Source organism: Micrasema longulum, unplaced genomic scaffold, assembly GCF_059751315.1.
Source record: "Micrasema longulum isolate JH-2025_06_02 unplaced genomic scaffold, ASM5975131v1 h1tg002065l, whole genome shotgun sequence".
Taxonomy (NCBI): domain Eukaryota; kingdom Metazoa; phylum Arthropoda; class Insecta; order Trichoptera; family Brachycentridae; genus Micrasema; species Micrasema longulum.
The window spans coordinates 675-72,763 of NW_028279232.1; the positions used below are offsets into that span (position 1 = coordinate 675).

Below are 72,089 nucleotides of genomic sequence, written 5' to 3' on the forward strand. Positions count from 1 at the left end.
AAAATTAGGATTAAGCTTCATTTTATTTATTTATTTAAATCTTAAAGTAAGAGAAGATTTTCTATAATTAAAAAAGTTGAACTAAATATGTCACAATAGAGAGGGAAAACATTTTTGAGAAGGGATATGGATTTATTTCTAGGCTTTCAGGGCTTCAGGGATTCAGGGCTTATGACCCGTCATTGTCTGGAATACTTAGCCACTACACCTGTATAACATTCACTATTTCACTATTCTCTGTTGTGACAAATTTAGGTCTTAATAGCTCCCTAAGAAGGAAATCTAGCCTGTCTACAAACATTTGAACATAGTCAAACTAAACTTAATTTTATTAAGATTTTCTAAATAACATTACTGTAGCTGAGTGGTAAATAATAAGTGAATAAAAAATAATGATAACTACAAAGTTAACAATAACACCTCGTTTGCGGACACTCTTCTAATAGGATCCACTCATACAGACCCATATCATAAGTTTGGAATTTTTTGTAATATTTCACTTCAGACCTTAGTCAATGGTTTGAAGTAAATCTTATTTGACGAACGTACTGCGACACTTTTGGTGTCGACTATTTCTTATAGGGATGCAATATCTCCTCCTAGCATATAATTACTTCCGTTGCACGTAGGCCAAAGCCATCTTTCCACAACCGATGTCATTTAGACTGACAGCAATAGCTGTCAAAATCTTGTCTCCTTTAGGAAATGACAGCTATAGCCGACGAAACCGCGAATATGTTATTTTTTAATGCAACAATTTCAGGTCCATCGGCTGACCTGCTCCGTCGCGAGCTGGACAACCGGTTCCTCGCGTCGTCGGGCGCAGTGGCGGGGGGCGCACCGCCCCTGGCGGCTTTGCGCTGCGCACCGAGATGCACCACCACCAGCATCAGCATACGCATGTGCACCAGCACCAGCTGCCGCCGCCCGCGCCGCCGCCTCCTTCGCACCCGCCCGCGCCGCATCCGCACCCTCACCCGCACCCCCACCTCCACCACCAGCAGCAGCTGTTTCCGCCACCGCCGCCTCCCTTGGTTTGTACCCCTTAATCTTTCTTTCATTCTAAGAAGTCTAATTGCTGATAAAACTAACCGGTAAGAATTATAAACACTGAAAAGTTTTTTCCGGCGTTTTTCTAGTGGGTCAAATAATTATATAGAATCTTGCGGCTCTTTTTCTTCCCAATAATCAACAAATGGAAGAATTTAAGAAAACTCCGAATGTTACATTGTTTTGTGCATTTAAATAATCCTTCACTGGTAAAGCCCTGCGAAAATCTGGCTTTCCATATTTCGTTTTTAAAGATGTTATTTATCTCTTGTGAAATATTTATCGAGCCAGGTAAAAACAAAATTAAAATCTCTTCAAAAATACGAATCTTCAATTCAAATCATGGGAAGGGGGAATGTCAAAATAAAGACACAGAGTAATGGTTGTTTTTAGGATCTTAACTGATTTTGGTTACGAAAACCCATACATTATACATATTAATAATAATAACTACACCGCTGTGAGCTGTGAGCCGCCTACTACAAATTTGAGCTGCAGCTCAACAGCTTTTTGAACCGGTTCAAAATAGAATTACCCGTGCCTATCTCGTACTTCTTGTTCTTTTTTCGGACATTTCTTCCTTCCACTTTGCCCTCAAACAATGTTTTAAACTTTGCCTGTTGATTACTAAAAAAGAAAACAAAATTACATCTAGATTACTGTTTTTACAAAGAAATGCAGTAAGAAGGGTTTTTAAGGACTACAACTATAGGACTTACATATTCATTCAGAAATTCATATCCTTGACGAAGATGTATTTACGTAAGAAATAAGAGCAAAACAAAGAAAGCATACATGTGACGTGGTTACTTCCCGCAGCCAGACGAAACTAAAGTAGGAAGTGCGAGGAGGGGTTCTGCATCTGGTATGTGCATCTGGGTAGCTTTGCGGAATATGTTTTAAAAAATATATTCCGCTCTGCCCTCCATTTCCCTATGATTGCAGTTAACTAAACAGATCTATTGTCTAATTTTAAACTAAGTTTATTTTTAAAAAAAACCTGTTTCCAAGCAAAAAAAAATCCAGATCTCCAAAGTGTAATTTATGCACTTACACGGGTTTTATGCCAATTAATTAATGAAACATATTACCAATAAATTTACTGCACAATGTAAAATAGGAACATAAGCATACATTCATTACATCCCATGATCGAGAATTTCGGTTTTGTTCAAAATATAGCCAATTAGTTGTTTTTCAAAAAACAGTTGTTTATTGAATCCATTTAGCATAGGATCAAACGATTTTTAAATCACCGCGCTTGCGATAATAGCGTACAAGAACTATTAAGAGTGAGACTTGACAAATATTTATTTTTAACAAGGAGTTGTGATTTCTTTATATTTTTATTCGGGACTCTTTCCTTTTTGATCCACAGTTCAAAGACATTACCAAGATGGACTCCCTGTACAGACAGGGGCTTGGCCTAGGATACCCCGGCTACAGCCCGGGCCTCCTACACCCAGGCCTGGGAGGCCCAACACCCTTCGTGCCGCCCAATGCACTCCCCACATTCACACCAAAGGTCAGACCATTTATACCCCATTACTAATTTAGCATCTACTAACCTTAACCTTTCCCTTACTGTCCTAAAAACACCCGCGCGTTACGGTGCTGTGTAGTCACTACACATTAAAAAAATAAGAGATTTAAAAAGGGAAAAATGGAATGTTTATAGGGAATGGCTTTAACTACCCATAATTTAATTAAAAGATAATAATATTTCAAATCTAACTCCTTAAAACATGAAAAAACCATTGTGTATCGCTAACGACTCGGGCGAAACGTGCACCCGCGCCAACTTCCCGAGAGCTACTAAGTATAAGTAGCTAGTACTGGACTACGTGACTGACTTTGCGACGGGCGTAAATTCTTTACTATTTTCTTCATACACAACAATGCGAAACATTGGTATACTGTAAGTATACAATTGATAATATTTGTAATTTATCCCCGATTTCCGATAAAATGCTTTTATGTGCCTAATAAGTACTTATTATTTTATAAAAAAATATTTCAGTCGATACGTAAATGTGTAATGGAGGAATACTGAAAATCTAAACCCAATATTTATTTTATTTATAAAGATATTATAGTTATTAGACACAATGTGTACTATAGCTAACCCATCACCGGGGAGGGAGGGTTAAACTCTTTTTTATACATAGTTACAATGGATCTTAAAATGTACAAAGTATAATGATACGAGTATTATTATTTGGTTGTGTTTAAAATACTCTGTAATTATTTGATGAGAAGTGGCGCAGCATCATGCGAACCGACATGCAATAACTCTAGCTATCATATGTTTTCCCCATTCCTTGTTCAACAATTTTATGTACTGGATTTACACTATTGCATTTTAATAATTAGCTGAGTTTATTGTAATTACTATCATTTTTACTCTCATTTAAAAATCACTAAAATATGGATTATTTAGAATATTACATTTTTATTGCATTGATGAATAATTTGGTACATGTAATTTATAAATAATAATTATTAATAAGTCTGTCTAAACTAATAATCCTTATGATAATCTAACTTAACAGCAAATGTTACAGTTTTATGCAGGTACTTATCGCTTTTTTAAGTTAAGTTATATTTTTTATCGCTTAAATTTTGTTTTTGCTTTAAATGATTTATTTTATGCCTCTAATTTATAACACCCTAATACTTGTATTAACACATTGTATTTTATTAATTGTGTTCTAATTATCATCCCTGTTCTCAATGAAATAAAATTTCACTTAGATCCATTAACTTTCATATCATTGTGTTTTAAGACTTAGTATTATTTTCCCGCCATCATTTTTATTTTTTCTTGTTTTTTTTTAACCTATGGGTATTGTGGTTCTTCACAGCAGGCGATGCTGCCACCAGAACAAACTAACAAGATTCCCCGGCCGACTCAAGTGGTAGGTCCCCTGGTCACAAGTTTATGTACATTATACATGCAACATTGGATAACCACTCATCAGTATGAAGCATTAAACTCCAAGTCGACATCTATATTTCATAAACTATATGTATAGGAGATATGTTTGAATCAACTGGAGGAGTATTTTACTTCATACTGTGACTGATTCAAAGAGTTTCACCATTTATTTATTTATTTTTTATCATTTTCATCATCCTTTTAACCACGCTGCTTTATAAAGTTGCCTCCCTAACTGCTTTTTTAAATCCGCTTATCTGTTTATTGTTTTTTTAATGTACGTATTTGAAAAGCAGATATTGCCTTTTTATTTTAAGAAGTACTTTTTTTTAAATATAAAAGTAAGTTAGCCTCTGTGAAAGAGGTTTGGATAAAGTCTTCATTGCACTAGTGATATTTCTTGTGATTAGATTTGGGTAAAGTTTTCATTGCACTGATAATATTTCTTGTGATTAATTATTTAACTGTTTTTTTGGGTTAATGAATTAAAAATAATATTTATAACTTCGATATTTGATTTGAAGATTATTTGTCCAGCATCTGGTTTTGAGATTCAATACCAATAATAATTCAATAACCAACAATTGATATATGTTACAGAAAAACACTTTTGGTTAAATACATCTGTTGCTTAATTTTTGCAGTAAGTAAGAAAATTAGCATTTTATGGTGTCTTAGTTGGTTCAAATACACCTAAATAATTGAGATAAAATTTTCAATGGAGAAAATCTATGACAAATATTTATTACCAATACAAAGATGAATCACGTATGCAATTTTTCTATTTCTTATTCGATTACCTTGCTTAGGACACCATACGTTTATTATATACCTGCATAATATACATAGGTTCATTTAAAGATTTTCCATTTTTTAAATACAAATAAGTAAATAGCTAAATGATTTACTTTTTAGGTTTGGAAATTCAATTCACTCATTATTTATGAGATAATCTACGAGTATTTCTTGGTTAGTTTGAAAACCTCTCTCAGAAAAGAATTATACTGTAAGGTGAAATTGGAAAATCAAAATACAGTTGATATTATTTTGTTTCTAAATATTTTAATGATAATTGAGGTTTTGTATTAATTTATTATGGGAAATCCATTCCTGAAAAATTTTATTGTTTTAGAATCATTTAATGAAAAAACACATGTAACAAAAAAGGTCCTGTCTCACAAGAAATTTCTAGCTGTCTGGACCTGAAACAATGAACCTCTATACAGTGAAATAAATAAATATTGCTAATTTCATCTCAATCTCATGATTTATTTGACTGACTTATATGTTTTTGTTATTTTAGAAGACTGGCAAATGGAACGCGATGCACGTCCGCATAGCGTGGGAGATATACAACCACCAGCAGAAGGCGGGCGGCGGGGAGGGTGGCAAGGGGGGTGTGGGGCCGCCTAAGGAGGGGGGGCTCTTGCGGCCCCCGTCGCACGTTTTCGCGCCCCCGCCCCCGCCTCTGGCGCCCCCGCACCCGTCCCACCCGGCGCACCCAGCCCACCCCTTCCAGAGGACTCCGTACGACACCCTCGCGCCGCCCTCGCCATACCTCAACTCGCCCCATCTCGGTTAGTCACCTTAAACGCATAAAATAATATTCTAAAACGGTTATTATAACTTGTATTATGGAGAATTATAGGAGAGTAGTTTTTTCAGGAGCAGGAATGTCACCATTTGCGCGATATGGCACTGCCTACCCCACTGGACCATCTCCTTTCGGGCTGTCCCCTTTCCCTCCCCAGCGTGATCTGGGACTCGGGGGGCCCATGCCCTCAGTTCATGATCCCTGGAGAAGGTACGTATTGCCAATGTTAGTTACTTGTTTATATTATTTCTCCACACTATTTTAATTTAAATGTCCACTCGAAAACCTCTGATATCACCTGTTCATTCAATATTTAGTCATTACTTATCTAATTTCGAGTTATAGATATATTAAAATTATCACTTTAGTTTTGTGAATATGCTAAAAATTATCGAATAGTACTAATGTTTATTTTTATCAACAGCTTCCAAAGATCCGTGGGCGCTTTTCCCGGACCCCCTGGCCCGAGTCCCTGGACCTTAAAACCTGACCCCGGAGCTATGGAGAGAAGAGAACAGGAAGAAAGGGAGAGGGAGAGAGAAAGAGAGCGGGAAAGGGAAAGGGAGAGAGAAAGGGAGATGCGCGAAAGGGAAAGGCAACGGAGAGAGAAAGAGGACAGAGAAAAGCGAGAAAGAGAAGAAAAGGCTAGAAAACAGCAACAACAATTAGAACAGGAGAGAAGAGATAAGGAGCGACGGGAAATGGAAAGGATGAGACAGCGAGAGCGCTCCCCGCTGCGCAATGGGGGACCCTCCCCTGGTAAGGAGGATCGTAAGGAAGAGCTATACCGGCTGGCTCCCTTGCCCCGCCTGATCCCACCCCCCATGGGCTACCCCGCCCCCTGGGACCCGTACCGGCCGTACGACCCGCTGCTGCGCTTCAGCCCGCTGGTGGAGGCGGCCTTCCGAGCCGAGGAGGAACGCGCCAAGATGCTCAATGCGTACGCCGCGCAGCTGAAGCCGCGCCCTGGCCCACCCCCTCCGCACCTCATGCCGCACCCCCTGCCACCAAAGGAGGAGCCCCGATGATACGCCCCCCCCGCCCCCATTCTTTAGGAAACTGAATAAGTCTGAACATGAAAACTCTCCCGAGATTAGCGCGACGCATTGGCGCCTGCGATCGCAATATTTGGATAGTTTTCTAGAATAAAGGAGAATTTATTTTCGTTAAGAATCGGATCTCGATGTTCGTATCGACGGAGGGGGGAATAGTCATATTGCTGCGATTCCGGCATCGATATTCGTTGACATGACAAAATCATTTAGTTAATGGTAGTTTCGGTAGCGTTAGCATCTCGTGAATATTATATATAAGAAAACAATATCTAATATAAATATATAAATACAATTTAGTTATATGAAATCTATTTATTCTCGTATAGGAAAAGATATGAAGCAATGTGTACGATATTAGGTATAATTGTGTTAATAGCGGTCGAAAGTATCGGAATTGTATCATCGGGTATTATATAGTGACCATTGTGTAAATATAGGATATTATCGTTTGGAAAGTGAAGTGTCAATAACGAAAGGAGATATTTTTAATTACACCTAGAAAATTGAATGGTTAGATTTGAGAGTTGAATTATCGACAGATTACTATTGCGAGTTGTGTTTATATTTCCGGCTATTTTTTACTTAAACGGAAATGTGAAGCAATCTCCGGGTTCTTGAATATTTAGTTTATTTAATAAATGAACTAATATTTGCATTTTGTTATAAATTTTACCTCCGAATTATAAGAATGAGTTGCAAAATAATGGACCCGCTCAATTAACTGTAATATAAATATATTGTGATTTATCCATGAATACAATATTATGTATATTTGCAAAACGCGATATTGTACATATTATAATGAAATAAAGCAGAATCCATTTTAGTACTATTTAAACGCAATTCCGTAAAGCGGCTGTGGTTGGAAAACATCTGTCTATGTAACGCTGTTTAGTGAATACACTTGACTGCAGCTAGACTCCACTGTGCGTATGTCTTGTTATTCTAGCTAAAGGTTTAATATCATCACGACTATCCTATATAGTGGCCTTCGCACTCGGTGATTGCCACGACTAATTCACTTTGTCGCCATAATATGATTTCAGTTCGCTAGCTCATTGCTTGGGAGTGTTGACAATGTCAGCAGGGAAATCCTCGCAAGTCATTTTCCATGGGACCAAATAAATTCAATCCTCGTAGTGTAATCACTTCTAAATTGGATGACACACAATTTAACACAGAATATTTCTTCAAAATTATTATTTATAGTATGATTAAACAGTCTGAGAATTTATCGTTTTTGTTTTACTATAATCTTTCATACCCTGCATGTACTGCTCTATTATTTTTGTCAATTGTACTTCCATACAATGTTTTAATTATTTATTGGAGCGGTTTATTTGTGTGCTCCAAAATTACAGATAAATTTTTATGAAATGTTAAAAAGTTTAAGAATATAGATCGAAAATTCTCAGATTTTTCAAAAGCTTTTTTATATAATTATGATTTCTAAACCAAACAAAAATATTTCATAGTCAAGTGTTCGATGAGCTGTTGACATTTAGTAGTTGATGTGTGTAGAAGTTTGAATGTGATGTACCCAAGAAAGAGCACGCCGACACCATGTTGTATTTGAGTCGCTTTGTAGGAAACTGCTTGTAATATAAACTGTACCAGTCTATGTGAACCCATAAAATGTCGCGTCACTTTTTCTATTAAGCAGAAAATGGATATAATCAAAGAGGAATTATGCAAAAGCCAAACTCATTTTTGTAGATAATTTGATATAATTGTGTATTGTTATCTAAGAAATAAAAGTGATTTTTGTAGATAAATATGAAATTGTGGACTCTAAAGGTTCTTTTTTTGCAAAAGAGCCATTTTTTCAGTGTTCGATCCTTTGAGAAAGGGTCTTAAAAAAACTATAATTATGTACCTATATTGTTTCTATATAAAGTAGAAACGTTCAAATATGCACAACTTGTATTCATTCAACCCTCCAACTCCTATCCGCTTGACTATAGCTGACCAGCGACCGACATAACATCACACAGAGAGCAACAGACCTAATACAGGAGCATCTTTACACGGGATAACATAAATTCAGTAAACCCTGAATTGAATTCTGGTTTATGGGTCATTTGATTTTTTTACTTAAAAAAAAAAAAGGTATGTAGGTATGCGTGGCCTGTGAGACCACACGTAACCAATTATGTTTTTTTTTTTAATCGGATGAAACTTAAACAATTAGTAACCTAATGTCCACTTGCCAATTGATCAAACGCCTGCATATTTGCATGGGTGCATTTTCTTTTTATTATTTTGTATCTCTATCAATATATATGTTTTAATTTTAAGTGATTTTTTTGGTTAATCCTCGTGGATTGCGACAGAAGCATACGGTCTTTAAATTTTTATAAAATTCATTGTAATCTCACCAAAATCTAAAACTTTATCTTAGCAGAAATGGATTGCCAATTTAAAAAAAAATACTTTATTCTGAGTTTTTTGTAATCTAAATCAAGATTTTTTTACTGTTCGCTACCTAAATAGGTTTCTAATTTAAATCTAGTTTTTTCAATTAAAATCAATAGGTTAACTGGAAGGTCCAGAAATCATCCTTCTTAGGATGGATTGCCTTAATAAAAAAATAAAAACTGGAAGGTGCCACAATGAGGAAATTATTTTTTTATATAATTTTATTTGTAATTGACAAATAAAAAAAAATATATCTTTCAAAACTGTCAAACTAAGCAAAAAAACTATTTTAACTTTTTTTTGTATCAGCGCTATGATTTTTTAAAGTTTTGTAATTTTGAAATTACTCCGTCCGTGACGTCACAAGTTCTTGTAGTCAAGTTCTCCTGATTGGTGACTTGGCTTCCCGGAAACCGAAAGTCTATCACAACACTCTATTATTGGTTGATTCGGAAGAACTTGAACTTGACATAATTCAAAGTAGTAAGGTTTTTTGAGAAACTTTCAAAAGGTTTTTTAAATTTTCTCAAAAATAGGTATGGGGTCGTTTAGCCATCTTTGATACCAAGGGGCTCAACTATACATATAAACAATTAAATACTATGTGGAGTATTTTTCTCACAATTAGCTTAAATGCTTTTTTGACTGAATTCTGGGAATAAGTAAAAACTTCAAAGACGGCGATTAATTTTAATATCATTTCAATACTGTTACACTGTGTATTTACATTTACTTCAAGGAGGTTGGGTGGTTGGTACTAAGTAATATCTTTCTTTGGGATAATAAAATATCAGATTACAATAATTTAATTATGATTTAATCAACAATATTAATAAAACAATCTACTTTCTGTACCAAATCTGTACTGTCTTCATTCGCTTAATTTTCTTCTGGAGTTGTAAGATTCCATACATAAGGGCTTCAGCACTCGGAGGGCATCCTGGGACATAAATATCTACTGGAACAATGCGGTCACATCCCCTGAAATTATATGGAAAGTTTAATTCATGATAGCAAAAACCAACAGATTGGAATAATTTAACAAACATAGTACAGCATGAGCACTAGGCTAGCAAAAACTGTTTGCTTTATGATTTAATAATATATTTAACAGAATAAAAAAGCCATTATAAAATGTTCATTAATATTTTTTTGAGACACTTAATCATGCAGCTAACATAAAATTAAGCAGTATAATAAAATATTGAAATCATAAAAATAATTAAATAAATATGGCTCCATTTATGGAAATTTAAAACTATTATTTACTTGGCAGGTAGTCTCTGTTCAAGGGCAAAAACATAATTATTTAAATAATATAAATGAAATTAAAGGTTTAAAAAACATTTTTGGGCCATGCTGTAAAATATTTATTTAAAAAAATTATGAATATTAACATTTCGCGGCTATGCCGGTTATACCCGTCAAAATTGTCTCTTATTTTAGAAATGACAGCTATAGCCATCAATCTAAAAGACACTGATAGTGAAAAGACAGCTACAGCCTACGTGAAACTGAAATAATTTAATGGTACACGATATTGTATTACTATAAAAAAAGTCATTAACAAAAGTGTCACATTGTTATTAACCATTCAAAAACCATTTGGATGTTTTTTTTAAGGAAGAGGAACGCAGACAAAAAACAGCACACAAGATATAGGCGCAACAGCAGAGGCTTACTGCCTACAACGAATGATAATAATAATTATTTATTTATTAATTAATATACACGGCATACGGTGCCTTCTACCTTACAAAAATACATATTTAATAGAATATAAACACTTCAATATAATGCAAAAAAAATAAAAAATATTGTGTAACATAAATACTATAACACAGCAGTCTCATATAAATAACATGCTTAGATTGATATATACCCGTATGCAGAGACAAACCTTAAGGTGAGGAGAGTACATTCTATTGTCTTCACCTTCGGGTTATTCTCTGCATTTGAAATTAGAATGTACTTTCCTCACCTTAAATTTTGTCTCTGCATACGGGTAATAGATCATAAAAAAATATGTCAGTCAAATAAGATTTATTTAAAACAATCAACTACGGTCCAATCGAAAGTGAAATATTAAAAAAAATAAGAAAGTTCGGATATTTGTGGATCCTATGGGAAAAAGTGTCCGTATGTAAAAACAACGTGACGTGGTAGCAATGGGTTCTCAAGTTTTTTATTTCATTTTATAATTTCAATGCATAATCGATCGTCAATCGATTTCCTGTTTCCATAATTTCAAATAACAAAGAGATTGCTGTAAATAAATACCTGACTACAGAATATGAGTAGTGATAATATCCGCCTCCATTGGCACAGCTCCCCATAGAGATGACCCATCTCGGGTCAGGCATCTGGTCGTACACCTTCCTCAGAGCGGGAGCCATCTTGTTGGTCAGTGTTCCCGCCACAATCATCACATCAGACTGACGGGGGGAAGCTCGGAACACAACTCCATACCTAAAGTGAATATTGTCCATGGCTTAAAATTTGGGAAACATGCGAATGAACACTAGAAAATAAGAGCGATCTCTCAGGCGAATATGTGGTAAAACTATGAATGATTAAATAAAAATATAAATTACCTAATGCTATTTTACATATGGTCGTGATCGTAGAACAACAACGGATGGGGGAAATTTGATCATAAAAAGTTTATATTTCAGGTTTGAAAAATATATATTTATTTATGTCACTGGCGGCTCCTGACCAAAAACATTGGCAGTGCATTTCTTTACATTTTGTCAACTTGTACATTAAGTTTTATAATATTACAATAATATGATAAGTCTGACGTGATAAACTAGCAATAGTATGGCAGCCCGCATATCGGAACCAGAAACGCTAAGTGCGCCCAACACAATACACATGTTAAAGGTAACTAAATTCGTACTAATATCATGTCATTACGCATGTTCAAAGTGACATTACAAACGAACATCAAACTAAAAAACTGCGCATGCGTTGGCAATGCCCGGAGTATGTTTATTATTTTCTCCCTCTAACGCACAATTCATCGGTATGAAGCATTGTCTGTCTCGCTCAAATGACGATTTTAGAAGATATGGTATATTTAACTCAAATTCAGGGCAAAGGATTGTGCAAAACAGAATATGCACTGGGACGATTGTGCATGCGTAGACGAGAAAATAGTCCGCTAGAGTCGATTTTGCTAGATCTTTTGGCGCTAGTATCGAATATTATGATGTTTACGATTATAATATTGCAACGAATCCCTGTTTCTTTGTACCTACCTATAACATATTTTTACTATCAATAGAATTATTAATTTATTTACAAAAATGTTTACTTGGCAGTGCACTGCACTTATGCACATACTAAGGAACCGCCCCTGATATATATAACTAACCCAAGTATCAAAGGATATATTTTTGTACTTATCGACAAAAAATATAATAATATAGAAATTTGTTTAGTCTTTCATCAGTCTGATGATGTTGGTCACAATAAAACCCAGTCACTGGTAAAAATTATAATCTATATTGTGTTCAATTTTTTTAAATGTGACAGCAAGTGAAATCATTACTTAAACCAAGCAATGGATAGGCCCTGTAAATGCCTAAACTTTCATATGGCCTTTTATAAATCTCCGTCTCTGTTGAGATATATATATGTCTCGATAAAATATCTCAAGGATTCAAAACAGTCTACAACAATACTCGAAAACTTATATGAAAGCACCAATAACTACCTTGTCAGGAATCAAACCCTGAACTGCATATTATTAACTAATAGAGCGTATTGAATAAACACCACAGGTAAAAGGCATTGTTAATGTAGAACAATAGACTAGGTAAATACTACGTAATAGTATATTACTTTCTTTGTGACACTTTTGATACGAAATTATTTTTATATTTTACCTATCCATGTCATATCTGGGAGCAGCAATATGCATCATCTCTACTGCGCAGCATGCTAAACCGAAAGTCATTGGCCAGAGAGAGCCTTTTCGTCCCCAATTGAGAAGATCATCCAATCTGGCAACGGCATATTCTCCCATGTTGTTGGTCTTTTGAAATGGTGAGTATTTGCGATTTTCATTAGGTTCGGGAGCCGGCAAATGAATATTGCGCTTTTGTATAGCTAGTGGCGCAATTACGCCTTTTAATGGTCCACATAGCGCTGTCTCAATGCTGTTGCTTAACACAACTGCAGCAGTACGCAGCATCTTTAAAGAAATAAGATTTTGACAATTATTGATATGTTACGTTAGAGGTTAAAAGTAGTCATAATGATCACGACTTATAATAAAGCAAAGAGATTGAAAAAAATACAAACATTAAAAACTACTTTTTTTACCTTGGCTGTGTTTAGTTTAAATAATATATGTTCCAAACCACCCTCACAATATTTATGTAACCGATGGAAATGGAAAGCAGCAAGAAACCATAGAAATAATTCTGTCACATTGAACAAGTGTCATATCTACGGATTTAGTGCTGTATTTGGTCGATTTCTTATTTCCAAAAATCGAAACTACAAAATGTAAAAAAAAAATTCATGTGATCTGTCGTCTATTAGGTGCTTTTTACATTAATAATGTTGAATACACTATGCAAAAACAATAAGTGTTTTCTTTTATCTTACCCAAAGCACCATATTTTATGAAAATATGCTAGTAAAACATATTTGGAATATGTAAAATATTTCTCAATTACATTTATTATTTATTACAAAGGGAAACAGTTTCTAATAAACATTCATTATTATATTTGGATTTATAAAGCGCCATTTTTGTGAAAATCATCTCAAGGGTGCTGTACAATAAATAAATATCCCAGCACGTCTTGCAGCTACAGAGCACATGGACGATAAGTAATCAAGCCCCCATTTACGTTATGTTTTAATTTAACAATTAAGTTTAGTATTTGAATGATATTAAAATGAAATGTAAAAAATAGTTTTAAAAATACGAATAATGAAGTCTTGCAGCTACTGAGTGCATGAACTGTTGAAATTCTAGACCTCATTTACAAAATTTAAGTGTTTTATGGTTGATAACATTTACATTTTGAAGCAAGATTACCAATCGTATTGCAGCTACAAAGCGCATAGACGAGTGGAGTTCTAGAAACTTAAAATTATATAAATAAATTTACAAAAAATAAACATTGAGCATTAATAAACATATCGAATAATTTGTCAAGTGATGCAAAAAGTAAATAATATTATCATTTTTAAATAAAGCACGGCTTCAACATTATGTGTAACGTAATAAAGAAAAATACCCGAAAGGTAGCTTTTATAGATTGTAGGTATCTTTAGTTACCGTCGGACATGTGGCTAACAGTCTGCTCGCTGATTCCTGAAATATCATATGTGCAGTTGCCAAGGGATGGTGCGTATTGTTCCAATAACTTGGTGTCCATTTTGGTCTGAATTGTTGCGTTTTAAAATAGGTACGCAACATTCCCACACAATTTTTAAAAAACGTGAATATTGTACAAATGCGTGTGTGAGAGTGGTATAAGGATCGATTTATCATTTTGAATGTATAACTTCTTATATAAGGTAGATATTTAATATATTTATGTATTTGACAAAAAAACCATAAGTTCACTTTCAATAGCACTGTTTCAATTTATTATGAGGGGTAGTGTTCCAGATAGTTAAATTTGGGTACTTTCAAGTAACAAATTAATACATTTCAAAAGGTTTTAATGGATTCATATAATACTTTTCATGATTTTATTGTAACAGGCACACTGTTGATTGTAAGTTTCCGTTGTTCACTACTTGTCACACATTTAAGTAAGAATACAATGTAAAATAATTCAATAAAATTTAAAATCTTATTCTTCCACATATTGATCATCTATAAATACTAACTCAATGTTTTTTGACAGTTTGTCAACTGTTAAACTGTTAAAAATAAATTATAACTTTTTTAAATATAAGTTATGGTTGAATTGAGAAATTATATTTCACGCCCAGCCGGTAGTTGATCGCGATTAATATATGAATAAACATATCATTTCCATGAGAGAAGGAGTTAATTTTTTACAATCGCTTTAGTTTAATCCCTAATTTATGGTCATTTTCATAACAAATAATCTAAAACTGATGTGAATAAAAATAATTGTCATTTTTGGTACTTCGCCATTTTCTGCATGTGGAATGCTGGTAGGTACGTAAATAATCCATGGGCTAGGCGCTTTCGTCACTCTGTGGCGGTTTCTCTCTGTCTCTGTCTCTCTGATTTTGTCATTTTGCGTTTGTCTTAATCTATGGATTCGTGCGAAGCGGAAAGTGGAGTATTTTATTTTGGTTATAAATAAAAGGTAATCAAACTACTGTTCCAAGATGTAAGTATTTAAATCTGAATTTGTGCATTTATTCATATGGTTTTACCCCAGTTTATATATGTATGCTCACACTTATACATAAATATTTGTTTCAAGGGCTCGCAATCGTTCTCCATCCGGCGGAGGATCGCAAGAAAAAGAAAAAAAGAAATTAAAAGAAAAGGAAAAAAAAAAGAAGGATTCTGGTTCTAGTAGCAGTGACAGCAGCGGCAGGTAATCTTCATTGTAATTTTACTTCATTTGTATTTTGTAACATACTCACATGTGTTACCGGCTTATGTTTTATTTCAGTTCATCCGATAGCAGTTCGTCTCGTTCCTCTTCCCGCTCCAGTTCCAGCAGTTCCTCGTCCAGTCGTTCGTCTTCATCTTCTAGTTCTTCCTCCAGTAGCAGCGGCGGAGATAGACAAAGGCCCAAGCGCAAGTAAGTTTTCCCGATAATCTGCTTCTTCTACCAAATGCATGCGCTCAGTTTTTATCTCAAGCCAGTGGTTCAATACTTTATTGCACTACTATTTATTATACACTAATTAACTTAATGTTCTATATGTAATTTAGGACTGTTGAGGTTAAGAGTCCTCCGAGAGAACGCAAGGATGAGCGGCCTTCAGACAAGAAGAAAGCTCCTCCATCTGCTTCTAATGATAAAAGCAAAGCCAAAGGACATTCCAGGTTAGTTGTTTTACTATTTTATCACAATTCTGCTCATAATAAAAAGTAAATAATAATTGTATTAATATTTACATCGTCCTGTTAATTCAATTAAGTTTTGTGTCTATATGCCTAAGAGGCTTAAAAAAAATGAGATAAAATAAAAGTTACAGGAAATATTTAAATAATGGAAAAAGTAACAAAATACACAGACTCTTTTATATTGCATTTATCCGGAGCCATCTAGACTATTCCGCGTTCTTTTTAGAACTGTGAAAAATGAATCTCTAAAGACTCAGCCGGATCCAATTTCAAAGACTAGTCATCGGGTCCTCTCCAATAACTCATTACAAGTAAAGGCCTCTGACGCCTCACTCGCAATGAGAAGACAATATTTGGCGGATTGGTTTTTGTTAAAATGCTCCATCCAAAAATATTTTGCTCTCCAAAAAAGTATAGTTTCTTTCTAACTGTGACAGACTCATCTTTGAAGTCCCAAAAGCCTCCCCCTTTAGTAATCACAGATTTCAAATCTAAAATCTTTTGAATCTAATATTAACCCTGTAGACCTTCTTCCTGTTCATTGTTTTCCATTTAAAGTCTCGACTTATGTCCCAAGCATTGGACTCGCATTTGGAGTTGAAAGCCACCTATAGTCCGCTCTGGCGTATATTCAACCAAATCTGGTCGTCAAAATGGACACGTTGGAAAATTATCTACCCGCTCGGGTGCGGCCATATATTGTGGGTTTTCAACTTATAAAAATTGTACAATAATGCATCTGTATTTATAGCAGAATGTATCACAATTCGAGAAGCTGTAAAGTATTCCTTAAGCTCAGTATAGCAAGTTTCTTATCCCGAGAATAAATTATGCCCTGAAACTCGATTTCATCTTTCAAAAAAATATCGGTATGTCTTGGATCCCTAGTCATTGTGTTATTCCTAGTAACAAATGAGTGCATACCTTAGCAAAAGAGGCAGTCCATTCCTGGGATCCTGCCTATAGTAATTTCCTAGATTAGTAAGTCGAGTCTTTGTATCATGTAGTATTTTGTGTTTGGGTATGGAGTAAGTGGTGTTGAGATTTGATCATTTGTATTTCTAAAAATAGACGGGAGCGGGCAATAGGAAATATGATTTATTTGTTATTATTTAATAACCACAAAGTTAGTGCTTCAGATATACAAAACATGTCTAAAAACATAAAAATAAAGAGTGACGTTTGTCCCATCAGGTCGGTGTCTCCGCGTGCCCGACCCAAGAAGCGCTCGCGTTCGCCGCCGCCGCGCCCCACCCGAATCCACATCGGCCACCTCACGCGCAATGTATGCAAGGAGCACATCATGGAGATCTTCTCCACCTACGGAGTGGTCAAGGCCGTGGAGATGCCCACCGACCGCATGCACCCGCAGCTGGGGAAGGGGTTCGCCTATGTGGAGTTTACCAACCCCGACCAAGCTGAGAATGCCATGAAGCACATGGATGGAGGTACCCATACTTTCTTTGAATCAAGATAAAGGGGAATATGTTCTGTTATTACTTTCTTTTATTTGTTTTAATTTTACATGATACTTTTTTTTTTTTAAAAGGAATAACCCGCTAAGCCTCTATTTTGAGGCTTGTCAGCAGGTGGGATAGAGGGGATATGGAAGAAGGCAATGAAAAATACACCACAACACCCAGACCAATTGAGAAAAAATCTTTCTTGGATTTTTTTCTTGCAACTGGCGGGAATCGAACCCGCAACGCCAGTTTCACAGATAGCCGTCTAACCAACTGCGCCACGGCGCCTGTTTCTTTTTCTTTATATATATTTTTCCGTGTCCATGCGGATGAAGAATACAGTTCTGTGTATGAAATAGAACCGGAACTTTGGATGAACATTTTTGACTCGATGGCTACTCTAGATAAAAATCTGTCTCGTTGTGTAGTGGTTGGCGCGTTCGCCTTCCATGCCTGAGGCCCCAGGTTTCGATTTTTGATTTGTTATATCAGTATATTGTAACATTGTTAAGCATTTCGAACTCGTATTATGAAAGAATAGAAATGTGCACAAAAATGTATGTTTCAAAGGAAATGAATAAATATGTAAGTTTATTTTAGGACTTTTCGTATCTTTAAATGCCCCCTGGGTTAATCAATGACATGCATATTGTACAAATGGACATTTTACCCCGTGACATAAGAACTGAGGATAACCTAACTTGTTATAATAAGTAAAATAAGTTTTTTATCGTTGACTGGTCTGGCGATGTCAGCCATGACAAAATCTGGTCACTGATAAACTATTTAAAATTGTAAGTAGTCAAAAACAAAAAACATGTTTTACTCATTATAATTTAAATGCAGTTCTCCTTTCCTTTCAGTGCTGCAGATCATTGTTTAGAAATTATAATATTTAGTATCATGTCATTTTAGTTAGCCACTAAGTCTAGATCATTTTTGAGGGGACACAATTTTTTTTAAACAGATCTTTTGGAATAACGCAATTTGACATTCGTTCTCCAAAGTAATAGTTAATTCAGGAAACAACCGAGGAACCCATAGTTTTTAATCTCGTGTTGTGTTTGCGGGAAACTCTTTATGTTCCGGATCAACAGTCAATGTGATCTATAGTCGATTTGTAGTCACAAAGTTGTTTTACCGGCAGGATATCACAGAATTTAAAATATACACCTTCGCTCATATGTTTCTCTACTGACATGTCACCAAGATGTCAGTAGAGAAACTCAATCGACCTGTTTTGTCCTTTCCAGGGCAGATTGACGGGCAGGAGATTACAGCGGCCCCCGTACTGATCCCCTCACGGCCCCGCCGTCCCTCTCCCCGCCCCATGCCCCGCCCACCTATGCGCAGACGCTCACCACCGAGGTATGCACCCTTCAACTAGCTAATATATTTTTAATATTTATTGTAAAATTTTAGGCATATCCCAATGTTTTAAATACTTAAAAAACATGAAGCATGCTCAACAATATTTTTGGTTTGTCCATTTTTTTTGAAGTACTGGATTTTGCCATCTTAACTAGTTACCAATATTATTATTTACAATGGAGAATGGATGGAGAATATGGATGTCTAGGCATTTACAGGGCTTATAACCTGTCGCTGGCTGGTTTAAGTGGTCTATTTTTACACAGTACCATTCGCCATTGATTATATGCTTGAACATCCATATTTCTTTAACTCTTCCACTTGATTTAAAGAAAAAACTTTTTTTTTAAATGTAAATGGCCCTGTAAACGCCTAGACTTCCATATTCTCTTCTCAATAATGTTCTCCATCCTGTAGTAATAAGTTTAAAAATATGCTACTTATGCCGTATCATTAACGTACAATAAACACCCACATAGACACATCAAATTAATAGCCGGGTTGTGGTCCTGTGGCTAGTGTCTCATACTCACGGACCAAAGGTCTGTGGTTCGAATACCACTCTACCCCAACTTGATTCCATTTTCTAATAGTGAGTTATTTACAACTCGTTGAAAATGGTCCTCAAAATGAAATATTTGGGTAAATCATAAAAACGCAAATATTTATTTAAAAAAACAAAAAAAAAGGTTGATGAAGAAACAATACTGCCTTAACGCCAAGAATCAAATTGTGCAGGAGAGACAAAAAACATTATATTATGACTTCCAGTAAAATATTGGGTATTCCATGAATGAGAATATATGTTTTTTTTTTTTACTTATATTTTATTAAAAACGTATGTTAAATTGGTTTTTACTATAAAAAAGTATAATTAACAAAATATATGTTACTTGGGCAGTATCAAATTTTTTATACGGCTTAAAAATGGGAAATAGGCGACATTTGTATAATTTATAACTACTTGATAAACTTCACAATACTTAGAAATCCTTTTTTATTTTCTTAAAAACTTCTGAAAATATAGACAAAAACAAATTAAAAAAACCCTTTTCTTCGAACCGTAAAATCATTTTGCCATCGTTGGCAACCCTGTGATAAAATTATTTTCAATTGCATTTTAGGTTTCCTTCACACTCAGCCCTTTTTATAAAGATTCCCTCATCTCACGTAGAAGGAAACTCCATACATTTTGGTCTTCAAATTATTCCATTCAGCCTAGTTATATATTTTTCATCTGTTGAAAAAGCAAGACCTATGGAAGAGGGTTTTGTCGAGCTTTTTTGGTAATCTAATGATATTACAGGGCAATATTGTTTCTCTATTTTTTATTCCTTCGATGGCGCTGTACACAAAGTCACACTCCATTCGAGTGTGGCCCTTTTCAAGGTACTTCTGCTTCTGGACATTGATGGTTTCATACAGACTACAGACAATACAAGTCACACATGTCTTTTAGGTCTCTACAGCAAATATCAATATTTTATTTAAATTATTTACTGACAATTCTTGATAGAATTCCATTGTAATGATGTAATAACTTATATATTTACATATAAATTACTAATTAAAAATACTTCACTTATTTGTTCAACCAATTAGCGCTTTCAATAATGAACAACCACAAAGTACTAATTAAATTATATGAAAATAAGTGGTTAAAAAGAAAGTTGTTTTATAAAAATATTTTGTATTTGGGATTTAATGATCTTTAAACATTTCCATCTAATGAGGTTTTGAGGTGAGTTTTTCCAGGGCGAAGATGTTTTATGTGGAATTTCAGTGGTTTAAAAAAAAAAGAGTAGTATTATCATCACTATAAGTTGTAATGTAATTAATAAGAAACTTTAAAATTGTATCACTTGCAACGTCACGAGTTCAAGTCGGTGAGATTTTCTGACATATAAAAGTAGAACCCCAAATATTGTACAATTCTCAAATTATTTGTACCCGCTCAACATCAAACATCGAAACCCATTGCTACCCCGGAAACCGAAAATCCGTTGCTGGTTGCTGGTTGCTAAAACAACCTAATAATGCTATAATTGACTGGTTATTGTAAACACGTGTTCACATGAACCCGTGACGTTTTTAAGTAGTTCATTTTTATTAATTTTTTCAATACATTTTTGAAAAACTTTGCCGCACAATGAAATACTCTATAATAATAGAAAACCTTTTTTATATATAATTTCCCATGGCACTTAACTTCGCCATGATGTACATGGTTCTGAGTGGTTTGTCATTGTTGTACAGGTATGGCGCTCGCGAGCGGCGCCGCAGCCCTGGGGGGCCCCCGCGGCGCCGCGGCTCGCCCCCGGTGCGGCGCCCGCGCGGCCCCCGCTCCCGCTCACCGCCCCCGCGCCCCGCGCGCGCTGCGCCGCCCCCCGCCCGCTCCCATCGTCGCTCCCGCTCCTCCTCCTCCTCCTCCAGGTAGACGCCGACGAGGAATGATGAATACTCCGCTTGCCATCTAACTGCGTGGCAAATCGCCAAATTTCCCAAACGGAATATGTTTTCATTATCCTCTGATCTGTATGAAGCTTCAAATAATAGCAGCCCTAATAGTGTAATAGCTGAGACTTCTTGGGTTCAATTCCCGATAAAATCACAATAAAATGTTAATTCGATAAAACCTCAGTGTTCTATGATGTAATTCATCACTATAAATGGTCCTCTTGACCTGTTGTCATGTAAAAATATTACAATTTTTTTTCCATTGTTTTTTTCAAAAGATACAAAAACCCCTTGCAAACACTTTCATACGAGTGTGAGTTTGCTTTTCACTAATACAATATCAAAAACTTGCAAACGTGCATTTGATCGTGCGGATACCTTTTCCAAAACGTTTCCGAACGCCTCAGTTTTTTTTTTCTATTTTTTTTATTTCTAGTGGAATCAGAATAAAAAGCCTTTGTTGAAGAAATAATTGCCGATTGCAAAGGGATAAATTTATAAAAAAAGAAATTCTCTTGTGCCCGGAGAGAAAGGGTTGAACTATGAATTGAAAAATAAAAATGCAACAAAGATTATCATATATTATTATATACCTAAGTAAAAGAGCGATGTAGGGAATTCCAATAAGAAATAGTATCATCTTATATTACTATTACGCATTGTTGAATTTATTTTCAAAGATTAGTTTTCGTTTAACTTTTGTAACGTCTTTTTTTAAAACTGTAAAAAAAATGGCACAAAAAGAAGTTTCGGTGTATAATACAAATGATTGATTTAGTAATGATGGTTTTACGCATTTGTATTTAAAGATTACATAATTATTTTAGTTTAATGTTATTAGAATATTTTACCCCTAAATAATTGCAGTTTTATGAGTTTTATGAGCAAAGAGTCTAAAGAAAAATTGAACCATCGGATAATTTGGCGACTTGCACATGCATAACATTGGCCCCTATAGGAACATTATAAAATAAACTAAATCTACAATTCCGAGGAAGTTCTATTCATAAAAATTCCAATTTTAACAATATATTTTATGCTGATGCTTAAGTTCTTTGTGTTTGTTTTCATTTCTACAAGTGTATAAGAAGAACACATGTAAAGTTATTTACAACGGTAACATTATTTATTTTATAATCAAACTACATATCTTCTTTTGTGTATTGCATTTACACCAATTGCAGAAAATAACATTACCTAACTTCCTCAATCAGGTAGTGGATTTTTTGTTTCTTCTTTACCAAATAATCAGTAAAAACTTATTTTATACAAATTTATGTATGTGGCTACAGCAAAATATGCCAAGAAAATTATCCAGTTGCTTTGAAAACAAACAGTGTACGAACTTATGCATCAATAATTGGACATTTTTATCATTCAAGATTGGCTACAGTATTCATCAATCTCAGAATAACTAATATTTTTGTTTTTTTCCAATCTTTAAACTAACCAAACTACCCAAGTATTTTTTTATAGCAATAATGCTGATCGTTAAAAAAAAATTAACATGGAGAGTGAAATTAAGCTATGTTTGGAATTCGACCTCATGCTGATACATCACGGTCTGCTGAATGTTTTCATTTAGTTGCATGTAAAATCAATAGAACAATTCGGAAGTTGAAATCCAACCAAGCTTCTACCTAAAATATCTTCAAAGTTTTCTTTCTACGTGGGATTAAGGTTTGTATTCTACAGAAACAAGGGATTGCATCTTGGCGGCCTCCGTGGTGTGGTGGTCAAGACGCTTGATTCACGCACGGAAGGTTCCGGGTTCGATTCCCGGTGAGAACACAAAAATTAAAATGTGATTTTTCTCAAGCCTGGGTGCTGTGTGATGTAATTCACCACTGTAATTAGGCCTCCTGGCCTGTTGTGGTGCAAAAAAAAAATGTAAAAAAAAGAAAAAAAAACTTGATATCATGAGGGATTGCATCTTGGTATCATACTATGCACCATATTTATACTAGTTAAAAGACATGTCGATAAGCCATATTTCCAGTGTATACTGTAATAAATAACTATCCATCATTCCAACCGTTGAATCTCTACTATGGATGTGCTTAAGACTCTCCGCGGTTGTGGTAATTTTATTTTATTCATAATGTTTCTTGAAAGAGACGTGGGTGATGACGATGGTAAGTAATATATATTTCTACAAACTTTGTATTTATAATTTTTTTACAAATATTCTATCTGCTGTCACAATGTAAATAAATACCGAGTCATTAAATATTTTTATGAAACATTTTGTATTGTATTAATATTCTCTATCAATCAGAAGTTTTTCTTGTTTTCCCAGACCCAAGAAATTGCCTAAAATCATCCCCAAAAATATTATAATTTAAACCTTGGACATCTATCCCTCGATGTTTTAATTAAGTTTTTATTTCCAAATAAACCTGTAAAACCACCAATTATGTTTTATTATTTCCTACCATTGTCTTGAAAAATGTACATTTGTGGATTTACAAAACATCTGAATGACACGTGAATTATTTAAATAATTTAGTTATCATCGCAATACTACATAATGGACTTAAACACTACAACGACCTACCTTACTACTTGAAAACTTTTAATGGAGACAAATTTAAAATCAATCTGAAAAAGCACATGTTGACTGAACTAACTAGACTAGACGAGACATAAAATGACTAGACAATATTAAATTTCTAATGTAACCCTAACGGGTTTTTTAAAATTGTAAATAAATAAAAAAAAAATAAAAAAAAACACAGTGAGAAATTCAATCTCATGATTTATTAAAATGAAAAAAATTAAAAGTACAGTCCATTCAAATCATTAATAAATTTGGCTTATATGTGCGTTGACAGAAAATTTTCAAATAAAATGTGTATGTTTATTTGGTTCGCCAACAGGCACTAACACATAAAACTAAACATTCGTACATACCACTTATAAAAAATACAAAAAAGAAAACAATAATAATTTCTTTGTTCCTTTGAAACATTTATTTGTAGTTTATTCACATATTGTGTATTCTTCTATAAGACTATTATCTTCGTTGACAGTCCCATCACTAATAATATTACAAAAACCTTTGAAATCTGTTGCTAGTACTTTTCCACAAATTAACTGATCTCTTTCTAATAAGGGTATTTCTTGCATGGACCTAAACAATACAATTATATGTGATCATACTTTCATAATTGATGTTTTAGTTTGCTATAATCGTGTTCAGATTGAATTTGGAATTATGGAAATTAGTAAAAAAACAATAAAGTTGGGTCTAAACCAAGTTTGGATAATTAAATAAGTCTTTACAACTCTAGCCTTCAAAATAGTATCTTTAACACAAATAAATAAATTAGACTAGTTGGAACACACTTGTTTGAAATGTGGTAATCTCTAAGAGAGAACTTATATTATTTACTCAAATATTTCAATTTTCAGACCATTTCCTAAGGTTGATAAATGGGAATCGAGTTTTGATTCTCATTTATCAACTAAAAATCAGTTAACGGACATTAGATCCGTAAGTCTACAACAACCATAACCCGGTACATAAGGTGCTAAGTTAAATTGTTTTTTTTTTTAAATAAATTTCTCACCACTATAATTTTAAATAAATTGACAATCTAGCAATATTTTGGTGGAATGATATGCTTACGGGTAAATAATTTTTCCTTTCTGGGGTCCTTTGATGGGATGCCACGAGGATACGGGAGCCTTGTTGGCTGTCATTAGACCGGACACTGCCACTGTTAGTCCGTATATCTTCCCAAACTTTTCCTGATAAAAATAATAAACACATATAGTGACGTACTGGTGGATTTTTTAAAGCTGGCGCGTTCGCAATACTTACACAATCGCTTTGTGTAGTATCTGTGAATAAGCTCATGGTATGATATTGTACGGCATACGCATTGTAAAAATATTATCTGTCTCTCTCGCACTCAGACGCGCTTATGAGTGTGACATGGACAACTATTGCTTTGTTAGTTGCTAATGATATGGTAATAAAATATACACAGGATGCTTCTGCGTTCGTCTGAATTTTGCTACGATTCTTAATAGTAAAGTATAATAATATATATTAAGCTATGGATTAAAAACACTGGTTTGCAAATATATTTTTTCATTTAATCAAATCGTGTATAGGTCGATTAATCTAGTCCTGACGCTTTCGTAAAACTTACACAAAAACATATTTAATGAACAGAATATTTATTTAAAAAATATTATTTAGTATTGAATGTTTTATAAAATCTCTTTTGAATTAGAACAAAAAAAAACAATCACGTAAAAAAAGTAAAATATTTATTTATTTTTAAACAAGCATGTTTTTTATTTAATATATAGTTCATTATAATTATAATCAATATAGTGTAATTAAAGTCGGCCTCGTGGTGTTAATGGTCAGTGTGTTTGCTTACCATGCAAGAGGTCTCGGGTTCGATTCCCGACATGGTTGATGATTTATTTGAAAGAGTGTTTTCACACTAGAATATTTCAGTCCCTGGACTGGTACCTGAAGCATGAGACTAATCATCTCACCTTCATGCAACAAAAATGATTAATGTACGCTGTAATTGGTTACCAATGCAGTGCCCTATGCACCATTAGGTGTGGAAAGGGAATGAAAATGATGATGAATTAAAATGCACGGTACGAATTAATTTGGAGAAAAAAAGTATACACACTTATTGATAAACAATAAAGGTAGCACAGTTGGTTAAAATTGAATACAACCTTTTTTAAATAAAAATCCTGTAGATTTTAAATGTTTCTGTGAGTTTTTCGAAAGCGCCAGCTTTAGTTAAACAACCAGTCAGTATTCATGAATATTTTAATCTAAAGTAACCTAAGTCTCCTAACCATGAAAAAAGCTTTCTCATGAAAATATTAATTTCCTTGGTGTAATTATGAAACAATGCCAAATTACCACTACTTGGTGTAATAGTGAGATTTATTTATAATTTTTTTGAAATCTATAAAGTTAGTCTAAAATATTAATTATTTGTGAAATCAACATTTAATTAAAAATGAAGATAATCCATAATTATCTAGAAGTATGAAGTCTATGGCTTGAACTAAGAGATTGTTCAGATTTAATTTCGTCGATTAAATTTATTAAAACATGAATGTACATATTATGTAAATCTAACCCACAGCTACTGCTACCATTGCGCCATTTCCGTAGGGATAGGCAGAGAGGATAGACCGTCACACACGCCTACCCTGACATACAATTCCACCTTTTTCCACATTCATACATCTCGTCTGTATGTGGAAGAAGCTATAGTCGGGGTCTTTTAAGGCGCACGGAAGGAATGCGGTAGTGTATTGTGATGCTGTTCGGTTGAGTTTAGATAAAAATTAGATGGTCGATATTCACGAATACATTAAGTTCTTGGATATTGAGTGCCAATTTTTATCGAAACTCAACCAGGTAGCATTAAAACACATCACATTCCTTCTGTGTGCCTTGAATGTAGGAATGTATGTCAGGATAGACATGTGTGGCTGTCCACAGCCACGGCAATTTTATTTAATAAAAAACAAAGCGATTTATTGATAATTGATTATAAAGTAAAAAGTTTTATTTTATAATAGAAAAGAAAAAACTCATGGTGGAATTACAAAGTATATTAGTAATAAAAGAAGATTTAATATTTATTAAATAAAATATCTCACCCTCCACTCACTCATGAAACAGTCGGCATCGCTGAGGGAATTTGTTGCCCTTTCTACATAATGAATGTTGGAAAAGTGTGGTAAATAATTTTCATGGATGTAACTGACAAAAGAAGCCGGCTGCATTTGAAAACAATCCACAATACTCTGTGGACTGTGTGTGAACCTCTGGTGATCTTTGGCAGTTAACTTCTCTGTTACTAAAATCAATTTAAAATTAATTATTATTATTATACCCTGTTATTATTACTAGAGATTAATTAAAAAGTCACATTTTTGTAATATAAATACCTCAAAGTATTTAACTTTTCAGTAAAACTATATATTTTTATGTTTTATGTGTAGGTTTTAAGTTTTTTTTATGAATATCGCTTCACTCTCGCACTTCTGCTGGGACATTTGTGTTGGTATCTCCATAGTATTGAATAGGAAGGTTTATGAAGTGTTTGTGTAAAATGTGGTGTTTAACAATATTACAATGTTAACAACAGTCTGTATAGGAAAAACATTTTTTTTCCTACTGCCACCAGAGTTTTGATTGGTAAGCAATAACACCACTGATTTTAAAAAAAAGGATAAACATATAATATCGTTGTTTTGAAATATAAATTTATATGAGTAAACTCACACTTAGGATTTAGCACACGCCCTACACCATGCATTATAGTAACGGTCTCGTCTTTTCCCATTGACGCTAATTTGGATTTATTTTCTTTATTTTTCTTTGTTTTCTTTCCTTTTGTTTCCTTGGCATTGTTTGCTTTTGGTGTGACAAAAATATTATTTCCTAAAAGGAATCATAAATAAATTATTTTTTTGTTGATAATTTCTTATGGCAATTAATGTATAAAATAAAATAATATGAAATAATTTTTAGAAAAACTTACCAATTTATTATAGAGAAAAAAAACAAGTAATTCTGAAATCTACAAATTTGGAATAAATAACCAGTGACCAGAAGCATGACTCTATAGGACGGGCGAACCGTGTATAGAAGCTTACCATTATATTTGACTATCCATAATAATGTTTAACGGAAACTTTATTTACAGAAAAACAAACGAACATTGCCACCATTTGTATTTTTCTCCAAATATAAATAAAAATATTAATAAAGCGCGCCCAGCGTTAACAATGAGCCAAGGAACTAGCCGATTACTCCAGCTTATTTCTTCATACAAATAGGTGTACTATATTTTGAACATATTAAACCCAGTGGCGGGATTTTTCTCCTAGAGTAAACTGCAGATTACACAAATTCTTTGAAGATTGTTGATTTGGAAAACAGTATTTCAAACATGATTTCTTAAGGACTATTTTTCTTGAGAGATGATACTTATAACATAGACTAGCAACACATGTGTGGCGCTCGACGCGGACATTTTTTGCATTATTCATTTCTAATTTCTAGAACAAATCGGCCGGTTGACATTCCAATGGTAATGATACATTGTACTGACTGAATTCATTGTGCTATTTTTTTATAAACTTTGATACAAGTTTTGTGTTAAATTTAATGGATAATATAGCTACACAACATAATATATCACGAAGTTACGCCGTTTGAGTTAATTTCATAGGTGAGAGTTGTATCACACAGAACCACTGAAAAAATAGCAATTTATAGGATAATATTATATAACATACATTATATTATGTACCTACTATGTAGGTACAAATAAATGTCATTTTTTTATAGCTTACCTGTAAATAAAATCACCGTTTGCCACTGCTCTATAGCAGTCAAAAGCAATGCAAAAAACTAAAAAGGAAGCGTTAAAATAACTGGCATACACATACAAGTAGTATAATAAAATTAAAGGGGGGTACAGTACATTTTTTTCTGTGGTCAATTTATATATAAAATAATAAAATTTAAAAAACTCTCATCTATGCATGTATTTTGATTTGTTTTTTCTCCAGTATATCATAATAATGTGATGTCTGAAAACTTTATAAATATTTATAATGTTTTATTGGAAAAAAAAAATTCAATAAAGATGTAATAAAAACATCGCTCTCCTTTGACAGATGACCATTTGACAGCATGTTTACGAGTATCTAGTAGCTATGAATAAAATTACTACAAGCTTGCTGATAACACGCAATGTCATGTTTCCACTGATACTAAATAAATAGTTAATATTTACGAATTGTAAAGCCAACAATAAGTATATTGCTTACGTTAATAAAATAAAATAACATCTTGTCTTATTTAGATACTATTTGTATGTCTGTGCGAAGTCGTCATTAATTGTTGTTATTATATTTGTATGTCTGTGCGAAGTCGTCATTAATTGTTGTTATTGTTAAATAACTTGATATTGATTTGGTTTTGGTATTATCTATGTTTGTTTTCAATTTAAACTTATTTTTGGCCCTAAATTACTACATTCAGTGTTAGTAGACCACCGTCAAAAATTTCAAAAGCAGGTCGCCCGTAGTGGTTAGAACATTGGCCACCCATACTCTATAGGATATGTGCTACCATGGGAACAAATATCTTTTTGAAGAGCCACTTATTGTCGTCTGTATTTAGGGAATGATCTTTTATTTATGAAATTAATAACAATGAATATTAAAATTAAACCACCAATAAACCTGAATTTTTGAGTGGTTAAAATATTATATTTATTTGAAAGGAGAAAATAATACATAATAATTATTATTGATTAAACAAAAGTTACATACTTTTTTTTATATTACCTTGCTAATAAAATGAGTTTTTTAGATTTTACACAAACTTGTTTTTCTTTTGGTACTTCAATTAGAAAAATAATTTATTGTATCATAATATAATTTACATGAATTTTAAAACACCGCTAATTTTATTTATAATTTTTGTCAAAACAGGTTTTCAGAGTCATGGCAATATTTTTTTGTAGATTTTTACCGTGCAGTGATAATAAAAAAAAATTGTTTGAAATATTGCAAATTGGTATATATTTTTTTAAAGTACAAAACAGTAATGCATGAGAGGATACATACCTTTTAGGGAAGCAAAATGAAGGTTATTAACTGCTGAACGGATATCTCCCATAGAGGAATTAACAATACTCTCAATACAATCCTGATCTGGCACTTTTAGAGAAGAATGGGATTTTTGTAACAGAGTAGTTATCCTTTTCAGAGCTTGTTTCATTCCAGTTGGGGCCACAGAATTAAAACTGTAAGGATTAGCTAACTATACATGATATACAATAATTAGGAGATATCGATCAACCAGTGAACAAGACCGAAAAGAACATATTTAAATTTAGTAAACATGTCAAATTTTTCTCTCTATCATCATCCATTGCAAAAGATGCTTTAAAAAAATGTAATACCGAAAAACTTCTACAGAATTAAATAGTAATATTGCTTGTGTCATTTGAAAAATATTCCAAACATCCGATTAATAAACCAGACATATCGTCAATGTCAGCAATCACTAAACATTGGTTGAAAGAATATTAAAACATGCCCAAATTGATGATATTATTTTTTAGGTGACCATTAACATGGTTCTATTTTCATTTTCTCAAAACTTGCAGTAGAGATGTCCTCTCAATGAATTGGATGATCGATATGTAAAAAAAGTAGGAAGGGTGGAGTCGGGAAATATTAGAGACGCCAGAATGTCAGAGAACTTGGCTGACGGAGTTTTAAATGGGTACTATATATATGGGTACTATTTATAATAAAGTCATTTTCATAATCTCAATAGTCTTATAGATCCTGGTATCGATTGCCCTGATGTAGATACTATAAAACAAGATAATAAAAGAGATGCACAAGATGAATAAAGGAGATCAACAAAAGAGATGTCGGCAAGGTAAAAATTTGAAATAAGAACCACAATCCGGAGGCACCAGCCTTCTCACCCCTTTGTGGGCATCTCACGATAGTCGACCCATATAAACCACAGTTAATTTTTTAATATTTTTTTTGTAATACCTTCTTCTTCGCAGTCTCAATCTTGGGGATTAATTTGCAGCAAAGTCCTGCATCTCATCCTCCACTGCACTCTATTATCTGCAGCTCTTTTCAGCTCAACATATGAGGTGCAAGTCAAGTCCTCGCACACTTGTTCTAAATACTCCCGTCGAGAACGTCCTCTGTGATTTGTTCCCTCAGACATTCCCTCTATTATATCATGCAGGAGACCCTCGTGGCGCATAATGTGGGTGATCTATCGGGCTCGCCTCTCTGAGATGGTTTTGATTAGGTGCCTCTCTTCGTCGATTCTACCGAGAACCTCGTCATTAGCGATGTGCTCTCCAGGAAATTTTTAATATTCTTCTGTGATTTCACATCTCAAAGACCTCTAGTATTTTTTTTATCTCTTTCGGTAAGGCACCATATCTCACAGCCGTACATCAATATGCTCCTTACATATATGTCTTGGCAAATTGCTTGCGGATGCTTGATTCTGCTTCCAAGGTACACTCTTTCGCATTTTTCAGTGTTGCTCCTAACATTACTACATTTATTTGCTACTCATTATGGGTTACAGTCATCACTTTAGTTTTGCTCTTGTTTATTTTCATGTTATATTTATTATTCAATACATTCTCCATGGCTGTCAGAGCTTCTGTGAGTTTTTTTTTCATTTTAATACCTAGGATGTCTAAAGCAGTTGGGTGTGGTGCTTAATCTTTTCCCCCATAAAATAAAGAAGCTTCTATTGTTTTTTAGTATGACCATAATGGTCGAAATTTGTCATGCAAAATACAGTGTGGCAAAACTACTATTTTCATTTGACAGGGATTCGGTGAATGGATTCATATAAAACACTTTTATCATCGAGGGTCCGCAGAATATAAAGATAAACGCTTACCTAATGCGATCTATACCATATTTCTCTTGTATATTAGCAGGAAATAAATTCCAGGACATATTTAGTCCGCCATCTCTTGTGTCGGTGCATATAAATATTAATGGAGACTTTCCTCTTTCTTTATAGATTCTGAAATCCAATTGTGGTATGTATTATAATATATAACAAAAAAATGTGTGTCTAGTAGGTGAAAATACGTTAACAGGTCACAAGCTCTGTAGACGCCTAAACTATTGGAATGTTTTTTGCTGTTGATAAAATAACCATGTACTCACTGCAATATATCAAAGAATTCCGAAGGGTCCCTGATAAAAGAATTTGGGAAATCTTCGACTAATATTATTCTCTTGCGATTGGTGTTCTTGAGAAGACTCTTGTAGGAAGAAGTTTTTAGTAAAAACTCCAAAAATTTATCGGACTGCTTTTCCTGGAAGCTAAAACTGTTACCTCCTGAAAATAATTCAAAATATTTAGTATTGGCACAATGACAGTGGTGTTTGCAAAAATATTTTTTATTTAGTAAATATGCCGGTAAAATATAAAAATATTTTTTAATGCGAATGTCGTATTAACAATTGTTTCGAGGAAGACAGTGGTAAGTTTATTTTAGCTAGTGGGAAAGCAAATTGAATGTTTAAATTTTGGTACTGAACATTGAATTTGCCAAAGGAGATCACCCAGATTGGGCTAATGCCGACCAAGAAATATAAACGCATTATTTAAATAGAACTCGGCATTAAAACATTTTTTATTACTATACCAAAGTTCTAAGTCAATTCTCTGAGATTATATTTGAGTTTGAATATTTAACCTCAAAGTATCACTCAGCATAGATGTAAAGCAGTTTTGTTTTTCTCAAAAGTGTTATATAAAGTGGTGTAATAGTAGTTAATTGCGTTTTAGTCTCAGGTACATTATAAAAAGGCAAAGGCTTTTCATTCTGACTTGAATATTATTATGAGAAATATAATAATAATTAGGTTTTATTCCACAAATAGAATAGATGTTTTGAGTTTGAATATTATCTCACAGATTTGACTTAGAACTTTAGTCTTGTAATAAAAAGGGTATATTTTATTATACTCTATTATAATATTAAATTTAATTTAGATGGCTGGCTCTTCCAAAATTAGCACTAAAATGTATGGAGGCTGGGTGATCTCCTTTGAACATTTTAATTGATAAATGTGTTTGAGTGAAATAAATCTACTCGCTCTTCTAGGAAAATGTAAAAAAAATAAATATAATAATAAAATTTTACAAATATTTTAATAGCGATACTGGGTCACAGTGATAAATTTTTAATGTTTAACTAGATATTTGTTTTATTTTTTCACTTCGCGCTAGTAGAAAATATTGATAAATTATTATATTTGTACCTGTGGTGTTTTTAAATTAAAATTTTTATTTAGAACAACAAAATAAAATAATTTGTGTATTTTATTCACAACAAAAATGAAAGAAAATAGTTTTATTACATAACAGAATATTATAAAATTAATATAATTAAGTACAAACATTGGTGAATAAAACAACAAAAAGAAAAGTGTATTTTTACTTAAAAAAATATTACTAAATAAATATTTAAATCGATCACTATCAGTACAATTTAAAAAAGTGTCACATTGCGCTAAGTTTCTGTTGAGATTTTTTGTAGGTTCTAGAATTTACCTAGAATTTTTAGTACGTCTTTAGACAGAATGCTCGCTCTCTTTACTGGAAGCTTTACCTAGAATTTTTAGTACGTCTTTAGGCAGAATGCTCGCTCTCTTTACTGGAAGCTTTATAATTGTTGAAATTATTGGATCCGACGAAATCAAAAGATGGTGAAGTAAATCCTCGTTGGTGTTGATTCTGGATATTTTTCTGGTGTGATGCTCTCTATATTTTCGATACTCCTTATGTCGTGCTTCCTGCGCATCTTCTGATAATTGACCAATTGACCATTCTAGACAACATTTTTTATAGTACCCAAAACATAATAAACTTTTTTTTTTTATGTAATAAAGTAAATTATACTTTCATCGATGTTTTCCACATTCAACACTTTACGTAAGGTTTACATTAGAACAGAAAAACGAAATCTCACATCCGCACTGTCTTCAAGGATACGGATTGAATTTGACACTGGACAGAATTCGTAAGCACTTTCTGACGTTGTCTAATCTATGCGAAAGCGTTTTTTTTTTTTAAGTATATCTTTAAGGTGTGATATGTTTTAATTCCATTTGCGTACATTTGTTTTTTTTGGGAATCATGAAATTTATTCAAATTTCCAGTTAACATTCGCACGAATTGATCACTGTGTGGCTGGTCAAAGAGCTCACTTTACACAATGTAAATATTCACTATTTTAGCTATATTTCTCAAATTCTTTTGTTTGTTGACTAAAGCTAATATCGATGTTCGAGTTTAAGTAGAATGGCGAACAGTGTGTCAGCCAATGATCGTAAGCCTTGTAAATTCCTAGAATTACATAATTCCCTTCTCATAATGATTCTCGATCTCTGTAAAGGGTTGAACCCATTGCTTGCGTACAAATAATCTAAAACACTCAAACATTTAAGTTTGTAAGTGAAAATTCTTGATGGAAGTTCATTGTAATTTATTATATAAATAAAACACGAGTGATACTTCAATCCACAAATTTGGAATATCCAGTGACCGGTTGAAGGATGGGACACTAAAAATAAAATAAAATACTTAAACTCATTAAAATAGCATTATATCAACTCATTAGTTAACCCGAAGAAATTTTTTAGATAATGATCCTTAAGATAAAAATAACTTTATTTAATTTACTTACATATAACTTTGAATTATCTATCCTTACCTCTGTTTTGTATAAATACATTTAACTCTTTAATAAAGATACCAGTCTCGAAGATGTCGCGAAAGCGATGAAACCGGTCACTGGATATTCCAAATTTGTGGATTTAAGTATCACTCGTGTTTTATTTAAATAATAAAATATAAAGCACTCAAAATATAATAATAACAATTTAGCAAGGAGCAGTCATGTAAACTTTTTTGCACTCTAGTTGAAATACATACACATGCAGAAGGAACCTTACCATAATCACGGACGTATTCTACGTCTATAGGCGTGACCCACTCACTCATATCAAGTCCTAATTGTCCGGCTAACAATTCTACAGTAGTTGTCTTTCCGCAGCCTGATGGTCCCGTTAACAGCAACATATTTCCCAAAGGCTGACTCGATGCTTTCTTAAGCCAATCGGACACTTCCTGAACTTTTTTGTTTTGCACTGCCAAATCGGAGACTTCTACCGGTCGATATTGGTCTAACATGTTCTCATATTGAAATTCACTTAAATTATTTGAAATAATGCTACAATCAGTCTAGAATAAATAATAGTTTTCATTATTTAAAATAAAACAAACAAATCTGTTTGTTAGAAAATTTATTACCTTTTGCATCTCCAATAAATATTTGATTATAGTAAAAAATATGTATGTACTTACAAGTGATGGTTTTAATACATTTGATTTTTCAGAAGTAAGGGAAGCTTCGCTGTCGATTTTGGATTTTTTACTTTCAGTACCTATTTCAAAATCGAAAGATGGTGTGAACCATTTTTGCTCCTGAAATAAATAAAGCATAATTATTTTTTTTCAAATGTGATAACGGGATACACTAATGATAGGTATTTGAATTGTGCATGAAACTGACTTTTCGTGTTTTTTTAGGATTCATTTTTATATTATTGAGGATTTTAAATTTTAATTTATAATCTTTATTCTAAACACATAAATCAATTGATCAACATTTGTTTGGTATTATGATTCAAGATTCAATCATCCTCGATAACAAACTACACTCAACTCGAGCCAACAATGATTTCCCAGAGATTTTACGTTTTTCTGTCAGCTCGTCAGCTGTCATTTTCAAATATATCTGTAGCAGAGATTATACCCATCTGTAGTCTGTGATTTTCAATTGCCATAGAGTGAGTACCTAGACTCTAGAGCAAAGACAAAATAGTGAAAATGAATATTTAAATATTACGGAACAAATATTGGGCATAAAAATATTTTGCTAAATTTGCTCAAAACATGCCACTTTTTTCCTTGGAAATATAATAGGAGACAAGGAGACCTCGTGTGTCATATTTGCCTTACGCACAGGCGCAGGGCTTCTGAGTTAAATTCCTGGTGAGATCACAAATCAATGTGATTTTTCAGTTCTATGCTGATTCAACACTAATTTGGGTTGTGGTGCAAAATACATAATAAAAACCTAACAATATCGTGAATATGTCCAAATTTTAAAAAGTAAACTGGGTTTATTCCCTAGGAAGTTTGTCAAGATTGATTTACCCCTACATATATATTTTTGAGAAGGCAATATGGAAGTCTAGGCATTTACAGGGCTTACGGCCTGCTTCAGCTGGTTTAAGTTATCACACAGTCACATTCCACCTATATCGTAACATCCATTTTTCTTTAATTCTTCCATCTATCAAAAAAATACCCCTTTGTCTACCCCTGACGGCACACAATAAATTCCTGTATAATGAATGAATGAAATACATTTTTAGCAGGTTGTAAGAAAAAGCCATTTAGATTTTCATTGATGATTTAATTATTGCATTAATTGTTAATATTTTGTACAGGTTATACATTTATAACACTAAAATAATATATACATATAACATAACTGGAATACACAAACAAATATAATGTGTCTATGTACAAACGTCAACAATTGAATGCCATCAACACACAACACATGGGTAAGGAATTAGGCACTGATTTCTTACAATTTTACTACCATAAAATATGAATGTGTATATGAATATATGTCTTTAAACATTATTATTAAACTTTCACATTTTCTGCTAGACAGTACATCAGTTAAACATCGGATTATATTTTGTAGTTTAGTTCTATGTCATTTTGATTGTAAAATTATATGGAACATTTTGTGTGATTGTGTTTTAAAATATATCACATTATATTTATTACTTTTGCTATTAGATATAATGATAAGTAAACAAAACTATCCTATAGAACCATTGCCTATGAAAAGGGAATAAACTTATAAGAGCATGTTTGCAAAAGAGAGCATTGATAATAAATAGCGAGTGCGGGAACATTGTGAACTTCATAATGTATTAAAAACCAATTCAGAAAATTTATTTAGTGATCTTAGGCAGTAATATAAGGAAAATGTGTCTATATATTTGAAAAATGGTACTACATACAATAGGTATATTCTTGAATCATTCACTAACCAATACAATTATTATAATATTATTCCAATAATTTGGTTTGTAAGGGTCTAAGTTCTTCCTTCCTCCTCAGTCACAGTTCTATCTTATGATATGTACTTCGGGAGCATCCCGACCCTCTAACAATCAACTAACTAAGATGCACAAAGTCTTTAAAATAATGTAACGGTTATGAAATATTCCAGAATTCAAATGGTTTGAAAGTTGACTAAATTCTTAGGAATAGTTTCTTTATAATAACGTTCACAAATATTTCCTGTATTGCGTGCAATAGTCACTGGAAAAATTGAAATACTGTAAAAAAGGGATTTCAGAATATGTAAAAATAACTTATTCAGTTTTTACACAATCATGTTAAATTTTTCTTTGATAAATTTGCTCAGTGACAATTTGATTTTATGTAGGTAATATATTTTTATTGTAATTGAATACCATGAAACAGACCAACAGAATTTTTCTCTCCCGACTAGTGTTTTTAGAAATTCAAATTTCCAAATTTCGAATTGAAAGAATACCAAATAAAATAAAAATCTAAAATAAGAAAAAATATTACGGATGTGTAAAAAAATATAGTCTGAATACTACTTTATGCTCCATTTTACTTAAAAATTAATCATGTTAAAACACAAATTAATATCCCTTCTACCTTTGGCTAAATTAAAGAAAAAGTAAAAACTTATAAAGATAATAAATAATACATTTTTAAGAATACAAAGTTGGCATAAATCACCATTTTTAACAAAATAATAATTAGAATATTATATAACTATTTTCAGGCATAACAATTTGTTAAATTTTAGCAGATGATGTTGGTATATATTATAATAAATATCCGTAACGGCCAAATGCTAGGTATAAAAAGGGGGTCAGAGAATAGGGGAGTATGTCGAAGACTACCCATCCATCATAATACCTTAATATTGCCAGCATGATGGCTCTCTCCTCAGGGGTGAGATCTTTCTTAGGTCTCGTCCTGGCATTGAATCAGAAGTGCATACAGTAAGGGGTTAAAAAATTTAAGACAGCGAAAATTAATGCATTTGCCAACATGCACATCGGTAGTGATGATGAACAAGTTGCAAAAATAATAATGAACGTTCTTAAAAGTCAAAAAAAAATATTTGTTACGCATATCAACAATAAATATCTTTTAAAAATAGTCTTGACTTTCATTTTTTAAAGCGGATAAGAGAAAATCTTCAAGCGGTCCCTCTATGAGTTAACAGCTAGGTGACAGCAAAATATATAAAGGACAAACACAAGAGTGTGAACACAAAACAGCATCAAACTAATGACATCAACAAGCTACATTTTAAAATTAAAATCTGAAGTTGGTACCCTGTCCATGGCTTATGGCAAGCATGCCACCAATGCAAGTGTTTTCTCAAGGAAAAGAAAATGTTTTTTTATTTAAAAGAATAACCCGCTAAACCTCTATTTTAGATGCTTGTCAGCAGGTAGGGAAGAGAGGATATGGAAGGAAGTTGTAACACCCAGATTAATAGAGAAAAAAACCTTTTTTGGATTTTTTCTTGCAACTGGCGGGTATCGAATCCGCGATGCCAGTTTCACAGTTGGCTGTTTAATCAACTGAGCCACGACACCTGTCATAAAAATGTTAAAAAAATATTTGCTGCAAACTACATCTATATTCTTTAGGTGTTCTCCTAAAGATGCCCGTCCTCTTGCCTATGAAGAGATACTATAGGGATGGAAAGAGTGGAATTTCGTATGGGACAAAACGTTTAGTTAAGGATTTTAGACTAAGCAATTAAAAAATGTATGGGTTAAGTGAGAGATCGTTGGAAGAATGAAGAATACATAATTAAAATTAATTAATTGAACAAGGCCTGAAAAAGACTCATTGATTAAAAAGTATCCATAAGTTGGCAAGTTACGGAACCGGAGAGGTTTGGAGGAGCTGCGGCATGGGGCATCACTGAAACTTGAAGAGTTGCAGCTGATGAATTGCGGCTTCCCGTTCCATCTGACATATATGATTTAATTGTGGATTTGGGTATATATTTATCATGCTGGCGATATTGGGACAGTACGGTAGATGAGCAGGTTTTGACATCCCCCATTATATAGATGTGTGTTACAATATTTGTATTTTTATGAACTATAAATTAGTCTGAAGTAAAAAATTATTTAGAGTAAGCCCTATACAGATTTAAAAAAAAACCAAAGTGTGAAGAACGGCGCTATAAAAATTGTAATTTTTTTTTTACTATCATCTAACTCCCATTTGTATACCTAACATTACATAGGTTTATATAGTAATTTAATAATTGTCTATTTAATAGGCATACAGATGTGTTACTACAACTAGAATTAAGTAGTATTAAAAGTGGTGTTTAAATTAAGACTTACATCCAGACAAGTTCAGTGACTAGTTAGATTTGTGAATTACATAATATATATGTACTATTTTATATTATGTATTGTATACATATATATTAACTTAAACTACACACAATGTTAATCTGAAACTTTTCTAACTTTGATTGGTTTATTCAAAATATTTTTATCACCCACTTATGTTTTATTGAACCCCAATGTTATGCTGTAAATAAAAAAATATCCACAATGCTCTAATCATATTATAGACAGAAATTTGAAAAGCTTTGAGGATAAATAATCTAAGAATGAGTTAGTTATGTTATCTTATTCAGCTTTCATTATCCATAGATCTGTGCCGTTAACATTTTAAAAAATGCCTATTAACACTAGTATTTTTTTGGTTTTAACAGTTGTCTTATGCATTAATATAATATGTATATTTAAGTATGTACTATTTTTGCTAAGATGTTAGTATAATTAAACATTAAATAACTTACTGGTAAATAACTGAAATCCGTAGTTCTAAATAAAATAAAAAATTTAAACATTTATAATGCATTCTTTAAAGCAATTCAAATTTCTGTTGATGGTACATTTATGAGTACATATGTATCCTGTTGCATAACAATGTATGTAAACTGAAAAAGTAACACATATCGTCATGATTGTAGATTCAACTTCACATGAGAGCTGTTAAAATTTTTTTTGGACACTATCTCACAATTTGATAAGTACAAAAGTATATCCTTTGATACTTGGTCAGTTTTACATATATTTTTTTCAAAGCCTTTATAAAACTTCTTCAAGATCAAATATAAAATAAAGTCAATGTCGCATTTTTCGCACATACATCATTGTTCTACGACCACAACGATATTATTTACTAAGCCTATTTCGATTAAAGTAATTCATAAATAAAAGTATGATATATTATCTTACAATTTAATATTAATTTTTAAGTAGAATCTGTATTAACAAGAGAAAATGGTAAGTTAAATTGAATAGAAAAAACTTAAAAATCATTCATTATCGTGTAAGCATAATAATAAAATATTGCTAGTTTTAAAGGCAAATTATTACATTGCGTATTATCGTTTAATTTATGAGAAACTGATAGTTTGATAAAGCAAAACATAAGTTTTAAATTACCTAAACATATATTTAAAAAGCCTATGACTATGATTTTGTTTATTTCGACAAATCTTTAAATTATTATTTAAAAGAACACGAATGAAAGAAAACGTCCAACTGCATATAAATACTATTTGTAAATCTAAATTTAGTTAATCAGTTTGTATACAAAGTATTATAATAAATTACAAACTACCTAAATATATAGTGTACTATAATGCAGATTTACTCTTGAAATTCTATTAAATAACATTCAAGTGTGTGTTGGTTAACGAGTGATTCAATTTAAATCATCCAATAATAATAACTGAATAAATAAGCAACAGAGGAATACCTAAAATACATTACATGTAATGTAAAAATACAGCAATATTAAGTATATAACCTCGGAATTCTATAGTAACTTACATAATTACAGATTATTCTACAAATCAACGAGATACCCTAATGAAAAATGATCACCACGGAAATAATTAACCACCAAAGTGGATAACATGATAACAATCATTCCACTATTATTATACACAAATACTGAATGTTATGCTGACCAACCCGAAGTTCACCAGGAATGCAGTACAATCCTCTTGCTGGTTAGTAATACGAAGACGGTGATGCCCGTAGATTTAACATTATGTTCTATCGTTACGATTGTGCAGAATGAGTTCAATTTTAACAGAATCTATACTTACTGTGTTAATTTAAATGTTCTAATACTACGCTTCATCATCTGATCTTCTGGACAGTCTCATTATGTCGGAGTTGATGTTGGTGATGGTCTCGAATTTCACTCTCATAGCCGCCACATGTCCCGGGGGAGGGACCTCCTCAGGGTTGGGGAGGTGACCCTCCGTGGAGGACGTGAGGATGCTGGAGCTGCACACGCTGTACTGCAGCGGGTTGATGGAATCGTCTTCTATAATCGCCGGAGACGACGACTCGGCCCCCGAAGAGAAGGGATTCAGTGCCTCGTCCCCCGTCACCTCTGAGGTGGAAAGAGACTCTGAACTCTGTGGGTAAACTAAGCTGTCAACGGAATCCGTAATATCGGGAGGTAGTTCTGCCACTGGGTTTTTATTGATTAAGACAGGGCCAGAATTATCTCCTAAAAAAAAATCCTCGGAATTACTCGTCTGACTGGTAAAAATTTTAATGTCGCATTTTTCAGCTTGCCGGGGTTTAGTTTTAGGTTGCTCGGTTATTCTTCGGTCTTCGGTATTGGGAACTGAAAAAATTGTAGAATCATCTTCGGTAGTGACATTAGTACTTGAACTAGACATTGTGTCGCACAATCTGTTGATGGCTTCGATAACATCTCTGAATCCATCGTCACCCTCAAAACACCAAGAAGCCAGGTCTTCTCGATTTTCCTTTGTTTCTTTAATTTCCATCGTAACATTCCCATCTGCATGATTGGCTCTTTTGCAATCTTCTGTCGGCGCATTATCGACAACAGCCACCGTTGAGGAATCATCTACAGTTGGATTGTCACTTCCAAAATTTGTTTTAAAAGGATTAGTGTTTTCATTACCGGCGCATACACTTTTATTTGAGGGGTTGTTTGGAGATAAAATGTTCATGTCTTCGCCGAGTAACTGTAAGGCATTTGCGGAGGATAAAATTTCAGAGAGCAAGTCACTTTGGAACACTTCCAAGGGGACTTCCTCAGAGTTATCTACTAAATGGGGTTTGCTTTCACTGACACTGGCACTGCGGGGTGCAGGGAGGGGAACGGGCTCTGGCCGGGGCTTGGGAGGAGTTCGTGGGGATAAAACAGTTTGGCACGGAATGAGAGCGACTATCGAAGAACTTTCACAGAGAAGCTTGCGGGGGTCTAGTAGGACGCGACAAGTTGTGTTCTGCAAGACAGGGGCACTAATCCAGGGCATGCTCGGCCTATCATCCTCCAGAATGTCGGAGTCAAAGGTGTCAGAGCGGGAAACCACATCCTCCCTAGAACGGGGGCTGGTCGAGGCAAGGGATTGCTCGACCGACAGCTGGTGTTAGCAGGTTGATGAATTATTCGACCAAAGCTTCGAGCTCAATTGGAGGTGTGTTGTCGGCGGTAATGGAGCTTGTTGCTTGTTTACTAAAAAGAAAAATACTATTAGAATAGAAATGAAATACTGGAAAGAGATTCATAACTTTTGAAAATATTTGTAGCTTTTGAATTTGAATTTTTGAAAAAAAATGCCCTGGGAGTCGGAGGAACTTAAGCGACATAAACAGTTCTTGGCAAAATGGCTTCCAAACATTTATGACTTTGGTTTTTTATATAAAATGACTAAGATTACAGTTAATATTACGATTTTGAACATAAATGAAAAGGAAATAAATTGTGTAAACTAACAGCACATACAAATTTGTCAGTTATGTTTCTCTCTCATATTTATTTTTCTTTAATATACATATTTTTTTTGGTAAGTAGTTTCCAGCTTTAAATATTGGTGCCATTAAACTTAGGATTTTCTTATCTAACAACATACTCGGATTAAATTTATGTCAAATGTCGCTTAAGCTCCATAGGTTCTAAGCGTCGTAAATGTACTTGACATTTTCTATTACTCATAATGCTTGTATTTGGATTGCAGAAATGAGTATACACAACACATACCATTAGCTGCATTGGCAGCTGTGTTGACACTGCTGTAGGTTTTCTCTATCCTCAGAAAAGCATCAGGGAAAGGGAATTGCGCTGGAAGGTGGAATTTGTCAGAGAATCGAGCGTCCAGCTCTGAGGGCCGCATGGAGGAACCTCGTACTGGTGGTTGAGGTGGGCCATTGTTCTGTGATGACTGAAATATACAAGCAAAGTGCAAATATTAGAACAAGTATATAACAACGTTTGATATTATGTAAGAATGAGAATAAATGTCTTATTGTAATCAAAGGTTAGGCCGTATACCTACTGGAGAAGTGCGTAGTTGACTGATAAGTTGTGTAGAATCAAAATTGAAAAAATACTACTTTAAGTTCATATTCATATAAATCATTCGATGGCATTAAATTTTGCTAAAAACTTTTTAATAAGTATAATTCTAAAAAAAGAGTTCGAAATGAGTGATATGATACCGCAATACCGCATAACCTGTTTTTTTTACACAAATGTTTTACTGCAATTGATTCATTATAGGGACCAACAGCTGCTAGTTTGAAATGTTTGCTTTTTTTTACACAAAATAATGATAAAATCAGATCAGAAACACCTTTTTTGTATTTTTTAAAGAAATATTTGTGTTCTTACACAAATATTTCATTTTGCGGGCCATTTTCAACGAGTTGCAAATAACTCACTATTAGAAAATGGGAATCAAGTTGGGGTAGAATGGGATTTGAACCAGGGACCTTTGAGCTGTGAGTCCGACACACTAGCCACGGAACCACAGCCTGACTAAAAATTATTTTAAAGGAACGGCATTTTAAAATGGAAAAATTATTTGAAATGATTATATAAACTTAAAAGGTACTTCTGGTTGAATAAATTCCTTTTGTACTAGAGATAATTTTGAAAATAAAGAATATGCATAAAAAGTGAACTTACATTAGATCTTACGTGTTGCGGTGTGACGGCCAGGGGTGGTGCAGGGTGGCGGTGTGGAGGAGGCGGGGGCGGCGGCAGGTGGGAGGGGCGTGCGGGTGGCGGAGGGGGGCAGTGGGTGGGAGCACGGAGAGGAACCCTCACTGACCCACGGAGACCTGAAAAGAGAAAAAAATATAAACAAAGTTGAACTCCGTTTTAACGCTCACGGAAATACCGAGATTTCGATTGCAATGAGGGAACATTCGTTAAAATTTTTGTTTTTGGTTTCCTTGGTACATTTATTCATTTTTATAACGAACTATTTCTCGGGCATACCGAACAAAAATAATGACAACAATTGTGCAAAACTCTTCAATCGTTTAAAAATAACATTTTCGAAATAAGAACCTCGTAATCGAACAGGCGGCTAATTTGAAGGACCGAATTTGCCAAAGCAGTTTAAAAAACATTGCGTTGGACAACACAGAAGGCAATTATCCACGAAAAGAAGTAGCATTTTCTTCACGCTAGTAACGTGTCTATTTAATTATACGCCATTGGTTAAATGATTAATAATGCGGTCTTACCTAAAGGAGGTTGTGGAGCAAAGTTCTTTCCCACTACTGGAACCTTCCTGTCGATGCAGTCCTGCGACATGTGGAAGGCAGAGGGCCGGTTCCCGAGGGTGTTGAAGTCATTGTTTGGGCCTCCGGACACCCCAGGGGGACACGGAAGGGCTCCCAGGGGAGATCTAAACAAATTGTTTGATATAAAATATTAAATAATCATATAAAAATACAATAGTTTAGATCTCGACAAATTCTGAAACACTGTTTTTGTAATGTATTTATTTTGTCTTAGAACATTTTTGAAAAAAAAAAAAATATATAGATATAATTTTTAAACGTAGGCAGCAGTCTTTTCTGGTGTGCCAATATCTAGTTAGTATTTTTTTGTTTATTTAGTGAAATATTTAAGCGGTTCTAAAATTGGTAGACTGTAGTGGAATGAACTTATGTATGTTAAATTATTCCAGTTTGAAACCATTCTGCTAAAGATGAAATTTCTCTTGGGGTTGAGGCCACAATTGGTGATGTAGATGCTCGGGTTAAGTGAGAAAAGTCAAACAATAACTGAGCCTATTGCAGGTGAAGTGAACCAACTGACAAAATGGTCAAACTTTTGTATTCAATGTTTTATGCCTAATCTTATTTTATTGAACTGTTTTGATAATTTTAATCAACATGGATGTTTTGTAAATAAAGAACCAGGAAAAAAGGTTTCTAGATTATAGTAATTACAGAAATGTAATATAAGCAATGAGTTTACTTCACATTTCAAATGTCAGCTAGTTCACTTCATCCGCAATGGGCTCAATCAGTAAAAAGATTGAAGTATAAAGTAATATATAAAATCAATAAACTGAACTATAAAATACCAAAAACCTTATAAAAAATTTTTTTGCGCAAAGACACTCGATGACCATATCAAGCAGTGCAAATCTAAAGCCATTTTCATAATAAATATTATCAACTGCATTTTGTCAAAGGGGAGAAGTTTTTGCATAGTTCTTTAAATGACAAGAAAATTTTTAAAAATATCCTCAGGAACTTATATTGGCACTTCTTCACAATATTTTAAATAATCCCACTTCGCCTGTTTATCTTAGAGAGCTCTTCCAACCTCTATCACAGCATGGACTATCTCTTCGTTCTAGTAACGAGAGAACCCCTTTGATACCCATTCACTGGTCTAATTTTTTTGCCTCCTCTTTCACAGTAGTAGCTGCTCAATAGTGGAATAATCTACCCACTAATGTTAGAGACGTTAGATCTTTATTTACATTTAAATCAAGATTGAAATGTTATATACATAGTAGAGTGTAGATTTTTTAGTTAATTTTTGTTTCAAATTTTGTATAAAATTATATTCTGTAAATTACCTAGAATATGTCCATGTACTTGTAATTTTCTCAAACTGAACGGTTTGGGAAAGTAGGAAGAAATTGCCTTAAGGCAATATACCCGCCCTTATATGTATATAAATTGTTTATGTATATAAAGTGTTAAATAAATAAATAATAAATATTTGCACATATTCTTTTTTTTAAAATAGCATGTAAAACAATCACAAAAAACGTAAGTCCCGATTTAACATAGATTGAAATTCTAACAATATGTTATAAAATATAACAAATAAATTGTGGTATTACCTTGGCACTCGCATACTTTGGGCTCTAGATGCTGGCTTTCCATTCATAATCAACTTCTTCATAGGTGGTGATGGTTTTCCTTCATTACTGTTATTGTTATTTGTGGTGGCTTGTTGTCCGTTGGGTGATGCGACAATACCAGGTGGTTTGGGGGCCAGATTTGGTTTGCCGTGATTCACCACCTTGTTTGGTAAGTGGCCACTATCTCCCAAGTCATGCAGCACTAAGGGACTCGGCAGGGATTGAGACTGGCCGAGGGAAGATAAACTTCCGCCGATGTTGGATCCGTGTAGTGAGCTCCTGTTCTTCTGCAGTGTTCCCATGGTAGGACTGGGAAGACCCGTAGTGCGAGAAACTTGCTGGTCGGATGTGGATAAGTTCTGTATTCGCTGTACCAACACAGTTGAAGGCAGAACTGAATCTGAAGAGCTCTGGAACAAGTCAAATGAGAAAATTATATAATTATTGCAAACAACTAGTATTTGTGAAACATTTAACAAGAATTTTAAAAGTCTAGATTTATTTATAACACTCCATATATAGTAAATACAAAAAAGAAAAGAAAAACTTGATTCAGAATAACGGAGAATAGATGTTTTGCCTTTTTTTTTGTTCTTTATCAAAATTTCCCATCATCAAATCAAATGCAATTATACACCGCGAGTTTCCTTCATTCATCCTCTACCACTATCTCCTTTTTTCAGTTTTTCTTTCTTTAAATTTTTTATCAATAATATTGTTATAATTACTTACAATATAATCTTTTATACTGTAAAAACCTGTTTAAAAACCTTTGGAGAATCAAAAAGTTTGGAATAATCCTAAGAGATGGCGTTAGTATGCACTAATGTAAATCAATGATAAAAAGCTTCATCCTTCATTAGATGACTGTTAAAATTTCAGCCATTTTTGCTTATGCATTTACAAGTTACGGCAGTAATAGCAACATCTGAGTTTTGTGTTCGGAATAAACATTATTATTTACATAAGAAAACGATAACCGTGACCAAAGCCAAGCTTGATAAGTTTTATACGGACTCTGCACCGTCAACAAAGATGATTCAAATGTGGTTTTCTGACTTTCTTTGTGGCCGTACAAGCACCGATGACGCTGAACGATTTGGACGCCCAAAAGACATTAGTACACCAGAAAACGAGGAAAAAAATCCATGATATTATGTAGAACGACCCCAAAGTGAAATTAAGGGAGCTAGCTGAGACCACAAAGATGCCGTATGGAAGTGTGTTCAATATCATACATGACATTTTGGGTATAAATAGGCTCTGCGCGTGATGGGTGCCCCATTTCCTAACAGTGGATCAAAAACGAATTCGTGTTATGACTTCCCAGCAGAATTTGGCAATGTTTACGCGAAATGCAACGAAGTTTTTGCTCTGATTCATACATAACGCCGGCCAGGAGAAAGCATTCTGGTCATAAATAATTATGTATGAAATAGCTCAACTAAGTAAATATCTAAGTCATTTTATTTATTATTCGTTCCCGTCCACATATTGTACTAAACCTCACGAACAAACAGCCATGTTGATGTTTTGAAAATGATTAAAATGTACGACATTGGGCATAATATCCTAAATTGAATTATTATATTTTCTTACTCTTTTGTTAGAAATTATTAAGCTAGTAATACATTATTGGGAAATAAAACACAGTAAGTCACAAGTGTTGAGTGTGTCACAAGCCATAAAGGGTTGAAATAAAAAATCAAACATATTTGGTGATGAGATACACTTAACCTTGAATTTAAAAGCGAGTGTTGTTTTATATTCAACACCATAATTCCAAACGAGGAAAAAATATTATTTGGAATGGTGTGCAGGTATGAATATTAAATATCTGTCCGTATAATGCAATCAAATTATTGAACAGCGTGAAGGTGATATAAAGAATGGAAGACCATGATTTACTTATGTATTCAAAAAATTGCTAACATCATTACTGTGTTGGAAAAGGTGAATGTGAGTTTTGATACGACTACAAAAGTATGCATTGATGCGAAAAATATAAGTTAAATAATACACTTAGATTAAAAATGTATGAAGAAAAAAAACAATATAACCGTGACTTGAAAGCAGTGAGGGTGAAGGTATTCAATTTATAAACATGAATATAATAAATATTATATAAGTATATTTTTAAAAAAATATGTTCAATAGTCATTATCTGAATAAAATTATTAGGATAAATATTAACAGTCATGTCTTATTAAATAGTTTTATTGTACACCACTTGAAAACATGAGTCATTGTATGACATCATAAACCAGTTTTTTTCCCTTTATTTTAACGTAATCATCAGTATAAGTATTATCTTTTGTTTTATATTGGTAAAAATTCTTTGGACAATGTTACTATTAGACTTATCTACTGTTAGCTGGCGCATCATTTTTTTCCATGGGAGTACTAATCTAAAGGATATCCCAAATAAGGGGTATCAGGATAACCTTACTAAGGCAACTCCAATGTCGTCGGGCAAAACAAAATATTGATAATATACATAAACATTGCACAAGACAAGGGAAAAGTACCGCATAGGAAATTGAGGTCACCAGAATTACACAAGAAAGGAATACAAATGATTTGTCAATGAGTGCGGTTTATTATTTTTATTTCATGGTTATTTTGTGAGTAAAATCCACATCATTCTGCTTAAAAAAAGGAATGACTCATAAAATTTAATATTACACAGAAGATAAAATAAAAGTAGGCAAGCTTTAAGGCTGTAGTCGGGAAAAACGAACGCAAAATTAGGAAATTATACGATTTTGCCATTTTAAAATGAAGGTTTTTTTTTAATCGGGCAATAATAAAAAACAAAAGCACATAAATTAGATAACAACAATATGCTTATTTGTTTATAAATTTGTATAAACCACTTAATTTTTTTAATTACACTTCGACCGGTTTCGAGGTTACTACCTCATCGTCAGGAATTTAACTTAAAGAATTTAACGTCAGGAAGTTAAATTCCTTACGATGAGGTAGTAACCTCGAAACCGGTCAAAGTGTAATTAAAAAAATTAAGTGGTTTATACAAATTTATAAACAAATAAGTGTAAAATGTCATACCACAAAGTGAAAAATGTTTTTGATAACAATAATAAACAACAATATGTTTTAAAGGTATTTCTGTTAAAAAATATGCTTACAAGTTTTATGTAAGTAAAATATAATTACTTTTAGACCGGCAGATTACGCCATTTCAAATTTAGACTAAACTTAGGTATCTGGGATCTCAATAAAGACTAAGTATTGAACAAAAATTTATCATTTTAATTTGAAGATAATACATTTAATATAAAAGTGGCCGCGGCCAAATTTTAATTTTTTGTTTTTGAAAAAAAATACAAGCATTTTAAATGGCCATTTAAACTAGTCAATGACAGGTCACAAGCCCTGTAAATGCCTAGACTTCCATATTCTCTTCTCAATTTTTTTTTCTCTCTCTGTTGCAACAAATTCAGATCAGAATTGAGGACCGTTTTAACAATATCTACAAAATGTAAATTTTTCAGGAGAAAGTTTTTCCATGTTAAAAATAAAACTATTACGATTTTAAATAAAATGACATTTTATAGATATATAAAATCCTTACACATGTACTAAAAATCAACAATGTAGAATCAGTAAAATTATTAGTAAAAATGTTCTAAATTCACAAATTTTCACAAAAAAGAAATATCTACATATTTTTGTGACAGGAATGTATGGAAAATTGATTTATGTTGGGAATTAAATAAGTTTACTGTTGCATGAAATAATTTTAAACTGATTTTTTAAATTATATGACTACTGACATATCTAAGTACGTAAGTAAATATGTAAATATCACATTTAGGTATTTACCTCCTATATATTTTTTACATACATAATAGCACAAATAAAGTGATAACAAAATATATTTCAAATAATATTATTTTATTATTATTATTATACTTCTTTTTTCTTGGTCGAAATCATGTTTTGTTTGTGATTTTTTTTCGATTTTAAAAAACTTAACACCCCAAAAAAATATGTAGATATTTCGCTTTGTGAAAACTCTATGTAGTGTAGTTATTTTGTTTTGTAAAAATTCTTGATATTTGAACCGCTACAACTTCGCATATATATCGTTTTGTTAAAGTTTTATTTCACCAATCAATAAACAAACGAATTTGTTTTTTTTTTTGTAGAAATTTCACTTTGTGAGAACGGTCCTCAATTTAAGCTAAACTTAAAGAGTTAGTATTTGAAATACAATTTTATTTTTTACTGCAGAATTTTCTCTGTAGATTTTTCTTAAGTTGTAATAACCAAAAATTAAATTTGTTTTATTTTATAAATTATTAAACTTTGATAATTCGTATCAGAAAACAAAATGGGCAAGTGTAAGCCAATCAAACCAGTTTTTTTTTTTTTTTAAATGCCAAATATTCAAGATGGGGAGAGGTTTAAAAGCAGCCAAATATTGGGGAAAAAATTTGACCGAATTATCTAAACAAAAAATATTTACAGTTATCTTATTTAAGACAAAAAAAATCAAATGAAATGTAAATTGTATCACAACATGATTTGTTTAATCTAATCAAAATAAATTTATCTTTATTAAGTAATTCATTTAGGCTTCATCCATGTGAAAAGGGATAATGGCAGAGACCTCCAATATCAATGATAAAAAATATTATTATCTATGTGTTGTGTGAATATTGATAAGAATTATAAATACGGAATTGGACATATAGTTAAGCAGCAAAAAATAGCAACATTATAATAATTATTAAAATACCACAATTATTTAGATTCCTATGTTAAAAATTTGGTACAAAAATAATACAAAGATCAAAGATGAATCGGGTTGTGGTCCTGTGGCTAGGTCTCGGACTCATGGATCAAAGGTCCGTGGTTCAAATCTCACTCTACCTCAACTTGATTCTCATTTTCCAATAGTGAATTATTTACATCTCGTTGAAAATGGCCCTCAAAATGAAATGTGTGGGTAAATAATAAGAATGCAAAGATTTCATTTTAAAAAAAAAGTACAATATTAAAATAAATAAATGTAATGTTTATAAAAAAAGTACATATGTTTAATGCAGCAGTAATTCTTAACATAGTGTTTTTGTAATTTACAAGTTCAGTATACACAATAGTATTTAGATAATAGAACTTAATCGTCAATTCGTCCAGAAAATATCTAGAAAATGAATTAGTTGTAACTCTGCATGTACCATTTTAAGCATCTACATTGACAGTGTTTAGGACAAAGGCTTCAGACAACAATTTTGGCCGAAGTGCTTTAAACCAATTATGTGGATCTTAAACACATTCTGGAAAAGGGTCGAGTCAATAGGTGTTTTGCTAGAATTTGTATAAGACCTACATAGTTGGTTAAAATAATGAAACCGCTTTTTCCACAGTTGTGGCTTGAAGCCTTTGTACCGAACACAGTCTATATGTTTACCAGCAATCTTCATTGTTCTACTTATTAAGAGCATGCGTGGGCTGAATTTCCATCATACAACCATATTCTGTATTTCCTCCCTAGATTATGGCACTAGAGTGATGATTTTTTTACAATATAGATATCCATTGTTGGCACATCATTACATTTTTTTTGATAAATTATTTCTTAAAGGAGCTGGGATCATCCAAAAACCCATAAAAGTGCCTAGTTTTAACGGCTGTCCTCAGATGTCCGGTATACAAATATGATTACTATTTTTGAAAAAAGCAAAACAGTGTGTAAAATGGCCACTTAAACCAGCCAATGACAGGTCACAAGCCTTGTAAATGCCTAGACTTCCATATTCCCTTCTCAAAAATGTTTTCCCTCTCAGTTGTAACAAATTTAGATCTGAATTTAAGCTAAACTTAAAGAGTTCAGCATTCGAAAATACAATTTAATTTTTTGCTGCAGTATTTCCTCTGTAGATTTTTCTTAATTTGTAATAGCCAGAAATTAAGTATGTTTTATTTTATAAATTATTAAAATATGATAATTCGTATCAGACAACAAAATGGAAATTTTATTACGTTACCAATAAGTCAAATTCATTGCTTCAAATCTAAATAAACATTTATTGTGTTTAATAATAATAATAATGTTTGGATAATTTATATAGCGCCATTTTTGTGAAAATCACCTCAAGGGCGCTGTACAATAAATAAATATCCCAACACGTCTTGCAGCTACAGAGCGCATGGACGGTTGGGATTCTAGTTCCTCGTCTCCAATTATGATATATATGAGCTAGATAACAGAACGTCTTGCAGCTACGGAGCGCATGGACAATAAGAAATCTAGCCCCTATTTACATTTTTAATTTTAAATTTTTTATTTGACAATGAAGTTTAGAGTTTAAGTGATATTTTAAAAACGAAATAAAAAGCAAATTTATACAATTAGAATTTAGATAATAACAAATCTTGCAGCTACTGAGCACATGGACGGTTGAAATTCTAGACCCCATTTACTAAATTTAGTTATTTGATAGTTGATAACATTTACATAATATGATAAAAATAATATGGCGTTTATTCAGATAGTTGTACAAAATACTTATTTTAACAGCTAGTAATTCCATAACTTATACAGGATGTTTTCTAAACCCTTTCACATCCGAAACCACAATGATCAGTATGGGCAAGAAGACATATTAGCATATTAAAAAATATATTCAGAACAAAGAAAATTTAAAAAATATAATATTTAAAAAACGAATGGTTGCTTACTTCTGCAGGGGAGAAGTGAGGGGATACTACTCGTATCAGATTCCCCCTTCCCCTCCTCGTTTCTCCACTGCAGAAGTAAGCAACCATTTGCTCTTTTTGATATTTTATTTTTTAAAACTATATTCGTTCTAAAAAACTATTTTAATGTGCCAATATATCTTCTTGCTCATACTGATCATCGTGGTTTCGGATGTGACAGGGTTTAATGAACATCCTATATATTGACACTGTTTGGGTTAAATTAACCACAATTCTGGAAAATTCGGTTTCACTATTTCAAATATATTTTAATTCAATTGCGTAGGTCTTATATACATTTTAGCTAAAGGATTTGAACTGCAAATGTCTATTGACTTAAATTCTTTTGCCAGAATATGTATAAGACCTATGACACCGTCACTTGTACATAGTTTTTTTTTTATCTCTTTGACCTTTTTTGTCATTTTAGTAAATTTTGGACTAACTACTCGCATACACTACCGTTTATAAAGTATTAAAGCACGTTCGAATCAAACTTTAACTTCAAATCATCGCTTCTTTAAAATAAAACATTGTCATATTGCATTAGAAGGTTCTTTTCTTTCTGCTTATTGAACTGAAAATAAATTGATACCTTAAGTTGTATTTGGTACAGAATCAACAATTCTATTTGCTGCGGTACACAGAAAACTTTTCTGAAGAAACAATAATTATTATTTAGGAATGAGTACGCGAGGATTCAGCTCCCTCTCTATTCCGACTCCTGTTTGCCATCCGCATACGGTACCACATACACATCAGTAGTACTTGGTTGTTCTGTAGCATCTGTGAGAGAATGACAGGCTAACAATTTTTAAATACCTATTCCTCAAATCTGTCTCCTGCGGCCTATCATCTTAACATGTGGTATATCAATTAGAATGTGTAATGATTATTGTTCTACAAGGAATACTGCGTAGGTATGTGTGTATGTACATACTATAGTAAATGATATTGCATACATTCATTATGAAAGCCAGTTGCCATTTTTATGTGGGATGATCTAAAAAACACACTCGTTTTAGGATCATTGACTTTTAACAATTTATTTATTTATTTCCAATTTATGTACTATATTTTTTACATTAAAGATAATGGAACTAACTGGGTGTCCTGTGCCGAGGGAGACACATTATATAATTTTGAAACATGCCTTAATAAACATAATTAAATTATAATCTCAAATACAGATAAAACATAATAAAAACACAAATATCACAAATAAAAACATCTTTTTACCTATTTGGCCGGATCCACTCATCAATCCGTGCTCACTGCGCATACTACCTCCATTATCCATTTCTTAATAGCGATTTTATAGTGATAGTATTTACTAATTTAATAAGTAGGTTGTACACTTTAATGGAGAAGTAGACCAATGCTCTTTGATCGAAATTTGTGTTAATTTTCTATTGCTTTTGCAGCATCAGGGTGGAATGTTTAGTAACTCTAGTAATTGTGTTTTGTGTCATGGGAGGTATTGAATAATCAATAATTAATTATACCAAGAATGTTCTTATAATACGTATTATTGCGCAGAAGAAATATAGATTCAAGTGCAACATAAAGTTGTTGATATTACTGAAACAAGATAATAGTACACCTGAATTAAATATGGAAGTCTAGGCATTAGCCAATGACAGGTATCCCCTCTCAAAAATGTTTTCCCTCTCTGTTGCAACAAATTTGGATACATTATGTTAAAAAAGATATGAGTAATACAGATAAACAAAAATTGAGGTTTGCATCTCTTTAAACAGCAACATAGTTATTGTATATCTAACAAAATTATTTGAATTGCTTTGCAATACACTCACTTTACACTTTGTGTTGACAACCGCCGATGGATGGGCATACAATATTTTTTACAATAATTTAATTTTAATAATTTATATTGTTAATTATATTTAAATATGTATTTTATTAGTGTTTATATGTAATTAATGAATATTAAGTGTCTTTTTTTCATTAAAATATTTCTGTAGATTTTATATTCTTTTTCATTGTTTAAACCAAATAAATAAATAAAACAAAAAAATATTGTCAACATTACTGAAAATTAAAATTACATTAATTTATAGATCTGAAGCGTCAAAAAGGTTTAAAATAATTCACAAGTATAAGGATCACACAGTATTTAATGGTATTTCATTTTCTATTTTGTGATATAAATAAATAATTCTAAGTACTTACGAAGTTCCTAATATTTAAAACAAAGTATAAAACTTTGCTATTTTATTTTTTAATTAAGTTTTATATATTTTTACTAAAAAAAAAGTTTTCTTATGAAAAAGCACATTTAAGAATCTAAAAATACTTTTAACAGGAAGAGATATAAAATAAACAATATATTTTAAAAAAAAAGAAACTATGCATGGAAGGAAGTGTTAATAATGTACAGAAAGGTCACAGCCCAGATTAAACTAAACAACTAGGTCTTATACTAATGTGTAGTATATATTGCATGATTAGGCACGAACAATGCTAAATTGGCACCAACATGGCTTCCACAGATACAACACAGAGGGTGATTTTCGACATTGTGATAATCAATCTCTAGTTCAAATGAGTTGAACTTTACTACAGTGAATACTCACTTTACAATGTAGTTCATGGATCAATTATTTAAATAAGGGGTTACAAATATAAATGCCCTAAGTAATTAGAATTAGCTATATGTTAATATAACTATGTCAGTGAATGTTAATATATATAATCTGTCAGGTTTATTTGAAACTAGTTATGCATTTAAAAAGCGAAAACGTACAGGTACCCGAAACAGGTTTTTATATGAATTAATTAAGCTTATTTGAACATTTCTACAGATGGGCAAATATAATAAATACACTATTAATGATCACTGAATATAAAATCTAAGAAAATGTACAAAAATGGAACTGAAAACCGGTAAGTTGATACTTTGCACAAAAATATTAGGAATGCTAATAGAAAAATGAATTGGATTTTTTTTTTTTTGAAAACTTGTGACACTGCAGTTTTTTAAATCCCCCTGCAAATGGTACAGTAATGTTGTGTTACATTAAGCAAAAGAAGAGATATTATGAAATACAGGTAAGTAAAAACAAAAATTCAACCCACAAAATTATATAATGTTTAATAATCTATATACCATAATTTATAAAAATAATCATAAATTTAAGCTGACAGCAAAATACGACTTCATTATTTTAAAAATAAAAAATATATGTCAAGTCTTGTATTCTATGTAGACTCATGTGACATCATAGACATAGTATTCTATGTAGACTCATGTGACATCATAGACATAGATTTTTTTTAAAAGTGTACATTAACAGTTGTACATAAGGTAATTTACATTTGTAGTTCATGTAATATTTTCAGGTGTTGAAAATATATATAAGGCCAGATGATTCAGATTCAATAATACAACGTGGTACTTCTGTTTACACAGATGAAAACAAGTAATACTAATTTCATAATATCCTGCTTCACCTAAATAGTGCGTTCAAGTTAGATAGGGTCTAAATTAAACAAAAGAACAATAAGTAACAACATTTTTTTTATCAAATGGTGTAAATTACCTAAGACTGAACTAAACTAAGAGTCTTAGACGGGCGCCCAGGATGCAGAAGAAAGGTCGGTAGACCAAGGCCGCGATGGGAAGATGAAATAAAAAAGGATGCTCCCAAATACTGGAAGTCTCTAACCGAAGGGTTGCAGCCGATGACAGAAGGAGTTGGAGGCGAAAGTTAACGGAGGCCATGGCTTGATATGGGCTGTGTTCAGGAAGAAGAACTAAGACTGAACATATTCGCTTCATGTATCAAAACATGATGCAATTTGAGTACCAATCACCACCCGATTATTAGGAGAATGGAAAGTCTAAGATTTACAACACTTATGAGTTGGTATTGGCTGCTTAAAGTTACCCACTTTACACACCGTGTTATAGACTGGATTCCAGATTTAGGCGTTTTGAAATTATGGGTGAAATATATATTTTTTTCGAACATGAATTTAACAATGCGTAACAGTAATACCTTTTGTCCGCCTCGTGGTCAAATGGTCAACACGTTTGCCTACCATTCAAGAGGTTTTGGGTTCAATTCCCAACATGGTTGACATGAAATATTTATTTAAAAAAAAGGTTTTACACTGAAACATTTCATAGTCCCTGGACTGGCACCTGAAGTGTAAGATTGATCATCTTACCTCCACGGAACAAAACATATTGAGATACGCTGCGGTTAGTGTATCAATGCCAATGGAGAGGTATGCAGAAGGAAGAAAACAATATTTTACTAAATGTGCGTAAACGGGTACATCAATCTGTTAGTGAATAAATTTTAAACCTTTCTAAAAGTCACTATGTTTCGGATCTTTAAGATACAACGAAGCATATATATATACGCAAACGAAAACGAGGTCTTCAGGTAAAGGATTTATTTAAGTGCCTAAATTCCAAACTGTGAACATATAGCGAAGTCACCTGTTCATAGGATCAAAAGTCTTCAACGGCTCGTCACAGAAGCCCAAGAAATAAAAAAATGAAAATAAAAATATGTATTGTGGACCTATCTGAGCAGTTAGTTGAAGATTTCATTTGTAATATGGTGTGTTGAATACCTCACTGGCTCAACGGAAAAAGAGTAATTCCTACCTCTATACAAGGTTACCTAGTGAGGCAGGTATTTATTAAATAAAATATTTTGTGGAAAAAAATTAAGATACAATAAACAGTAATGAAATTGTTTTTTTTATTATGTTCAATTTATTTTTATAGAAGGAAATCTATCTAGCATTATTATTTTTTAAGTATATTTTTTTAAATGGTGTTGCATATCTACCGTGTAAAACCAGATTCCGGTAGATTCACTACTCTCCTTATGTTTGAAAATGATAATGATGATGGATATAACTCACCTGTGAGAGGCCGGACTTGGGGGGTGCGGGGGGCTGCGGGGGTGGAGCCCTGTTAGGCGGGGGTGCGGCCTGCGGGGTTCTGCGCGGCTGCCCGAGGCTCTGCCCCAAGGCAAGGCTCAGCTGGCTCACGGACAGCTGTCCGGGGTCCTTCTCCACCACCTTCTCAGGGGACGGGGTGACTCTCCTGGGCAGCGTGGCCGAGGACAAGGGGGCCCCAACTTGAGCACCACCTGTAATCATAAAAATAAATACTGATTTAATCTCATGGAAAAAATATTATTAATACAGGGCGGGGCAGAGTCGACTGAACAGTTTTGAGGGGGTATAAATAAAGAACAGTACAACTTAGAGAAAAAAGGTTTATTGTATTCAAATGTGTAGGTAACCACATTTTTTTCATCATTTTTTGAACATTTTATCAACAAGATACATTGATGAAGGCGATTTCTGAAGTTTTTAGCACACTTTGATGGATATTGCCGCGATTTCAATAGAGTGGCCTTTGGTGGAGTTACCATGGGTATTCAGCCCAATATCAAAATTTTTGTCAATTATTTACACTAATGAGGAACTTCAGCCCTAACGGGAAATTGGGTACAATAAATGTTTTCTTACGCGCGGCAAAAATTGGAGCATTAAATTGTACAGTAAAGTTTCCGTAAAATGCATGATTTAAAAATATAAAAAAACAACTACTTTGAACGACGTCACTAGTTCATATGAATCAACCAAAGATAAGAGAGTTACGGAAGATTTCCGGTTTGCTCGCTGTCAATAGACCAATGGGCATAACTGATCGACAATAAGCGGAAGAGAACCTCTGACAACACGCGGAGTTATTTCAGAAATACAAAACTTTAAAAAATCATAGTGCTAAATAATACGATAAATAAAAATTGAAAAAATTTTTTTTGGCATAGTTTAATAGTCTATTAACAAAGATTTTTTTTTAAAAACCACCGAACTTCCTCGTTGCAGCTCCAGAGAGATAAAAATGGGACTCATCGCTACAGAAAAAAGTTGCTCTCGGAGGGATTTACTGACAGTGATTTTAGCAGGCGTAGTCAATAAACACTCAATTCTTGAACAAGCAGTAGTTTTTAGGGATGAAACTACAAATCTTCATGAAGAATAAGGAAGTTCAGTGCTATAGGAAATTTAAAATATATTCAAATGAATTCCTTAGAACCACGTCACAAGTTCTTCCGAATCAAACAATGAGTGTTGTGATAGATTTATGGTTTTCAGGAAGCCAACTCACCAATCAGCAGAACCCACCTACAAGAACTTGTGATGTCACGGGCGGAGTAATTTCAAAATTACAAAACTTTAAAAAAATCAGTGCTGATGATATATTATACTTAGTTTGATAGTCTATTAACAAATAAAAAAAAGTTAAAAATCCATTGAACATCCCCATTCTCCTCAAAGAACGATTCCCAAAGCAACCGGGCGATTTCAAGCTGAACATTTTGACAATTATACTGCTCAAATGCTACTCTTACTTGATGGTCATTATCGGGAATTTAACTGTTCTGGGTGCTAAATGTCCATCTCCTCTTGTCGAAAAAAAGCCCTTTGCGTGGCGATCACCAAACGGTTATTTTTGTAAAACGCATGCACGACAAATTCTCAATGCACTCTAATCCAAATCACGGTAATTGCTAAAAACGTGATGATAGTAGAAATACAATGAGACTATTTGCCTACCAACTACTCAACCCCAGTGCGAGCAGTGACCCTTCGAAACCACTCAGTCGGTTCCCGCCGCACCCAGTACAAGGAATAAGAGGATAAAGAGAATAAGGAGAGGTCTCAGCAAAATGTTTGTAAGAGGTTTTCCCAGAACATAAATTATATAATACCCAAAATCTGTTTGTATTTTCCTTGAGGGGAGGATCTGAGTTGGGAACTCATTGATGATTTTGAATTTTTTTGAGTTGGTTGTTTCATGTAAATCAAATGTTTGTCTTTGTTCATTCTATATTAATTAGCTATGTGTTATTTTTAATGATGTTCTCGTTATACTATATTATTCCTCCCAACTCAATGCAGGACTTAAATATTAAATTAAGGGCAAGCAGCTGTTATCTGATATGCCCCTACCTTATCTTTCTAGGGGGCAATACAATCAGAAGTTAACAGAGCTATCTTCAACTGTCTATAAAGTCAAATCGATATTTATGTACAAAAATGGGTATATTTGTATGAAAATTCAAAGTATCTTCGTTGGTAATCAGTAATCAAACATGTTTGAACAATTTTTTTTTACAAATATACTATTTTTCATACAGAAAGCTTAATTTTACTTCGTAGATAAATGTTAACATTCTATTGTATTACGGGCCCTTGTTATGCTTATTTTACTTCCTGTATATGTCCAATTAGTTTTTTAATGTATTAACATATGGTGCCGTAACTATTCCTTGAAGTAGACCATTCAACACATCCACAGATCTGGCATCGATGAAATGCTTTACATTTTATATGGAAGTTACACAACATAACATCAAATCCTAAATAGTGAAGGAAACATACTATTCCAATACAAATGGTGTCATTGGTGAAAAAATAATACTAATGTCAATTGAATCCATGAGATAACTCCTGCAAAATAATCTAATAGTGGCCCTGAGATGATTTTCACGAAAATACGCCTATATAAATAATAATGAAAAACGTTATTTGCGATGTTGTTCATGTCGACCATATAATTATTTACAATAGGTATAACACTTGTTATTCCTATCGGGTGTTTATTAAATGACTCATCACCGAAGCAGAGACATCATACTCGTATGTAATATTATTAGATGATCTATTATGATAATAACGGTCACTCGGAACTTTAATTAGTCATGATGTAGAACACCCCAATCCAGCAGTCGGGAATTAGTTTAGATGGCGGGCCTTATGAATATGTCGATTCTGTTCAGTATGATAAATATTTCCAAATAAACCAAAATTATGGGCCAATTATAGTTTTCTATACATTACTAAATACAATGTCAAAAAAGAAGAAAAAAAAGCGTACATTGAAATAGCCACTCCGCATCATTCCACACATAAAAAATAAATAAAATATTACAATAAAAAGGAAATAATAAAAAATAAAAAAAAAGTTTTTGTTTACTCGGAATTAAAAATCCTTTCGTCGGCGGATCCATACGGAACAAGAGAAAATAAAAACAATAAAGTGCACAAAAGAAAAAAATATTAGGTAGGTACAGTTAGATTAAATTATAATTATTATTTTTAATTACGGTTCTAGCATTTTCTTTAAAAGTTTTGTTAAAAGTGAGAAAATACATATCTATTTCAGCAAAAAACGTGTTATAATTATTTACAATGCTGGGCAAAGATGCATTACTATTATTATTCGTGCTTGAAATATCATGAAATCAACGTGAAATAATTGTTGCAGCCGAGTTGTACGTTGAGGGATACGAATTTTAATTTTCTCAAGCAGTTGAGGGCAATCTAAGTTATTATTGCATATTTTGTAAAGGAAAACGGTATCATTGATGATTCTTCTAGATTGTTAGGTATCGATTTTATGATGTACTGTAGCTTCTTCATAGTTATTGAAATGTAAATATTGACGATAGTTTAGGTGATGCAAATTTTTTTTTTTTAATTCTTTCATGTCTTGAAATATATTTGGAATATTGAGGACACCAGATCTGATAAATCAGATTTATAACGGTCAAGTCAAAATTCAATATATATATAATCAAAGGGATGATGTATGTAAGTGGAAGAAGCTAGAAATGTAAGCTAAGATAGGATACACATGTTGTGGTGTTCCATATATATTCTTGCAAAGGATTGGTGTAATGGTAGAAGTAGTAAATAGTACAAAAAAATATTACAGATACATATTCAAAACAGGAATTTGCATAACTAAAATAAATATGACAATGTGTTGTTGATAGTATAAATGTACTTCCTGCGTTTGTTTACCCAAAACATGAAAATATTTATAAAAATATGTTGAATATGTATTAAACAGCTTACTACTGCTATGGTGGACGTCTGGATATATTTGATGAACTTCCGGGTGAACTATTTGAGTTTCCGAGTAAACTTGACAATAATAATGTGTTCGAACAGAACAAGGCGAAGAAGAAAAACTAGACACGCTACTGTTGAAACCGACGCCGTAAAAATCACGATTGTACTGAAAACAACCAGGGAAAAAGTCCGCATTCCCCATACTATATCTGGTGCTAGATGGGTAGCTCGTGGACAGTAATACTCTGGAGTTGTTGAATCGCTTCATGTTCATTTTTTCTCTGAAGATAGTGAGTTTATTTCTCATTTTGGAGTACTGCACTCTTGCATTATTACTCGCCCAAAATTTGAACTCTTTCACTTTCTGAAATACTGATATATTTTTGCAGGAGGTTTTAAAGGTAGGTGAATCTATTATTAAACCAGCAGCAAACCGCAGAGAAATATTTCTATTATATTCTTTAGTGTATTGGATAATTTTTTGGAAGTACTTCTTTCTTTTCCTATATTTCTTGGGATATTTGCTAATTTCTGGACTTTGACACATAGTGATATAAGCCAACTCAATAATCTTCTCATTGTAAAGTGATTTAACTATTTCGTATGTGTCAGAATCGCGTAACCGGTTACAATTATTTTTTATAAATGATAATAATTCTTCGATTTTCATTTGGTTCAAATTTTTCTCATATTTTGCGGAACTCATGTCACACAGATTGATTAAGAGTTCAAATTTAAAAACTGTTTTATCAAAACTTTCTCAGCTTACACATTCACAAGTGACCATAGTAAAGTTAAAATTAATACTGATAATTCAACCGAACAAGTATTGATGTTTTTTGCAAGTTTGTCAAAACAGACGCTTATTTGTTGATTCTTATTTCAATAATTCATATTTGTTTGATTTGGATTGTTGAAAACATTGCAGTTATGTTTAAAGACATTAAACAATGCTTATTAACCAAGTAATTTCATTTCTTCGGGATGGATCTTCCAGTTTTTATAGATCTCTTCGCCATTGTAAACACAGAACACAGTGTGGTATGAAGATGGATCGGCAAGAGTTAGCTCAAAGTCTTATATGTTGATCGTGTTTTTAAATACCGTTGTCCCTCGTTTGTCTTTGCTACATAGTTTTATGTTCTTTTAGTTCAGTTTCTTGTACATACGTTTCTTCATATAACTATTGTAATTGGCTTAGGCTATATGCATTATAAATAAATGACTTAAACCAGCCAATAACGGGTCATAAGCTCTGTAAATGCCCACATTTCCTACTCTAAAATGTTCTCCATCTGTCGTAATGCTTTAATCTGAATAACTCCCTAGGGGGTGAAATACAGTCCTGGTTTATATCACAATTATTAATTTCTGTGAAAAACAAATTAAAAAAAGGAAATCCTACACTTTATCATGACTTACTTAAAGGATGTTGATAAAAAGGAGGTAGCTACTTATATTTAAGGAATCAATCGAGATACGGACTTTTATGGTTTATGGTTTGATTTGATAATAATCCAGGAAGCAAAATATAGTAAGTTCTATAGTAGTAGTACCTAGGTAATAAAAAACAACTTCATATTATTTTAAATTTCAAGTTCAAGTATACATTATGTTCATATTTTCAGATAAAATAAAAAGAATTGATGGGTCTTGAACAAACATGAGTGGAAAGGTAGAAACGTTAAACATAAAATTATAACATGTATTTGTGTATTATGAAATTCTCAAATAAATTATTCACTTTATTTATAAACTAAAAACTTTTTTTAAAAATGAGTGGGTTATGCCGCAATTTTTTTTAATGTACTTTTTAAAATTAATAAAGATTTTATGTATAGCTCTTTCAAATAAACCCAACAACACTGTCAAAAAGTAGCGGAAAACCAATTTTGAGCGTGAATCAAGGTGTTATTTTATCAATAATTGTATTGGTGTTCAAAACTTTAACCCCAGATGCCTCTGCTTTTTGTTTTTGTCTCATAACACTTTTATCCATTCCTGGGCTGATATTCGGAACGGAATTGAGCGCGAAGAGATCGGTCTGTTGGCGTGTATTTGATACGTAAACACGCATTAAAGATGCGTTTTCTATGCGCGCTTTTGTGTTCGGAATACCACCCCCGGTGCCATTATGTATGGAATTGGAAAAACGGGGATGAATGTAGGTTGAATGCTGTCAAAATGCGATCTCTCAGGCGATTGTGTGGTAAAACTGTGTGCGGTGCACAAGATCCGAGCACTATACAAAGCCGAGACCAGCAATATGGACAAGAACAAGGAAGGCTAAAACCATTTACGATGCAAACGTTGACGGACGCAAAAAACGAAGAAGACCAAAAAAGTCATGACATGACCAAATCCAACAAATACCTGAAGATAGACATGTCAAAAGTTAAAATAATCGGCGTGCGCGCATTTGAAGATGTATGAAAGTCAAAGTGATATGGCGTTCTGTCCTCTCTGCCTACCCCTACGGGAAACGGGGTTTGTTTGTTTATCAACATAGTGATTAAAATATCATCAGTTAACCCTTTAGGTGCCACAACCGAGATATCTCACGCAATGGTACAGAGTAACATTAACATTTGCGTGTAAATATCATAATCACGCCGAATTACATGCCTTGGGAATAAGAGATCCATTACTCTCATTTATTAAATCGTATCTTACTGGTAGGAAATGTTAGGATAAATAACTATTTATCAACCAGTGTTGATGTTACATCGGGTGTACCTCAGGGTGCTCATTTGGCACCCCTGCTTTTAAATTAGTTTATTAATGATGTTGCTAAATCATTCTCTAACTCTCGCTTTCGGCTCTTCCCGGACGACAACAAAATTCTCAAAATAATTCAAACTTTACAAGACTGTTTTCTTCTTCAATCAGACATTAACTCTTTTAACCAATGGTGTAAAGTCTATAAATTAGAACTGAATATTAAAAAATGCAAAATAATGTCATTTCATAGAACAAAACAACCGATTTTCTTCGAGTACTTAACAGAAAACTCCAAAAATGATGTAGTTAAGTCCATCAGAGATTTAGGAGTTGTTTTGGACTAAATTAACATACAACGAGCATATAGATAATACAGTAAATAAAACACTGAAATTACTTGGCTTCATTAACAGAATATCCTCTGATTTTACTAATGTCCATACAATCAAAACTCTTTATTGCTCAACTGTTCGCCCTCTTTTTGAATATGCTTCCGTGGTCTGGTCTCCATTCTATGTCAATCGCATAAATCACATTGAATCAGTCCAACATCGCTTGCTTCGAAAAGTAGCATGGATGCTTGGATTAGAGAGAGATAATTATTCTTATGCCGATATAGAGTCAATGTTAAATATTTCTAGTCTATAAAAACGTAGAACTAATATTGATTCCATATATATGTTCGGCATACTAAACGGTATAATCGATGTTCCATTATTATTGATACAAGTAAAATTCAATATTCCGACTCGTAGGTTGAGAAACAATGAAGTACTGTTCATCGATCAGCATAGAACAAACTATGGCCTTAATTCTCCAATGACCCGTCTTTGTCGTATTGTTAACTCAAGACAAGATCTGAACTTTTTTGGTTTAAGTTTACAACAATTTAAACGAGCACTAAATAAATAGTCCACATCTTGTCTTGATGTCCCTTATGTTTGTCAATGCTTCTTTTCTTTTTTTTTTTTTAATGTTTTAAACTATTCTTTTATTGTAATATTTAAATCCTATAAATTGTATACATGGACAATGTCCGTTAATAAATAAATAAATAATCGACATAAAGTTTATTTTCATTCATATATAAACTGTAGATCGCATAGCTACTCTCTTATTCCAAAATCTGTTGAATTTGTCTGGCATTTAAACAGATAAGAAAACTATGTAAATATCTTAATATATTTTCCAGCTTCTTAAATTGATTCTGGCAATAACCCTGGTAAAGTTCTCTACCTAAGTTTCTTTCTTATTACAAATGAAAGCAATAAAAACTATATGAATAATATTGATTATATAAACAAATACCTACCTACTTAAACAAAAAGATGTAAGTATTTAAATTTCAAGATAAGAATATATTCTTACCAAATCCTTTTCCAGTTGCCCTAAGTTTGGGCATCCCTCCAGCAAACAGCCCTCCGAGAGAGAGCGGTCCCCCGTTCACGGAGGGCCCGGGCCCACGAGGCCCCACACCATTGCCAGCACTAGCCGGAGCCACAGGGTTGACCTTTCCCGGTATAATGGGGCCACTCTTGTCCACCGTTACGGCTTTCTTCAGCTTGGCTCCTTGTCGGATGGACTGCAGCAGCTCGTTTCTCCCTTCTCCCGAGTCCTTCTTGGCAGAGCGGAACAATTGCGCGGGGGCGGCGGGCGGCGGGGGGCCCGGGGGCGGCGGCGGCCCCGGGGGGGGCGGCGGAGGGGGGGCGGGCATCTTTGGTTACCTAACCTCACTTCAGCACTTACACTTTTCGAAATGTCAGTTTTTTCCTCATTCTTTATTCGAGTGTTTATCGTTCCTTTTTCTCATTTCGTGTCATTTCTATGTTATTTGACACCATACTTAAAAATTAAAGATTAAAACATTAACGTACGCAGATACGATGAATTAATAACAATGTGCGGAAATATTACACGAAGGAGTGTTGAGCTTATCAGTACTTGTACTATTTATGTAGAAGATAATACCGCCGATGACTATTGAAAGGTAAAAGAATCGGCCGGTGGGTGTATACTGTACTGTGTATAGAGCCGCAACTCGTACAATTGAATAAGAATGCGACAGAATGTCAGATGAATAGTAATTAGTAGGAGATTGACCAACCCGTGTGAATCACAATCAGATATTAATCACCAGAGAGCGAGAATATGGAAATGTCATCCAGCGTTTTAATGTGACTCATTTTGATGATCATTTATAAGGCCACAACGCGGATAATCCATTAACACGCGCACCATTTGTTTTCTTCGTAATAATTATTATTGACGATCGGTTTGTTGCCAAACATGGCAAGTCAAACGGAGGTATGGTGCACTTGTCAATAATTATTGTAACGATCGTCAATTTAGCAGGTGTCACGAAAAACGAAAGAAGCGAACCAGTGTAAAATCATTGTATTATAGCACCAGGATCAATGAAAAGGCTATGAAATTAGGAATGTTTGCTCAATATTTGAGAACACTATCCATTTGTAAATATGTGTAGGCTTATGCGAGTGTTTGTCAATGTCCCATCGTTTGCTTACATGTACACGTGAAAAATATACAATGGAAATTAAGCACATATATAAACTAAGAAACATACGTATAATTACATAATAAAGGAAACATAACACAAACTAGAGTAACACGTCAAAATATATACGAACGAGTTTTCACAACTTTCTACAACTCCACCTCGCAATCTCGCACTAAACATGGCCGAATTTGACGAGTGATGACATTGCGCAGACGACCAACGCGCAGCTGACAGTGGGAGGCGCAGATGTCTCCCGCGCGGTACTTTATTTTTGAATTTTTTAAATTAAGAAATCTACCTACGCGAAGAATAATAATTGTTATAATTAGATTATTTCCAAAATATATAATAACGTATTCAAACTGGGTATTTAGTGAGACGAAAATAATATTAGTATTTATTAATGCTGAGAATGCTGACAAGCGCTAGGCATTGGCCTACAGTGCCATGCAGTAAGTTAGTAAGCAATAAAATAAAAGGCGATGTGCAACAAATGTGTTAATCATAGAATTATAATATATTATAATTCTATGGTGTTCATTTCATGTACCACGACATCGATATTTACCTTTTTCTGTAAATATACGACTTTCTATTATTATTTTACTGTCATTAAAAATTAATATCCTATCCGACCGACGGTTGGGCCTGGTTGCGTACTGCGAACCAGTTTGTTAATAAAATAATGTAATAACATCGGCAAAAGCTTAGAGTATATAAACTCTAAGGGCAAAAGCATCAAATTTCATATGCGACGCCATTGAATCAATAAAAAAAAACAGGCAACGGTCAGCTATCGTCAACTGTTACATGCTAACACCTGAAGCGTAAGACTGACCATCTTTTTGTTTTAAGGGTGCGTCTACATTGCAATATTCCACAGTCCCTGAACTGGTGTCTGTAACGTAGGAGTGATCACCTTACCTTATATCATAGAATTAAGAATTCTATGCCTTATATGTAGTAAAAAATGATCAAGATACGCTGCGATTGGTGTACCAATGCAGTGCCCTGTGCATTAGGTGCGGAAAAGGAATGATGATGATGAAAAAATAATTCAGTTTAAGGTAATCTATAAACCGGCACATGTAGCGTAGAAGAGATCACCTTACTAGTCATTAAAATTTTCATTGAAAAAATCAAAAAGTATTATCCAAACAATTCATATTGAGGTATTTAAAAGAAATTTTAAAATATTGTTTTAAAAAAGAATTTAGATGTAAATACACTATGGTAATAATAATAAATTATCTTGACTCATTTTTTTAATTTTGTTAAAAAAATAAAAATGAGAGTTAAATATGATACATCATTATTATTATTACACTGGACATCGCGTCGGTCACAGATCGCGCACGTGCAATAAAATGGGCAATAAGTAAAATGATTTACGCATCTTTAGAAAAGTGGTAAATTCAAGGATCAGCCTTTTGATTTGAATGTTCAGAAATCGTACAAAAAATGTACCTTCTGCATTATTCGTTTGTGACTGAAATAATAATAATATTGACATTACAAATAGTGTCATTTGAAAACAGAAAAAAATAATTACTTTTTTGGAAAAATCATGTTTCTATGGAGTTGGTGAAAAAGTGCAGTGCGCTACCTGACAAGGTTTTTTCTTTGTCACATTGATTTTCTTCTCATTAATCTAGATGGACTTGTCAAAAGTCGGAATAATCAGCGTGCGCGTTTGCCAACCAAGCAAGAGGTCTCCGGTTTGACTCTTGATAAAAAGTATGAAATATTAAGAAGGTAAGATGATGATGATCAGTGATCAAGACTGATCATCCTGTCATGTTACAAATAATCAAAATATGTTGTGATTAGTGGACCAATATGCTATGCCCATAGAATTAATTCGATGGCTATGCCCTATGCCCCACTAGGTGTGGGTAGGAGATGATTTTTTTAAAACACGCAAGTTCTTTGTAATTTATTATAGAAATAAAAGATTGGGATACAGCAATAATTCATAGCAAAAGTAACAGCCGACTGTCAGCTTGAAGGGAAACCGATATATTTTCAATTTTAAATTTGAAGTCACAAAATTCAATTTTATGCAAGGCATAAAAATATGTTTATGTGTGCCCCACTTCAATATTTAAGCACTCAGTGGTGTAATGGTCAAGACACTTGAATCACGCACGGAAGGTTTCGGGTTCGATACCCGGTGAGAACAAAAAAAAAATTTTTTTAAGCCTGGGTGTTCTGTGCTGTAATTTGTCATTGTAATTGGGCCTCCAGTGGTGAAAAATAAAATATGCATTTATTTGCATTTATATGAACATGCCAAAAAGGTTCAAATTGATTCTGGTACAGACACAACATCTACTGAGCACCTATCGAGTATGAATGTTATAGATTATTTTACAAACATTAGAACACCACCAACTCTTTTCATCACTTAGGGATTTTTATCGCAAAAAAAATATTTATAAAAGAATTGCGTAATTATACGATTTTTGAGAAGCCTAAGTGGTGTGTGTTACCTTGTTATTGGGAATTTCGGACTGTTGTGGAGAAAAATAAATAAAAATAACAGCAAAGGACAAAATATTGAATTTTGCAAAACCAATTTATTTATTGACTCATAAATAATTTACTTATTTATATACATTGAGACAAGTCCCAACTCTATGATAATAAAAAAAGTCTTCTGTGAGGAGCAAAAATTCAAAAAGTGATTTGCCACATAAATATAGAGCTTGAAAAATGAAGAAAAATATCAACAATGTTTGAGTATGTCCAAATGCTTGCAGACTGGCTGGATTTCCAATAAATTTAAATATGAATAACTCCCTAGGGAGGAAGTCCAGCCAGTCTACAAGCATTTGGACATACTCAAACATTGTTGAATTAACAACCTGGTAAAGGAAGAAGTATAAAAATTGGAAAATTGTTTTCAGGCGTTGCCCAGTAGGTGATTTGTTTCAGCCGGATGAATCTCACCCGCATGATAAAGGTTTCAGGTCCTTTACTTCACAAAAGTCAACAGATGGAAGAGTTGAGGAAATGTGGAAGTTTAAATATGGGCAGAATGGTGAATGAAGGCGGCCTCCGTGGTGTAGTGGTCAAGACGCTTGACTCACGCACGGAAGGTTCCGGGTTCGATTCCCGGTAAGAACACAAAAATTAAAATGTGATTTTTCTCGAGCCTGGGTCCTCTGTGATGTAATTCACCTCCTGTAATTGGGCCTCCTGGCCTGTTGTGGAGCAAAAAAAAAAAGCAAAATGTTACAGTGTGTAAAGTGGCCACTTAAACCAGCCAACGACAGATCATATGTTTTTAACAACACTATTTGTTTGAGGGCTTACTCATAAACTTGGCATAAAGTTACGCCTAGGTATGGTGGTAGAATGCGGATGGGAATACCATCCTTATTATATCGGTAGAATAAGGATGGTATTCACATCCTTATTTTACCACTATGCCTAGAACTTTATACCAGGTTTATAAGTAAGGCCCATGTATAAATTCTAGGTCATTTTTTTTTTATGGAAAAAAACTAATTTTGAACGAAGTGTGGCTTCAAATCGCTTTTTGAATGTTTGCTACTCATGTCGAGTTGGGACGAATAATATGCTACAATGTACATATGTTAAGGAAGTTAAGATTTCATGCATTTGAGTCGGACCTACCATAGACTCAGTTGACACAAAGATCCACATTTGCTTACAAGGGACAGGATAATAATATGCTTGAATTAATTTATAATATTCGGTGCTAGATCGGGCACTGCACTGTTCTTGGTTTGTATGCAAAGACAGATTGATATGGCAGTCTATCCTGTCTGCCTACCCTTACCGGGAAACGGCATGATGGTTTGTTTGTTTTGATATTTTTTCTGTATCCAGGCAGATAAAGAATACAGTTCTGTTTGAAATATAACCATAACTTTGGATGAGTGATTTTGGCTCGATGGCTACTCAGGTTAAAATGATTAAGACTGTAATAAAAAAACTCATTTTACTTTGTTAATATTGTATTTATTGCATTTTTACATAATCATAGCTCAGTATGAAGAAGATACTGAAAATCACATACATAAAATACAAACAGTACTAAGAGTAATAAAATATAAATATTTGATGATAATAATATGATATTACATTTTCTTTGCGGCAGGAATATTTCAACATAATTATTTGAAAAGATAACCAGGCACTGTACGCATTTTCAAAGTAATAAATTAAACTTTAAAATGTGAAAAAACTAAAAACACAAATAATAAAATTAAAAAATGAACTCAAAATCTTTCCGACTCGATGGTATTTTTGTTTTAGATTCAGTGACATTAATATTATGTATGCACTGTCATGTAATTTTACCTTAAAACGTTCCCAGAGCGTAGGAGCAAATAATATTAAAATAAATTACCGAATAAATCAATAATTAACTAGAAAAATCACATTATATTTATTTTGCTAAACACTTTTGAGATTGTCAACTGGCTCACAAATTAATTACATACATAAATATATCTTTAGTAAGCGGGGATTTTTCAACATATATATATGAATCGATAAATTATTCTAAACTCTTGATACATTAATTTTCAAGTGTAAATATTTTAAACAATTTAATAATCTAAGTATCAAAGGCAGCTCCATAAATTAACATATGATGAAAACATCAAGTCTTTGGGAGTTCATTTGAAATGTGTGAATTTGTCTGTTGTAATTTTTTTTAATACTTTCATTTGAATTTAGGAAACTTTACGTAAATTGTATGACATTAGAAAGTTATGTACCCATATAATATAATCAAGACTCTAAATAGACTTTAACCCTCTGACTTTAAATAATTCCCGTGGACATAAAAAAATATTTCATAATATCCTGTATTAACAATATTTTGAGTTTGTCC

At 33.0% G+C, this 72,089-nt stretch overlaps 5 protein-coding genes across 8 annotated transcripts in view; 2 read left to right on the forward strand and 3 right to left on the reverse strand.

The window, feature by feature from the left end:
• Positions 1–6,741, forward strand: part of LOC148273128 (autism susceptibility gene 2 protein-like) — a 6,920-nt gene extending 179 nt beyond the window's left edge. Inside the window, 7 exon segments of the mRNA XM_088239082.1 lie at positions 764–838; positions 841–1,034; positions 2,429–2,575; positions 3,915–3,968; positions 5,292–5,565; positions 5,654–5,792; positions 6,007–6,741. Of these exon segments, the coding sequence (XP_088095208.1) occupies positions 764–838; positions 841–1,034; positions 2,429–2,575; positions 3,915–3,968; positions 5,292–5,565; positions 5,654–5,792; positions 6,007–6,610 (1,487 nt within the window). The 3' untranslated portion in view covers positions 6,611–6,741.
• Positions 6,742–9,731: 2,990 nt separating this feature from the next.
• On the reverse strand, positions 9,732–13,641 carry LOC148273129 (NADH-ubiquinone oxidoreductase 20 kDa subunit-like). Its single transcript, XM_088239094.1, has 4 exons — positions 13,388–13,641; positions 12,949–13,256; positions 11,336–11,524; positions 9,732–10,036 (listed from the first exon to the last, which is right to left on the reverse strand). The coding sequence occupies exons 2-4, from the start codon at positions 13,254–13,256 to the stop codon at positions 9,898–9,900; spliced, it is 636 nt and encodes a 211-aa protein (XP_088095220.1). The 5' UTR covers positions 13,388–13,641; the 3' UTR covers positions 9,732–9,897.
• Positions 13,642–14,819: 1,178 nt separating this feature from the next.
• Positions 14,820–23,286, forward strand: LOC148273130 (uncharacterized). Its single transcript, XM_088239088.1, has 7 exons — positions 14,820–15,393; positions 15,490–15,606; positions 15,685–15,816; positions 15,951–16,064; positions 17,280–17,533; positions 18,802–18,916; positions 21,176–23,286. Coding segments are annotated over exons 1-7 (915 nt in total). The 5' UTR covers positions 14,820–15,391; the 3' UTR covers positions 21,357–23,286.
• Positions 23,287–24,325: 1,039 nt separating this feature from the next.
• Rad17 (Rad17 checkpoint clamp loader component) lies at positions 24,326–35,803 on the reverse strand. 3 transcript variants are annotated; one of them, XM_088239090.1, is made up of 10 exons: positions 35,548–35,803; positions 35,340–35,459; positions 34,928–35,216; positions 32,129–32,303; positions 31,854–31,982; positions 30,023–30,201; positions 27,663–27,821; positions 27,046–27,234; positions 25,008–25,129; positions 24,326–24,509 (listed from the first exon to the last, which is right to left on the reverse strand). In XM_088239090.1, the coding sequence occupies exons 1-10, from the start codon at positions 35,569–35,571 to the stop codon at positions 24,426–24,428; spliced, it is 1,470 nt and encodes a 489-aa protein (XP_088095216.1). In that variant the 5' UTR covers positions 35,572–35,803; the 3' UTR covers positions 24,326–24,425. The 3 variants fall into 3 exon arrangements, with proteins under 3 accessions (XP_088095216.1, XP_088095215.1, XP_088095217.1); XM_088239089.1 differs by having other exon boundaries at positions 27,035–27,234; XM_088239091.1 differs by lacking the exon at positions 34,928–35,216 and having other exon boundaries at positions 27,035–27,234; positions 35,548–35,796.
• Positions 35,804–42,529: 6,726 nt separating this feature from the next.
• On the reverse strand, positions 42,530–67,413 carry Vrp1 (Verprolin 1). Of its 2 annotated transcripts, none has more exons than XM_088239093.1 (8): positions 67,286–67,413; positions 66,070–66,543; positions 57,967–58,196; positions 46,312–46,742; positions 44,687–44,850; positions 44,121–44,275; positions 43,194–43,374; positions 42,530–42,668 (listed from the first exon to the last, which is right to left on the reverse strand). In XM_088239093.1, the coding sequence occupies exons 2-8, from the start codon at positions 66,413–66,415 to the stop codon at positions 42,583–42,585; spliced, it is 1,593 nt and encodes a 530-aa protein (XP_088095219.1). In that variant the 5' UTR covers positions 66,416–66,543; positions 67,286–67,413; the 3' UTR covers positions 42,530–42,582. The 2 variants fall into 2 exon arrangements, with proteins under 2 accessions (XP_088095219.1, XP_088095218.1); XM_088239092.1 differs by having other exon boundaries at positions 67,350–67,389.
• Between the last annotated feature and the right edge of the window lie 4,676 nt (positions 67,414–72,089).

Excerpts from the sequence above, each read along its gene's own strand:
- LOC148273129 (XM_088239094.1), bottom strand. The coding sequence starts at position 13,256 with ATGCTGCGTACTGCTGCAGTTGTGTTAAGCAACAGCATTGAGACAGCG. Across the intron at positions 11,525-12,948 it reads CCCAGATATGACATGGATAG|GTATGGAGTTGTGTTCCGAG; the intron begins GTAAAATATAAA and ends TATTCACTTTAG. Across the intron at positions 10,037-11,335 it reads TACTCATATTCTGTAGTCAG|GGGATGTGACCGCATTGTTC; the intron begins GTATTTATTTAC and ends ATATAATTTCAG.
- LOC148273130 (XM_088239088.1), top strand. Across the intron at positions 15,817-15,950 it reads AGACAAAGGCCCAAGCGCAA|GACTGTTGAGGTTAAGAGTC; the intron begins GTAAGTTTTCCC and ends TATGTAATTTAG. Across the intron at positions 18,917-21,175 it reads CGCAGACGCTCACCACCGAG|GTATGGCGCTCGCGAGCGGC; the intron begins GTATGCACCCTT and ends ATTGTTGTACAG.
- Rad17 (XM_088239089.1), bottom strand. The coding sequence starts at position 35,571 with ATGAATCCTAAAAAAACACGAAAA. Across the intron at positions 30,202-31,853 it reads TATGGTATAGATCGCATTAG|TTTTAATTCTGTGGCCCCAA; the intron begins GTAAGCGTTTAT and ends TAATCCTTACAG. Across the intron at positions 25,130-27,034 it reads GTTTCATGAGTGAGTGGAGG|GAAAAGTTTGGGAAGATATA; the intron begins GTGAGATATTTT and ends TATTTTTATCAG.
- Vrp1 (XM_088239093.1), bottom strand. The coding sequence starts at position 66,415 with ATGCCCGCCCCCCCTCCGCCGCCCCCCCCGGGGCCGCCGCCGCCCCCG. Across the intron at positions 58,197-66,069 it reads GGCAACTGGAAAAGGATTTG|GTGGTGCTCAAGTTGGGGCC; the intron begins GTAAGAATATAT and ends TTATGATTACAG. Across the intron at positions 46,743-57,966 it reads CCAAGTCCGGCCTCTCACAG|AGCTCTTCAGATTCAGTTCT; the intron begins GTGAGTTATATC and ends GACTTGTTCCAG.